Below are 71,249 nucleotides of genomic sequence, written 5' to 3'. Positions count from 1 at the left end.
AGCCCTTTTGCCGCTGCTGTTTGGCGTGCCAGTCTATTCCCGAGTGACCCTTAACCCCAGTTCACACAAAGCAACCGATCTGAAATCCAGGATGGCCTCAGTCCTGAGGTTGAGATGCTGTACCTGTAGCAGAATCTGCTGAATGAAACTCAACCGCTTTTGATTTTATTACTGTGATCACTTGGATGAGCTGATTTGTGCTATAGTTTCTAACTTTTTTTTTAAACCTACAGGGATGAAATGTGAAGCTTCATCTGTGTGCTCAGAACCTGATGTTAATGTGGAGTGCATATCTCCAGTTCTAAATGCTTTGAAAATGACAGCATTGCAGCTTGTTTTGGACTTAAAAAAACACACGCACACATTTAATGACTGGTGTGGAACAGTGTTCTTTTAATGATTCAACAAACCTAGCCTGGGAAGAAGCTGCCATAAAGGGTTTTTAAAAAATCAATAAATGCAGAGTTGGAAGAAGTTTTACGTGGCTTGGTTTCATTTTTAACTGGCAAGAGTGAAGTTGCAGCAAGGAAGTACCAGCAGATGTGTGGTGTGGCTAGTTTTTTCCCCCATCCCTCATCTTGAATTGATAGGTGTGTTCAAAAACCTGCACCATTACAACTTAAACTTTGTGCACCCATGACATAACATATGCACGACCTTTCCGTATGCAGGTGTAACTAAGCACTAAACATTGAAGATTGTAGTGTGCCTTCAGTTGCCATCAAGATCACCATGTTTCACATCTTGTTCCTGCAAACAAACCTCCCAAGCACTACATGCTGACGGTGGCAAATGCACTGTTGATTGTAAACTCGGACAGATTTGAACATATTGATGCTTTCAAAATTAGTTTTAAGTTCTGTGCTGCTATTCCTTCGTTTTGTGTTGCTTCACAGTTGAATGTAGTAGAAATGATGTAACCCATGCTGTATGAGCTTATGACACACTATGGATCGCAGTTAAAATTTCCTCAATGTATGCATTATTGCTTTGCGAAATAAATTTTAAAAGCAGATGAGTTGTTTAGTACATTTTTCTGAACTATGCTAAGCAGCAATATTGCAACGGTGTAAAAAAAACTATATGATAGAATTGGCGGCAACGATGATTTGCCTTCCTCTAGTATTGCACATGAATGGGCGTGAAATCCTGAGAAATAGGAAAAGACCATGCCCATACTGTCCTTTGAGCCTGCTCTAACTATTCAGATCATGATGTGGAGATGCCGGCGTTGGACTGGGGTGAGCACAGTAAGAGGTCTTACAACATCAGGTCTGAGGAAGGAGCAGTGCTCCGAAAGCTAGTGATTTGAAACAAACCTGTTAGACTTTAACCTGGTGTTGTAAGACTTCTTACAGTATTCAGATCATGCTGATGTAATATTGGCCTCATTCCGTTTCCCTACCTATCCCCCATAACTCTTGTATTCAAGGCTAAATTAATAACCCACTTCTCATAGCTCTCTGGTAGAGAATTCCAAACATTCACGACCCTCAGAAGAAATTTCTCACCTTTCTGCATACAGATAGTAATATCTTTCGACTCTTTAGGTCCATTATGTCTGTGCCAGCTTTTAGAAGTTTCTAGTTAGTTCACCCATGCCTTCGCCTCGCCATCTCCTTTCCCCCCCCCAACTAACTCCTTAGCTTTTTCCCTGTAACCAAGCAGTGGTTAGCACTGCTGCCTCACAGCTCCAGGGACCCGGGTTCAATCCTGGCCTTGGGTGACTGTGGAGTTTGCACTTTCTCCCCGTGTCTGTGCAGGTTTCCTCCGTGTGCTCCGGTTTCCTCCCACGGTCCAAAGATATGCAGGTTAGGTGGATTGGCCATGCTAAATTGTCCCTTAGTGAAGTTTGAGTTACGGCGATAGGGTGGAGGCATGCGCTGAAGTCGGGTGCTCTTTTCAAGGGCTGGTGCAGACTCGATAGCCGAATAGCCTCCTGCACTGTAAATTCTATGATTCTATTCTGAGTGCTACTACTGATATACCATCACCACATGTTTAGGGAATGAATTCCAAATGATCATAACTTCCTGTTTAATAACATTTCTCATGTTTCTTTTGCCTATTAATTTAAATCTGTGCCCTCTGGTTACTGACTATCTGTGTGTGCCTAATAGGTCAATGTGATGAATCTTTGGTGAAGAGTAGCATGCTTTCCCCTTGTGTTATTTTGCTTTCATTTTCAGCCCACATCACTGGCTAGCAGCCATGTGAAAAGGTGAGCCAAATGTTTTAAGTGTCGGTTTAGACACAGCTGTTCCATACGTCCTCAGCAGTGCCTCCTTATGGCAATACAGAGAAACTGGATCCCTTGCAGCCCCAGGCTCGGGGAGTAAACACTGACCAAAAAATCAGCAGTCAAGTCCAAAGGTAGTCTGATGTCCAAATATATTTTTTCAGCAACCCCTCCAACCAAAGTGGTGCCAAACATTGCTTTCCATTCCTTTGGACTCAACGGGGGAGGTTGTGAAGGGGACCTTGATACTTGGGCAGCTAAGAGTCGCCATAAATTTTTCCCAGGCTTGTGTCCTGGAGAGAGATCTCCCGTTTTGCTCCTGAGAATTTACAATACTGAAGACAACAGTTCCAAGTGATAAACCCACCTTGATTGGCATAGAGAATGGCTGCTACGTCTGCTGACAATGGGAGGGACTGTGCTGTCAACATAGGTAGCAAAAGCAGTCAAATGCTGACTGATTCCAGACTAGCATCACTGTGATGGGACCTGAAGCAAAGTGAGTCACTCATTAATTATAAGAGTGATCTGAGCAAGAAAACTCTGAATGCCACTTTGAAGTAGTCCAACATACTTTATTATAGGCAGAGCAACTGGTAACAACTCTGCTGGAACATCCAGATGTCCGTTGACACAGGGAATGTCAAGGGTATGTATGAAGGGATCAAAAAGGACACAGGCCCATCAGCAAAGAAAATGTTTCACTGAGAAGGAAGGCAGGAGCGGTCATCACTCACTGGCAATAAACAATTGGAGAGATGTGTGGAACACTATCTTGAGTTGTACATTGGAGAGAACACTGACACTGAAGATGTTATAGTCTAGGCATTATAGAAAGCCTTCCTGTCATGGAAGAGTTGAATATCAAACTCACAATTGAAAAGCTATTGACGCTTGCCGTGAGCAGGGTGCTGATGATATTGCCTGAACTTGTCAAGCACAACAAACTAAAACTTCTGCAAAATCTGCACAAACGTCTCTGCCTCTGCTAGATGGGGCAGTGCCTCAGGATATGTGTGAAATAAAGATTGTGACCCTGTACAAGAACAAGGTTCACCAGCGCAACTATTGAGGCATCTCTGCTCAGTATCATGGGAAAGTGGAAAGTGTTGCCCTAATAAAACTACAGAACCTGGTTGAACGTATCTCGCCAGAGTACCAGTATGGCTTCAGATCTAGAAGATCTATGATTGACATGATCTTCATGGTTCAGTGACTGCAAGCAAAATGCCATGAACAAGAGCGACCACAAAATAATACCTTCATCAATCCCACCATCAAGGAATTTGATCATGTGAACAGCTCTGCAGAAAATTGGCTGACTTCTAAAGCTGCTCAATCTGAATCTTCTTTCCACAACAACATATTGGAAAAAGTCAACTATGACAGGTAACATGGGAACCCTTTGAGATCCACGATGGGGGGGGGACATGGTTGTGTTCTGGCACTTGACATCCTTTGGCATGTTCTCTTTGCTGCTGTCATATGCCTTTAGCTTGAGTAAAAAGGGTGCCTACTTACATGCCAGAATCGATCAAACATGATGACGACAAAGGTATGTCAAGACCTCATCCGAGTTGCTCTAACCTGATGCTGCTGCACTAACATTCCATACTGAGGTAAATGGACAGACTCATGACTATAAAAAGTTTGTTTAACCAGTGTTAGGAAGACAAATGTCATTGTCCAAGATCCTTCCATACTACCATCTATCAACATTGACAATCTGATGCTGGAGATTGGTGATAGCTTCACATATCTATGCTCCACAATCACCAGCAATCTGTCATCTGATGCTGAAAACACACATAAAAAGCTACAGCTGTTTTTCCCAACTGAGTTAGAGTGGGGAACAACAGTAACCTGACTGAGAGTGCCACACTATAGATATGAAGTAGGAGGAGTAGGCCATTAGGCCTTTCAGGTCTGTTCCTCCATTCAATAAGATCATAGCTAATCTAATTGTGACTTCAACTCCACTTTCCTCTCCCTACACCCTTCCATTGCCTCGCTTGTCAATCAAGAATCTAATTCTGCCTTAAAAATATATAATGACCCTGCCTCCCCCACTGGTGGAAGAGAGTTCCAAAAACCCCTGACTCTCTGAGAGAAAATAAATGATTCCCCTGATCTCCACCTTAAATGGGAGACCCATTATTTTGAAACTGTGTCCCCCTGGTTCTGGTCTAACCCACATGGGGAAATACCCTTTCAGCATCCACCCTGCCAAGTCCTCTCAGGATCATGTCTGTTTCAGTAAGATCACACTTCATTCTTCTTAACTCCAATGGATACAGGCCCAACCTGCACAACATTTCTTCCTAAGACAACCCTCCATCCTAAGAATCAGGGGAGTGAACCTTCTCCGAACTATTGCATTGATATCCTTTCTTAAAAAGGAGACCAAAATTGTGGAGTTCTCCAGAAGTGGTCTCACCAATTCCCTCATGTACGATGGCACCCAAGTCCCTCTGTACCATAGCATTCTGTAGTCTGACTGCCTCCTTTTTAAATAATATTTTGCTTTACATTTCTTCCTGGTAAAGTGGATACTCTCGCATTTTCCCACATGAAACTGCCACATTTTTGCACAGACACTTAACCTATCTACAACCCTTTACAGACTTTGTGTTCCCCTTGACTGTTTTCCCATCTATCTACGTATTATCAAGTGACCTGTCTACAATACGTTCGGTCCCTTCATTCAAGTCATTAAACAGATTGTAAATAGTTGAGGCCCTAGCACTGATCCCTGCACCGTGGCTACATTTTGCTAATCTGAAAGTGACCCGTTTATCTTGGCACTGTTTCATGTTTGTTAGCCAATTCTCAATCTATGCTAATAAAACACCCCCAACACCATGAGCTTAGTTTGTTGAGGAACCTTTTATGTGGCACCTTATCAAATGCCTTTTTGGAAATCCAAATACACCACACCTACTCACACGATATTCTCAAAGAACTCGAATAAATAAGTCAAATGGATCCAACATTTTCCCCAGAGACAGATGTTGGGCTTAATTGGCTTATGGTTTCTTGTTTTCTGTCTCCCTCCTTTCTTGAATAGAGGCTAATGCCAATTTTCCAATCCGCTGTAACTTTCCCAGATTTCGGGAATTTTGTAAGATTGCAACCAGTGCATCTACACTTTAGCAGTCACTTCTTTTAAGACGCTAGGATGCAAGCCATCAGATCCAGAGACCTTTTAGTCTTTAGTCCCATTTGTTGCTTAATCATGCCTCTTTCAATGTATTCAGAATATCCTCAGACCTTCCCCTCTATGACTGAATGACCTGTCCTTAGCAAATGCCCTGTGCTTGGGCCTTGTGCCCTTTTCTGAGTTTGGCATTAAGTCTTTCTGTCTCCTTTGCCTCCTGCCCTTTTCTTTAGCCAGAAGGGCTCCCTCTGCACATATGAACACACAAATTAGGAGCAGCAGTAGGACACTCAACCCTTCGAACCTGCTCTGCCATTCAATAAGATCATCGCTGACCTGATTGTAATCTCAACTTCACATTCCTACCTACCTGGATAACCTTTCACCCCCTTTGTTAATCTTAATTCTTTCATGGGATGTGGGTGTCGCTGGCAAGGCCAGCATTTGTTGCCCAGCCCTAATTGACCTCAAACTGAGTGGCATTTTAAGAGTCAACCACATTGCTGTGGATCTGGAGTCACATATAAGCAGATTACCTTCCCTCAAGGACATTAGTGAACCAGATGGGCTTTTACAACAATCGACAATGACCGAGGCCAGGCCTTTGAGATTGGCCAATTAGAATATGAGTTCCGTGGTTAGTGGCCCAATCAGGGAACCCCTTTCTCTGTATGTAACAGGGAGTGTCAGGTCCACTGCATGCCCAGTGTAGACAGAATGCACTGGTTGGTTGGCTGTTGGTTTTGTTAATAAAAGGAATTCTAGTGAAGGAACCTCTGCCTCCATGAACTTATTACACCTTTCAACTCCGTCTTAAACATATTCAAAGACTCTGCTTCCACTGCCTTTTGAGGAAGATAGTTCCAAAGACTCACGATCATGTGAGAGAAAAAGATTCCTCTCATTTTTGTCTGAAATGGAGGACCCTTTATTATTAAACAGTGGCCCCTAGTCCTCGATTCTCCCACAACAGGAATCATCCTCTCAACTTCCACCCTGTCAATGCCCCTCTGGATATATTTCAATCAAGTCACCTCTTACTCTGCTAAACTCCAGTGGATACAAGCCAAGCCTGTCTGACCTTTACTCATAAGCTAACCTGCCCATTCCAGGTATTGGTATCGTAAACCTTCCCTCAACTGCTTCCAACAGGTTTGCAGCCTTCCTTAAATAAGGAGACCAAAATTGTACACAGCACTCCAGATGTGGTCTCATCAAGGCCTTGTGTACCTGAAGCATAACCTCCCTACTTTTGTAATCAATTCCCCTCACAATAAATGATAATATCCTATTAGCTTTCCTAATTATTTACTGTACCTGCATACTTGTCTTATGTGATTCTTGCACTCAGGCACTCGGATCTCTCTACACGTCACAGCTCTGCAATCTCTCACTTTTCCAGCCAAAATGGACAATTTTCAAACTTTCCTACATTATACTCCATTTACCAGGTCTTTTCCCACTCACTTAACCTATCCCTTTGTAGCCTCCTTATGTCCTCATCACATCTATGTGTCATCAGAAAATGTAGCAACCATACCTGCATGTACTTTATCCAAGTAATTCGGCACTGGTTCCTGTGACACACCACTTGCAACATCTTACCAACCAGAACATTTATGCTTATCCTCTCTTTCCTGTTTGCTAGCCAATCTTCTACCTATACCAGTGTGTTATCCCTACACCATGAGTGTTTATTTTTCCACAATAACTTCTGGAAATCTAAATACAGTACATCCACCAGTTCTCCTTTATGTACAGCATGTGTTACCTCTTCAAATAACTCCAATAAACTGGTTAAACATGATTTCCCTTTCACACAACCATGTTAGTTCTGCCTGATTACCTTGATTAGGAACATAGGAATTCAGAGCAGATGTAGGCAATTCAGCCCTTCAAGCCTTCTCCACCATTCAATCTGATCATAGCCGATATTGTCCTGGTTCCAAATCCACCTCCCCATCTGTTACCCATATGCAGAACAAGACCAGCAGCGCGGGTTCAATTCCCGTACCAGCCTCCCCGAACAGATGCCGGAATGTGGTGACTAGGGGCTTTTCACAGTAACTTCATTGAAGCCTACTGGTGACAATAAGCGATTATTATTATCTCTTTAACCCATTTTGTATCAGAAATATGTCCATCTCCTTGAAACCATTTAATGACTCAGATTCCACCCCTCTGTGGCAGCGAGTTCTACAAATTCACCAGCCTCATCTCAGTTCTAAATATACATGTTCCCTGCTATAACATTTCCCCTATGCCAGATGGGAAGCCAACTGACCTGAAATTTCCTGTTTCCTGTGTCCCCTCCTTTTTGAATGAGCTACATTCACTATTTTCCAATCTAACTGAATCTTGCTGAATTTAGGGAATTTTGGAAAATTAAAACCCATGCATCAATTATCTCACTAGCCATTTAAAAAAACAACTATATTTATTCAAATTTTTCAACAAATTTTCAACAAACCCCCTCCCCCAACAAGAAGAAAGAAACAAGAACCCAGCAAGCAGAAATTATACACTGGATTTCCCCCATATACAATAACCCCCCATATAACAGTAAAAAACACAAATAGGGAAAACCCCCCACCTTAACCCAAACGCCACCCCAAAAGAACCCCCCCCCCCCCTCCCTCCCCCCTCCCCTGGGCTGCTGCTGCTGACCTCCTCCTAACGCTCCGTGAGATAGTCTAGGAACGGTTGCCACCGTCTGAGGAACATTTGCACAGACCCTCGCAAGGCAAACTTTATCCTCTCCAGCTTAATGAACCCTGCCATGTCATTGATCCAAGTTTCCACACTAGGGGGCTTTGCATCTTTCCATAGTAGCAAAATCCTCCGCCGGGCTACCAGGGACGCAAAGGCCAGAATACCGGCCTCTTTCGCCTCCTGCACTCCCGGCTCGTCCGATACCCCAAATAATGCTAATCCCCAGCTCGGCTTGACCCGGGCGTTCACCACCTTGAACTTAGTCCTTGCAAAACCCCTCCAAAACCCATCCAGTGCCGGGCACGACCAGAACATATGGACGTGATTTGCCGGGCTCCCCGAGCACCTTCCACATCTGTCTTCCACCCCAAAGAACCTACTCAACCTCGCCCCTGTCATATGCGCTCTGTGAGTGACTTTGAACTGTATGAGGCTGAGCCTGGCGCAAGAGGAGGAAGAATTAACCCTACTCAGGGCATCAGCCCACAGACCCTCATCTATCTCCTCCCCAAGCTCCTCCTCCCACTTGCCCTTTAACTCCTCCACCGAGGCCCCCTCCTCTTCCTGCAGCTCCTGGTAAATCGCCGTAACCTTGCTTTCTCCAACCCATACACCCGAAATCACCCTGTCCTGAATCCCACGTGCCGGAAGCAGCGGGAATTCCCTCACCTGCCGCCTCACAAATGCCCTCAATTGCATGTACCTGAAAGCGTTTCCCGGGGGTAGCCCAAACTTCTCCTCCAGCGCCCCCAGGCTCGCAAACGTCCCATTGATGAACAGGTCCCCCATTCTTCTAATCCCTGCCCGATGCCAGCTCCGAAACCCCCCATTCATCCTTCCTGGGACGAAGCGATGGTTCTCCCGAATCGGTGACCAAACCGAGGCTCCCCCTCGCCCCTGTGTCGCCTCCACTGCCCCCAGATCTTCAGCGTCATCACCACCACCGGACTCGTGGTGTACCTTGTCGGCGAGAGCGGTAACGGTGCCGTCACCAGTGCCCTCAGGCTCGTGCCCACACAGGACGCCATCTCTAGCCTCTTCCACGCCGCGCCCTCTCCCTCCATTACCCACTTACGGATCATCGCCACATTGGCTGCACAATAATAGCCACACAAATTCGGCAGCGCCAGACCCCCCCTGTCCCTGCTACCCTCCAGAAACACACACTTCACCCTCGGGGTCTTATTCGCCCACACAAATCCCATGATGCTCCTGCTTACCCGTTTGGAAAAGGCCTTGGGGATCAAAATGGGAAGACACTGGAACACAAAGAGAAACCTCGGAAGGACCGTCATTTTGACTGACTGCACCCTACCTGCTAGTGAGAGTGGCAGCCTATCCCATCTTTTAAAATCCTCCTCCATCTGCTCCACCAACCGCGTCAAATTGAGCTTGTGCAGGGCCCCCCAACTCCTAGCTACTTGGATCCCCAGGTACCGAAAGCTCTTTTCCGCCCTCTTCAGCGGTAGCTCGTCTATCCCCCTTCCCTGGTCCCCTGAATGCACCACAAAGAGCTCACTCTTCCCTACGTTGAGTTTATACCCCGAAAAGTCCCCAAACTCCCTAAGGATCCGCATGACCTCCGCCATCCCCTCCACTGGATCCGCAACATACAACAACAGGTCATCGGCATACAACGACACCCGGTGTTCCTCTCCCCCTCAAACCAATCCCCTCCATTTCCTGGACTCCCTCAGTGCCATGGCCAACGGCTCAATTGCCAGTGCAAACAACAAGGGGAATAAGGGGCATCCCTGCCTCGTCCCCCGGTACAGCCGAAAGTACTCCGACCTCCGCCGGTTCGTAGCCACCGGGGCTCTATATAGCAGCCTGACCCAACTGATGAACCCCTCCCCGAACCCAAACCTCCGCAACACTTTCCAAAGATACTCCCACTCCACCCGATCAAAGGCCTTCTCCGCGTCCATAGCTGCCACTACCTCCGCTTCCCCCTCCACCGAGGGCATCATAATCACATTGAGGAGCCTCCGCACATTTGTATTTAGCTGCCTACCCTTCACAAATCCCGTCTGGTCCTCATGAATCACCCCCGGGACACAGTCCTCAATTCTCGTAGCCAGCACCTTCGCCAGCAACTTAACGTCAACATTGAGGAGCGAGATCGGTCTATACGACCCACATTGCAATGGATCCTTGTCCCGCTTCAAGATCAAAAAATCAGTGCCCTGGACATTGTCAGGGGCAAGGTCCCCCCCCTCCCTCGCCTTATTAAAAGTCCTCACTAGCAACGGTCCCAGCAGGTCCACGTATTTCCTGTAAAACTCAACCGGGAACCCATCCGGCCCCGGGGCCTTCCCCGCCTGCATGTTCCCCAATCCTTTAACCAGCTCCTCCAGCCCAATCGGTGCCCCCAAACCAGCCACCTGTTCCTCCTCCACCCTCGGGAACCTCAGCTGATCTAGGAATTGTCGCATCCCCACCTCCCCCGCTGGGGGCTCAGACCTGTACAGATCCCCATAGAAGTCCCTAAATACCTGGGGCGCGATTCTCCGCTCCCACGCCGGCTTGGAGAATCGCCTGGCGTGCCATTTTTCCCCGCGACGCCGGTCCGACGCCCTCCAGCGATGCACCCAAGTGGCGAGAACGGCCCTGTCGAGATCTGTGTGGCGCAGGCCGGAGAATCGCCCGGGACACCCAAAATGGCGATTCTCCACTACAGCCGCTATTCTCCGGCCCGTATGGGCTGAGCGGCCTGCCCAAAATGACGGCTTCCCGCCGGCGCCATCCACACCTGGTCACTGCCGGCGGGAACAGCACGGAAACACTGGGCGGGCGGCCTGTCGGGGGGCGAGGGAGGTTCTTTCACCGGGGTTGCACTCAAAAGGGGTCTGGCTCGCGATCGGTGCCCACCGATCGGCGGGCCGGCCTCTCTGAAGGAGGATCCCCTTTCCTCCGCGCCCCGCAAGATCCATCCGACATCTTCTTGCGGGGTGGCCTCGGGGAGGACGGCAACCGCACATGCGCGGGTGACAGTAGTTAGGCGGCGGATGACGCGGCGCCACTTTTATGCGGCGCCAATGCCCGGCGCGCACTGACGATGCTGCTTTAGCAACATGCTCCCCCAAGTTTCTCGCAGCCCCGACCCTAGCCCATTTTCGGGCCCTGAATCGGTTGAGATCATGGCCGTTTCGCGCCGTCGTGAACCTCGACGACGTGAGCACTTAGTTGCGGGAGCGGAGAATCGCGCCCCTGGTTTATTCACACCGCACTCCGCACCGTATTCCCCCCTCTATCCCAAACTCCACCGATCTCCCTTGCTGCGTCCCTCTTACAAAGCTGATGTGCCAGCATACGACTCGCCTTCTCCCCATACTCATACGCCGCCCCTTGCGCGTTCCTCCACTGTGCCTCTGCTTTCCCCGTGGTCATCAGGTCGAATTCCGTCTGGAGGTTCCGTCGCTCCCTAAGTAGCCCCTCCTCCGGGGCCTCTGCATAACTCCTGTCCACCCTTAAAATCTCCCCCACCACCCTCTCCCTCTCCCTCCTCTCTCTCTTCTCCCTGTGGGCCCTAATGGAGATTAGCTCTCCCCTGACCACTGCCTTCAATGCCTCCCAGACTACCCCCACCTGCACCTCCCCGTTGTCCTCCAAATATCTTTCAATTCACCCCCGCACCTGCCGGCACACCCCCTCATTCGCCAACAGTCCTACATCGAGGCGCCACAGCGGGCGCTGGTCCCTCTCCTCCCCCAACTCCAGCTCCACCCAATGCAGGGCGTGGTCCGAGATGGCTATGGCTGAATATTCCGTTCCCTCCACTACTAGCCACTTCTTTTAAGACTCTAGGATATAGTCCATCAGGACTTATTGGCCCACAGCTCCAATAATTTTCTCAGTACCACTTTCCTGGTGATTGTTCCTCCCTCCCCCACCACCACCACCGATCGGAGATGTTATTTATGTCCTCTATGGTTTTTTTCTTATAAGTTTAGAGTACCCAATCATTTTTTTTCCAATTAAGGGACACTGTAGCGTGGCCAATCCACCTACCCTGCACATCTTTGGGTTGTGGGGGTGAAACCCACGCAGACGTAGGGAGAATGTTCAAACTCCACACGGACAGTGACCCGGCCGGGATCAAATCTGGGTCCTCAGCGCCGTAGGCAGCAGTGCTAACCATTGTGCCACCCTTTATGTTGTCTATGGTGAAGACCGATGCAAAATACTGGTTCAAATTTTAGAGTTAGATTTATTGTCACATGTACCGAGGTACAGTGAAAAGTATTGTTCCGTGTACAGTCCAGGCAGATCGTTCCATACATGAAAAACAAAGGACATACGATAACTAAACAATGTAAATATATACACATAGACATTGGGTAAAGCATACGGAGTATAGTGAAACTACAGTAGAGAAGATGCAGAGGGAGATCAGTTCAGTCCATAAGAGGCCCATTCAGCAGTCTGGTAACAGTGGGGAAGAAGCAGTGTTAGAATCTGTTAGTGCGTGTTCTCAGACTTTAGTATCTTCTGCCCGATGGCAGAAGTTGGAAGAGAGAATAACCAGGATGAGGGGAGTCTTTGATTATGCTGCCCGCTTTCCCAAGGTAGTGGGAGAGGTAGACAGAGTCAATGGATGAGTGGCAGGTTCGCGTGATGGACTGGGCTGTGTTCACGACTCTGTAGTTTCTTATGGTCTTGGGCTGAGCAGTTGCCATACCAGGCTGTGATGCAGCCTGTTAGGATGCTTTCTATGGTGCATCTGTAAAAATTGGTAAGAGTCAATGTGGACATGCCGAATTTCCTTAATTTCCTGAGGAAGTATAGGCGCTGTTGTGCTTTCTTGGTCATAGCTTCAACATGGGTGGACCAGGGTAAATTGTTGGTGATGTGCACATCTAGGAACATGAAGCTGTCAACCATCTCCACCTCAGCACCATTGATGTAGACAGAGGTGTGTACAATACTTTGCTTCCTGAAGTCGATGACCAGCTCCTTCATTGAGGGAGAGATTGTTCTTATTACACCATGCCACTAAGTTCTCTATCACCCTCCTGTATTCTGACTCGTCGTTATTTGAGATCCGACCCACTACGGTCGTATCATCAGCAAACTTGTAGATGGGAGTTGGAGCTGAATTTTGCCACACATTCATCTGCCATCTCCTTATTTTACATTATTAATCCTCCAGATCCTCCAGACTCACATTCTATAGGGCCAATGCTTACTTTGGGATGTACCTATCTGTGTATTCTGAAATTTGCCCTTAAATATCTGCCACTGTATCTCCGGTGACTTATCCTAAAACCTGATTTACCAGTTTACTTTAGCAAACTGCTTTTATGCCCTCATACTTATCTTATTTTAGTTTAAAATATTAGTCTTGGATCCCCTTTTCTCTCCCTCAAACTGAATGCAAAATCCAATCATATTTTGATCGCTGCTGTCTAGGGGTGTTTCACTTGGAGGCCATTAATTAATCCTATCTTGTTGCAAAATATCGGGAAGGTCTCTGGTTAGTACCAGAACACGCTGTTCTAAGAAACCATCCCAAACACATTCTATGAATTCTCCACCTAGATCACGTTTTCCCAATCTGTATACAGATTAAAATCTCCCATGATTATCGCCGTACCCTTCTGACAGGCTTCCATTATTTCTTCCTTTATACCCCATCCTATTGTATGGTTACTGTTAGGGGGGGCCTGTACACCACTCCCATAAGTGACTTCTTGCCTTTATCATTTCTCATCTCTACCCAAACTTTCTACATCCTGGTTTCCTAAATTTAAGTCATCCCTCTCTATTGTGCTAATACCATCATTAATTAAATCACCTTTTATTAGCTTTTTGTCCTTCCTAAATGTCACATACCCCTCAATATTTAGGTCCCAAACGATGTCACCCTGCAGTCATGTCTCTGGAATGGCTATCAGATGTACTTATTTCTATTTGTGCTCTTAGTTAATCTGTTTTGTTTTGAATGCTACGTGCAATCAAATACAGAACATTTTGGCTTGTCCTTTTAATTTTGTAACCTCTAGCCTTATCTGCTGATTTACTTTTAGATTTGTACTCCCTGTACCCTCTGTCCCAGTCTGTTTATTACCCACATTAATACCTTTCTCTCTTGCATTTTCTCTGCTCTTTGATTTCCCACATCTTCTCAAATTTGATTCCTTGTCCCCACTATTTAGTTTTAAAACCTCTCTACTTCCTTTGTTAAGCACAGTGAATCAATTTACCCATCTCCAGTATTTTCTCTCCCTCTGGCCTCACCCTCCAATTGATCTTTTCATTGAGAATATTGAGAGTGACATTTACCATTTCAAATTCTGTTCCTTTCACTTAGTCTAACATACTTCCCTCTGAACTGGTAGCACTCCATTCTCTCACGCACAACCCTAACATTGTCATCAATCCTGCTGGCGAGGGTGCTGGTGTTGTTAACTGACATACTGATGTCTAGCAGAGACCAAATGCCAACTGTCTTGACACTTCCCCCTATCTCTCATTGGACCATGACCGCACCACCGACCCACAGATTTCTTCCTCGTGAATTTGTCAAGACATTTGACATCCACATCTTTGACTCTTCCAGTGCTGTTACTTTAGCCGTTTCCCATTTTCTGTCTCTATCTCTTGTTCATGGACATCCAATTTCTCTACACTTCCACCTCCCACTGGGAATGGTTTGGGCTCTCCGCTTCTTCCATGAACTGAGGTAAAGTCTCTGCTCTGAGAATTGGTAGTCTCCGTATACCACCATTTTTCATCTGGCTCAAATTGTTCTCACATTGAACAACTTCCTCTTTAACCCATCTCACTGCCTCCAGATATTTTTATATTTATTATTTCATAGGATGTGAGCACCGGCAGCATTTGGTGCCCATCCCTAATTGCCCTTGAACTGAAAGGTGTGCCTATGATGGGTCTTGGCCTTTTATGCGGGATGCGTGCAACATTCCTTTGTTCTTACTCGGGCTGCATCCCTCACCTCTTTTTCCAATCATTAATGACTGAATTTATGCTGCTTTCTGCTCTTGCTTGAACTAAGAAACTTCAATTTTTCTTCTAATTTCCACACTGCTCTCACCTTTACTCAGTCATCTGCAATTCTTCGCTTCCCTTCTTGCTACCCACAAATATTCACTATAAGTCCACTAACTCCCACAGCTACTTCCACTACACTTCCTCAGACCCTGCTTCCTGTAAGGTCTGCATCCCATTCCCCAGTCTCTCCACCTCTGTTGCATCTGTGTGATGCAACCTTTAGTAGAACCACTACAATGCAGGAGGCCATTCAGCCCATCAGGCCTGCACCTGCCCTCTGAAAGAGCACCCTATCTAGGCCCTAGGCCCACTCCCCAACCCTATCCCTGTAACACTAAGGGGCAATTTAGCATGGCCAATCCACCTAAACTGCATTTTTGGACTGTGGGAGGAAACTGGAGCACCCGAAGGAAACCCACGCAGACATGGGGCAGACAATGTACAAACTCCACACAATCACCCAAGGTTAGGATTGAACCCGGGTCCCTGACACTGTGAGGCAGCAATGCTAACCACTGTGCCACCCCATCTTTTCATCCGGGAGCAGTGCAAATGTGTACTGCACGTGCATGCAATTTAAAGGCCTAAAAAATTTGAAAAGGAGACTCCCAGCAAAGCACAACCTGGGACATGGGGCAATCGTCTCAATTATGGGTCAATCCATATGGACAGTTGGACACCCTTGCTATCATACTGACCTCTCTGTCCTTGACCTACTGCAGTATTCCAACAAAGCTCACATGTAAGCCGGGAAACAGCAGACCAACTTACAGTTAGGCACTTAGCAGCTTTCCAGACCAAACCCGAGCTTAACAAATGCTGGAAAATCTCAACGGGTCTGACAGCATCTGTGGAGAGCCAAAAGAGCTAGCGTTTTAAGTCTGGACGACTCTTGGTCAAAGCTCTGATTGATTGCTTCTCTTTGCATGTTTCGGTCTACTCGTCTTTGCTTTCAGATGGCAGCTGTTCATTGTTTTGCTATTCACACTTCCACAGGCACATCTTTCATTTATTTGCTTCTCCCATTGCCACGTTTTGTCTTTTACTCTCTCTCCTGTTTTCCACCAAATTAAAACCTCTAATATTTCTGATTTTTCCCAGACATTGTTTTTAAACATTACCCATTTTTCTTTCCATAGATGTTGCCAGATCTGCTGGATATTTCCAGCATTTTCTATTGTTTTAATCAGTTCCCTGGCTGGTTCCACTGCCGAGTGTTCTAAGAAATTGTGCTGAATACACTTGTCCTCAAGGCTACTTTTGCCAATCTGATTTATCCGATGGATATGAAAACCAAGTGAACAGGGCACTCAGTAGAGTGCATGTCCCTGTCACATTATGTTAACCTGAGATGATTACTTGAGGCTTTTCCCTGTCTGGTTGAGGCTCTGGGTTTACAAAGCTGAAAAAAATTATTTTATTCCTTTGCAGGGGAGGCAGTTGCATTGTAGTATTATCACTGGACTAGTAATGCAGAGACCCAGAGTCATGCTGGGACCTGAGTTTGAATCCTGCCATGGCAGATGGTGAAATTTTAATTCAATAAAAATCTGGAATTAAAAGTCTAAAAGAAAGATGACCATGAAACCATTGTCTTTTGTCATAAAAACCCATCTGGTTCACTAATCTCCTTCAGGGAGGAAATTCTGTCGTCCTTACCTGGTCTGGCCTCCATGTGACTCCAGACCCACAGCAATGTGGTTGAGTCTTAAATGCTCTCAGAGATGGGCAATAAATGTTGGCCCATTTTCCATGAATGGAAAAAAAAAAGCTTCCATCCCTTTGAGGTGTCAGGCCAATCCCCATCCAACAAGCTGCTCTGAAAACTCTGCTCACATTTTGGCAGCTGTGACAAATTCCACCACTGCAACCGAGACACAATCAACAATGTTGAAAATAAAACAACCCACAACATTCTATTGGCCTACACCTATTGGGCATAGAGAGGTGGTCTCATTGAAACATTTAAAATCTTGAAGGGATTTGATAGGGGGGATACCAGGAGGATGTTTTCTCTTTTGAGAGACTAGAACCCGGGGATGCAATTTGAACACAAGAAGTGTTCCTGTTAAGACAGTGGAATTCTCTCTCCCGGAAAGCAGCGAAGGCTGGGTCGTTGAATTTATACAAAGCTGGTTAGATAGATTTTCAATCAACAAGGAAGTCAAAGATTACAAGGGCAGATTGGAAAGTGGAGTTGAGACCACAATCAACCATGTTCTAATCGGATGACGGGGCAGATTTGAAGGGCTGAATGGCCTACTCCTGCTTCTCAGTCCTATGTTCCGTTTCTAAAAACAAGTCAATTTGTCTCATCTCCCAATGGTCACGGGTCCTTTAAGAAAATTCCAGAATTTGGATGCTCATCAAAAACTAATCAGTTCTTCCTTGGGCCATACCTCATGTGATCCTGAAACATGCAAATAAGACTGAGGTGGTCCAAAGAGGTGCTGCACGAATCAGTATGAGGAATACACCAGCGTAACATCCTAGATAAAAAATTTGGAATGGGACTCACAACAGCAATGGAGGGGGAAAAAATAATCGAATGACTGTGTTTTACAAAATTTGGAATTGACTGGTGGGAATGGACAAAAACAAGTACCTTGTGCCCTCTAGCAATGACAGACAAACAACAAAGACTGTTTGTTTCCAAGACAGTATACCAAAAATCTTTTTTCCAAAGGTCAATTCCACAATGGAACGAGTTGCCAGAGGAGATAGTCATAGATCTGTCACTGGAAAGCTTCATGATCCATCTTTAGGTTATTTTGATGTAGATCTTTCATCATCATGAATACCATCTCAGCAGATCGTGTCTGGTATATATGTCTGACACAAACAAAGCCGAAGTGTACTAAGTTTTGTTGAATTTTGTCCATTGTGTTTTGAGATATACTGTTTACAGCCAGACTAACAAACAGGCAGAATAGATACTGTTGCCCGCCTTCAATAAGAGAGGTAATTAAAGTCACCATGATTATTTCTTGATTTGAACCCTGTCCTATAATGTAACTACTGTTCGGAGGTCTATAGTCTTCTAGAATCGTAGTAGTTATGGTACTGAACTGCTTCTCTATGCAGATTGGGAGTTCAAAATGCTTGGTGATTACTTTGGATTCAGAATAAATCTGGTTATCTACATGCTGGCTCCAGATAGAATTACTATGAAAGTGTCAGATTGGTATAAAAATCCAACACTAAAATATTTAAAGTGAGAAAACTTGCTGCCTCTATCTGGTCGATGTGTATCTGTATTCCCACCCATTCTCTTGAACAATAAGTGTTGTCTCACCTGAATTGCTGCTGTCCCTCAAACATTTTTTCTTCTGAATGAATGCATGGATATCTTACTAATGCTGAATGTGAACAAATTAATGAACCACCACCTCGGGATAATTTTCCTCCATCATGCCATCATTTAAGGTGCTTCCAGTTTGTATCACCTTGTGTGTGCAGTACACATTGCCACAGCCTCTGCGGAAAGCCCATCACCGATGGGTCTGCAAGTAGGGATTCAGACACCAAAGCTCCCCGATTCAAGGTAAGCTGGAAAGTGAGATTCTTTAAACCCCTGAACTCAACCCATTTCTGTCATTCTACTCAGTAACCCTCATCTTGGCAAGGAAGATAATCAAAACCATGTGAATGCAAGGTACTGTGAACGCAGATGGAATGGAGCAGGACCTTTCTATATTGAGTCCTGCTCGTCTCATTCATGGTGCTCAACATCTTGACTACCATTTAATTTTTTCTCTTCTGGGCACTATTTCGTCCAGAGATGCAAGGGCACAATTCAAGCTGGTACTTCAGTGCACTGCTGAATGACTGCCGCACTGTTGGAAGTGCCTTTTTTTTCAGATGAGGCAATAATCAAAGCCTTGTCTGCTTTCTCAGGTGGATATAAAAGGTCCTGCCACACTATTTCGAAGAACAGCATGGGAGCTCTTTCAGTTTCCTGGCCAATGTTTATCCCTCAATCACTGAAACAGATTATGTGGTTATTATCACAATGCTGTTTGTGGGACCAGTGCCCAAGCCTGTACCATGCATTGGGGGCATGGGGCAAGGGAAAGGCGGGCTGCCAGGGTAGCAGCAGCAGTCCAGGTTCTTTTTCTGGGTCATGGAGGTGAACGTCTGTAGCACTGGAGGCCATAAAAATTATTCAAGAAACTTTGCTGGGCCTCTTTTCCATCGTTTGTGGAACTGGTCAGAGTGTGTACAAGGAAAGCTGTGGTCAATCAAAATGGTTATTGGGTTCCAAACAGAACCTCAGTTAATTAAAGAAAGACTTGCATTTATGCAGCACCTTTTCATGACCACAAGACACCTCAAAAAGAACGTTTTCTGTATTAAAAGGTGTCCATGGCTTGAAATAGCACCAGTGTGTGTTTATGTGGGGTACCTTCAGCTCACGGATAGCAATGTTCAAGAAATGTGGCATCACCTTTGCAGAAGCAATTAGGGATTGAATATTAATGCCATTGACACCAAATCCTGCTTAATTAAAAAAAAATGACATTCAAAATCAGTGATCCTTCCTAGCTGTGAGTTGAACCAAATAGTTTTAATCGATTTGATCTGGAGACAGACTGGGTAAAAGCCATTTATTAGGGATGAACCAGGAGCCAAGAATTGTTGGTATTCGGTGGAATCTTTAAAGAGGAAACCGTCCCAATTTTACAAAGTTCAACAGTTTGTGCACTCGTGGTATTGTCTGTACTAAACCAGCATACTGATAAGTGGTCTCCTGGGCTAGGAATATCCCATTTGGTGCAATTTGCAGAATTTCATTTTGTCGTTACTTTGCTGCTGATATTTTGCACTCGTGTGGTTGGCTTTCCGCCTGTTGCACAATGTCTCCAGCAGGAATAACCCAGTAACTAAGACGGCAGGTGGGACAAACACTGGCACAAATTTACATTAAAATAATGTTGGGGCAGAATCTACTCCTGAGCACTAGCCAAAAGAGGGAGCAGAAATCTTCCCCCCGACAGAGAGAAACTGCGGCTGACTCGGGGGCAGGCTGGGGAATGGGGAGCATTCACCTGCTGTGCACCCACTGCAGGATCGCACAACAAGGGGAACTTACTGATCAGTGGGATGGGTAGGTTGAGCTCCTTATCAAATAGGACAAACTTCTTCTCAATGAGCAAGTGAGACAGGAACAGAAGTTGACTGGTTTAAATGTTTCACAGCAAGGTAGAGAATGAGAGACATTTTATCAGCCACCAAGTCTTACTGATAGCGTACTTAGAAGTACTTCACTATGGCAACAGCTTGGTCTGAAAATCCATTCTGAAGTAAGGCCCAACACTTGCCAGATTTTCCTGTGTGACCAGGAAGGAATAAACTGAAGAGTTATACTGTGTTCCACATATTGATCTGAACAAACACACAAGCACATTGATTTGTATTACATCCAGAACCACACTGCTACGATGATTGTTATTAAGAGGGACCTTTTCTTGTATCATTCTTGCCTCACAGGTACATTCCGTTGATCAGATAATCCGACTCCTCGGACGTTATGGGTCGGAGCTTCTTCAGTTTGTGCCTCACCAACTGCAGCCGACAGCCGATCATCAACAGGAGCAGGGCGGTGATGGCAAGCCCCAGGGCAAGGGGTAGCACAGCACCTGCAAGACAAGTTCAGTCAAATGGTCAGCACCCTTTCCTGGAAAGGGGTGTGGAGGCGAGGTGGTTGAAATGGGGTATGGACAGGGAGAGGGCGGTAAGAGGGGACAAAGAATGGACTGGTGTCTCCCCAGCCCCTGACATACACAGCCCCCTTTATCCCAGTTATTTGTCGGCACGGTGGCACAGTGGTTATCACTGTTGCCACACAGCGCAAAGAACCCGGGATCGATTACGGCCTTGGGTAACTGTGTGGGGTTTGCACGTTCTCCTTGTGTCTGTGTAGAGTTTGCGCGTTCTCCCAGTGGCTGCGTGGGTTTCCTCCTGGTGTTCCGATTTCCTCCAACGGTCCAAAGATGTGCAGGTTAGGTGGGGTTACAGGGATAGTGTGGGGGCGTGGGCCCAGCGAGGGTGCTCTTTCAGAGGACCGGTGCAGACTTGATGGGCCGAATGCCTCATTCTGGACTGTAGGGATTCTCTGGATCCTCACGCGCAGACCCCTCTTGCTCTGTGTTACTTAACTACACTTAGCCCCCAACCATTTTAATGGAGAGGAGGCTTCTGAAAGGGAACCTCAGTCAACACCTGTGTTTCTTGGAGAACTGAGGATGCTGACCTCTGCTCGGTGCTCCAGCTGAGTGTAATTCTGCACTGGGAGTTGGGTCTCACTGAATTGCCTGATGAAAAGAATCAGACGCATTACCCACCTGACTCTGGGGCTGGGTGACCTCCTCTCCCATGGCTGATCTTAGACATCATGACATCATCCTGACTTGTTTTAACCGAGCTCGTCTCCAGGGAGTTACCACCTGAACAAACATCAAAAATGAACTCAGTAAAAAGGGTATGGCAACCCACATAGCACACCTGCTTCCAGGTGTTTGCCCAATTGAAACAGCTTGGTCAACAATGAGAGATACAATAGGATAATGCACAGGATGCATTTGAGACATAATACATGTCTGCTAACAGGTCTGACTGGTATATACATATAATGAGAGCGGCACGGTAGCATAGTGGTTAGCACGGTTGCTTCACAGCGCCAGGGTCCCAGGTTTGATTCCCGGCTTGGGTCACTGTGCGGAGGCTGCACGTTCTCCCCGTGTCTGCGTGGGTTTCCTCCGAGTGCTCCGGTTTACCCCCACAAGTCCCGAAAGACGTGCTTGTTAGGTGAATTGGACATTCTGAATTCTCCCTCTGTGTACCCGAACAGGTGTCGGAATGTGGCGACTAGGGGCTTTTCACAGTAACTTCATTGCAATGTTAATGTGAGCCTACTTGTGACGATAAAGATTATTATTATAGAAAGAACTTGAATTCATATAACAATTTTTATATCCCAGGATGTCCCAAAGTGCTACAAAGCCAAGTGCAATCACTTGTTATAATCCAGGCAGACACTGCAACCAAATTGCACACGGCAAAGTCCCAGCAACAAAATTTAAATGAGTCCCTCTGACACTGAACATATATTTTAAAACTTTCTGCTGAACAGACAATTAAGGTGGTTGACCCGCAGTCTGGAAATTATCCCCAGCAGTCTCCAGAACAAATAATTCTCATTTATAGTGGAAATCTCGTGCTGGGAAGCATATAGTCAACTGTAACTTATTTTAATTTAATAAATATTTATTTTTAATTAATTTATTAATTAGTTCTAGAAATGGCAGTTAGAGGGGTAAAATGCTTCACTTGTGAGATTAGGGAGGTCCATGAAGCTTCCAGGAAGTGCACCCAATTGCAGCTCCTCACAGACCGCATGGATTGGTTGGAGCAGCAGTTAGATGCACTTAGGAGCATGCAGGTGGCGGAAAGCGTCATAGTTTTAGAGACGTGGTTACACCCAAAATGCAGGAAGATAGATGGGTGACTGCTGGTAGGGGCTGGAAGAGGCAGGCAGTCAGTGCAGGAATCCCCTGCGACTGTCCCCCTCTCTACAAAGTATACCGTTTTGGATACCGTTGGGGTGGAGAGGGGGGGACACGCCTATCAGACAAAACAGCAGCAGCAGCCAGAGCACTGGCACCACGGCTGGCTCTGTTGTTAAGCTGGGAGTGACAAAGGAGAGCAATAGTTATAGGGGGCTCTATAGTCAGGGGGACAGATAGGCGCTTCTGTGGACGTGAAAGAGACTCCATGATGGTATGCTGCGTCCCTAGTGCCAGGGTCCAGGATGTCTCTGAATGGGCAGGGGGCATTCTGAAGGGGGCGGATGAACAGCCAGAGGTTGTGGTACATATTGGTACTAACGACACAGGCAGAAAGAGTGATGAGGTTCTGTAGCAGGAGTTCAGAGAGTTAGGTAGAAACTTAAAAAACAGGGCCTCTAGGGTTATCATCTCGGGATTACTCCCTGTGTCACGTGCCAGTGAGGCTAGAAATAGGAAGATAGTACAGCTAAACACAAAGCTATAAAGCTGGTGTAGGGGGGAGGGTTTCAGATATCTGGACCATTGGGATCTCTTCCGGGCAGGTGGGACCTGTACAAGGACAGGTTGCATCTAAACTGGAGGGGCATAAATACCCTGGCCGCAAGGTTTGCTAGTTCCCACAGGAGGGATGTGTGGCAGGGGGGTGGGAACCTGAGCAATAGGTCAGAAGGTGAAATAATTGAGGGGGAACTAGAGAACAGCGCCAGTGAGACAAGAAGCGCAGGCAGGACTGGTGGTCTGAACTGCATTTGTTTCAATGTGAGAAGTATAACAGGAAAGTGAGATAAATCTAGAGCCTGGATTAGTACTTGGAACTATGATGTTGTTGCCATTACAGAGATTTGGTTGAGGGAGGGACGGGATTGGCAGCTAAACGTTCCAGGATTTAGTTGTTTCAGGCGGGATAGAGGGGGATGTCAAAGGGGTGGGGGAGTTGCACTACTTGTTAAGGAGAATATCACAGCTGTACTGCGGGAGGACACCTCAGAGGGCTCATGCAGCGAGGCAATATGGGTAGAGGAATAGGAAGGGTGCAGTCACAATGTTGGGGGTTTACTACAGGCCTCCTAACAGCCAGCGGTCGATAGAAGAGTAAATATGTTGACAGATTTTGGAAAGGTGTTAAAAGCAACAGGATTGTTGTGGTGGGTGATTTTAACTTCCCCTATATTGACTGGGGTTCACTTCTGGATGGGGAAGAGTTTGTAAGGAGCATACAGGAGGGCTTCTTGAAATGATATATAGACAGTCCAACTAGGGAAGGGGCTGTACTGGACCTGGTATTGGGGAATGAGCCTGGACAGGTGGTCGAACGTTCAGTAGGGGAGCATTTCGTGAACAGTGATCATAATTCATAAGTTTTAAGTTACTGTTGGATAAAGTTAAGACAAATCCTCGGGTGAAGGTGCTAAATTGGGGGAGCCAGAGGAAATGGGCGAAGTACTAAATGAGCACTATGCATCAGTATTCACCAAAGCGAAGGACTTGGTGGATGATGAGTCTGCGGAAGGGTGGGTAGATAGTCTGCGTCATATTTAGATCAAAAAGGAGGCGGTGTTGGGCATCTTGGAAAACATTAAGGTAGATAAGTCTCCAGGCCTGATGGGATTGACCCCTGAATACTGAGGGAGGAAAGGGAAGGGATTGCTCGGGTCTTGACAGAAATCTTTTTATCCTCACTGGCTACAGGTGAGGTCCCAGTGGACTGCAGAATAGCTGATGTTGTTCCATTGTTTAAAAAGGGTAGAAAGGATAATTTTGGAAATCGCAGGCCGGTGAGCCTTACGTCAGTAGTAGGGAAATTATTGGAGCGGATTCTTCGAGACACGATTTACTCCCATTTGGAAGCAAATGGATGCATTAGAGAGAGGCAACATGGTTTTGTGAAGGGGAGGTCATGTCTCACTAACTTGATCGAGTTTTTCGAGGCTGTGACGAAGATGATTGATGAAGGTAGGGCAGTGGATGTTGTCTACATGGACTTCAATAAGGCCTTTGACAAAGTCCCTCATGGCAGACTGGTACAGAAAGTGAAGTCACACAGGATCAGAGGTGATCTGGCAAGATGGATACAGAACTGGCTCGGTCATAGAAGACAGAGGGTAGCAGTGGAAAGGTGCTTTTCTGAATGGAGGGCTGTGACTAGTAGCGGTCCGCAGGGATCAGTGCTGGGCAGTTGTTGTTTGTAGTATATATAAATGATTTGGAGGCAAATGTAACTGGTCTGATTAGTAAGTTTGGGGACGACACAAAGGCAGGTGGAATTGCGGATAGAGAGGAGGACTGTCAGAGGGTACAGCAGGATAGAGATCGGTTGGAGACTTGGGCAGAGAGATGGCAGATAGAGTTTAATCCGGAAAAAAATGAGGTAATGCATTTTGGAAGGTCTAATAAAGGTGGGAAATATACAGTAAATGGCAGAACACTTAAGAGCATTGACAGGCGGAGGGATCTGGGTGTACAGGTCCACAGGTCACTGAAAGTGGCAACGCAGGTGGAGAAGGTAGTCAAGAAGGCATACGGCATGCTTGCATTCATTGGCTGGGGCATTGAGTATAAAAATTGGCAAGTCATCCTGCAGCGTACAATAGCTTACATAGTCCACACTTGGTCGCCACACTACCAGAAGGATGTGGAGGCTTTGGAGAGGGTACAGAAGAGCTTTACCAGGATGTTGTCTGGTATGGAGGGCATTAATTATGAGGAGAGGTTGGATGCTTCACAGCGCAAGGGTCCCAGGTTCGATTCCCGGCTTGGGTCGCTGTCTGTGCGGAGTTTGCATGTTCTCCTCGTGCCTGAGTGGGTTACCTCCAAGTGCTCCGGTTTCCTCTTACAAGTCCCGAAAGACATGCTAAAAGGAATTTGGACATTCTGAATTCTCCCTCAGTGTACACGAACAGGTGCCGGAGTGTGGCGATTAGGGGGTTTTCACAGTAACTTCATTGCAGTGTTAATGTAAGCTTACTTGTGACACTTATAAAGATCATTATTATTATAACTCAATTTGTTCTCACTGAAACGACGGATGCGGAGGGGCAACCTGATAGAAGTCTACAAACTTATGAGTGGCATGGACGGAGTGGATAGTCAGAAGCTTTTTCCCAGGGTGGAAGTGCCAATTACTAGGGGACATAGGTTTAAGGTGTGAGGGGCAAAGTTTAGAGGAGATGTGAGAGGGAAGTTTTTTTTACATAGAGGGTAGTGGGTGCCTGGAACTTTCTGCCGAAGAGATATGGAAACAGGTAAAATAGAGCTGTTTAAGGGGCGTCTTGACAAATACATGAATAGGATGGGAATAGAGGGATGCGGACCCCTAAAGTGTAGAAGGTTTTATATTAGACGGGCAGCATTGTCGGCGCAGGCTTGGACGGCCGAAGGGCCTGTTCCTGCGTTGTACTTTTCTTTCTTCTCAGTTTCAAGCCTCGTTATGTCTAAACAGCTTCAAATGGACCACTTGGGACGGCACAGGCTAATTTAAAAAGGAGCCACAGGAGTGTCATTTTCATTGGATAAGCCCGCCTTGCTAGCAGAGTCCAGGGGTCTGTTGAAGACAGTGGCTTCCCAAACACCAGACCCTCAATGTGAATGACACCCCCATCAACTCATTGTGACTGAGACATAATCAGTCCTGAAAACAGAGCCAAATTCCAGACACGGAATAAACATCCTTTGTTGAAGTCACTGTGGAGAAGGAAGGTCACACGGCCCATGACCCTGGCCTTTCAATATTACTTTTCCGAGCTGTGCAGCCAGTCTGCTGTTTAACATCCAACTGACAGGACACACAAAAGCAAGCTCTGTCCCGATTGAACCACTGGCCCAGTTTACCTAACTCTACTGGAAACTTTTTATGCTCGTCTATCGATCTGATGCCATCTCTGCGTACTTATTTCATCTTATAACATTAGTACCATCTGAAAACCAAATTTTACACCACCAATCTCCAGCCAGCAGGCCATTGAATGCCGCTGTGAAAGAATTCTTCATTGGACTCAAACGTTGGGGTTCTGGGACTCATATGAACCAATATTCATCTTCTCCTTGTACTATAAAACTTCCTTCTCTCTATTCCTCCCTTTACTGTGTGAACGCGAAGTGGGATGTTGCAAACATTTCTTTTCATGGGTTTTGAATGTGTACAATAAACTAACCTGCTGAGTTAATCCTAATTCGAGTTTGCTATGGGATTATTAGTAAACTTGGATTACACACAAATCAAGGGGTTGGGAAACTATGCCATCACTTATTCTTAAAACAAATTAATTCAAAACACCTTCTGTTTATGGACATGTGGTTTGAACTGATCCCCGCCTGTCCGTATCAGCAAGAATAGTTAATACATCTTTGATGGTGTTGTCAAGATGAGAATGTTGGTCAAGAGACTGGGAGAAGTGCCCCTATCTAGAATTGCCAATCATGAATTTCTAGCAAGCAGATGCATGGAATATAGTTATCAGTTCCAGGGCATTTCTTTAGGGAGAATGAGTCTGGTGGAATTGGTCCCTTCAGCCAAGGCAACAGTGAAACACTTATCCAGGCAATACTGAGAATATGAGCAGCACAGGGTGAGATATTATCAGAAGAGCGAGCAGGGCAATAACATAAAAATGTAAGAAATAGTAGCAGGAATCATACTTCCCATTGAGCTGCCTTCATTTTTCAATAAGATCATGGCTGATCTTTGACATCAACTCTACTTTCTCATCCTATCTCTTTACCCCTGGATTTCATTATAGAGTCCAAAAATCTACCAATCTCAGCCTTGAATATACTCAACAGTTGAGCATCCAGAACTCCTCCCGAGATAGGGAATTCCAAAGATTCATGACCCTCCGAGTGAAGACATTTCCTCGCAACAGGAGAGTGAACAGGTCAGTGAGATTTAACAGGAGGGCGTCTAGACGAGGTTGACATAACAGGAGAGTGTGTAGGACAGAGTGAAAGCTAACAGCAGAGTGAGCATTTTTCAGCATTCTTCCCCAAGGCTCTTGATTTTGGTTAAATTTCAATAACATCCAATAGTCCAATTACTTTGTTCCTCAGGTAACAATCACTGAACCAGACTCTATTGGCTCAGCCATGTTATCCTTGGTTCAGTGATCGAATTCTTGCCGCTTCTTGCAGAAGGTTGTGGGCTCTGGTGCCACTCTAGACAACGCAAACACCTAGGCACTGCAGTACCCGGGGAGAAATGTCTTATGCTTGAAAGGTCAAACCGAGGGTCCGTCTGTCCAGTCAGCAGGTGATCCTACAGCATACTTTGGAGAGCAGGAAGGTTACTCCCAGTGCAACGGCCATTATCTATCCCCTCACCAACACCACAAAACAGATTATGTGGCCATTCTGATCACATTGCTGTTTTTAGGAGCTGGCTGTGTGAAAACTGGTTGCTGCATTTCCTACATTACAAACGGTGACTACACTTCGAGAAGAAGTCATTCACTGGTTGCAGAGCACTCTGGGTCATGCATAGGTTGTAAAAGGTACTCTACGAAAGAAAACCTTTCTTGACCAAATCCACTGTTTTGTCAGAGTTCTCGAATTACAAAATAACATTGCATTTTGCACATGCACCTTCTTTTTCAAAGAACAAAAAAAACTGCAACTGTTCTCAGGTTTGCTGTGCTTACCTTGCACTTCTGCACATTCATTCTCACAGTCCAGTTCCTGTAGGAAGTTATTCCTATTGCCCTGGCACCCACTGTAGATAAAGTGCCTGCAGGTTTGCGAGGAGCTATCGAAGTACCAGCGTGGGAAATGGCCCTCGCAGGGACCCGTGGCAGGAGAGGCCAAGCAGTAAGCTGCAAAAGTTATTAAAAAATCAGTAACTTGAACTTGTATAGCATACTTAATGTTAAGTAACAGACTTAATGTCATTAAATCAAAGGGCTTTACAGTAACATCTTATCTGACAAGAATTGATACCAAACTTAATAAGGAATAAACTAGGACAGAGGACTAAAAGGTTCGTCAAAAATAGGTTTTAAGGAGCTTCATAAAGGAGGAGGGAGAGGTAGTGAGGCAAAGAGGTTTAGGGGGAGAAGTTGAGAGCTTAGGTGATAGGCAGCTAAGGCAGAGCCACCAATGGAGGGTGAATTAAATTGGGGGTGCACAGGATGTCAGAGTCAGAGGAACACAGAATTTATGGACGGTTCTATGTCAGGGAGAGGTTCCAGACATTGGAACGGGTGAGGCCATGGAAGGATTTGAAAACAAAGATGAGAATTTTTAAATTTGAGCTATTGACAGACCGGGAGTCGATGTAGATCACAGAATGCAAGATGTGCAGGACTCGGTGAAAGTTATGATACGGGCAGCAGAGTTTTGGATGAGCTCAAGTCTACACAAAGGGCAAGTGCAAGGGCAGCCGAGAAAGCACTAGATTGTTTAGGGACAGGCCAAATGTGGACCATTATGCGTTGAAGTAGGAGACAATGTAAAAGTGAGAGCAGGAGGAAGGGAGGTTTAATGTGGCAGCTGCAGGGAAATCAACATTTAGGGGGCAGAAAGCATAGTTTGTCAACAATACGGAGTGTCCCAGATGGAATGAAGGCCTCCTAGCATCAGGTGGGGAACACTTCAAATTGGATGGAAAGGATACTGGAGAGGGAGCAGAAGGATCCACGTTTGGAAACAAAACGCAGGGAAGAATAGGCAAAGAGTATTGGGAACGAGGAGCTAAATTCAAGAACAGAACCTGAAGGTAATCCTCTCTTAAGCTTAGCTTGAGTAGCTGCCCAAAGGATAAAGTACATTAGGGAGGTGAACACGTGGCTGAAGGTGTGACGTGAGAAAGTGGGGATCAATTAAGTGGGAGAGGCAGAAGGCGGGTGCTCATATGGAACAGGTAGGAGAGGCAGGAGCTCAAAAACAACACCAGGGAAGAGAGCATAATACCAGTCAGAAGTTCTGCTTTTAGGTATCACAGGTAGAGGGAAAACTAAAAGATGTAAAGTAATTAAACCAAAGAGAGAAATAGGAAATGCATAAATAAAATATGAGAGTACAAGCAGAGTTTTTGGTGCAAATAAGCATCTTTTATATAAACACAGAGTATAAATTACAAACTTAGTGAATTATAAGCACCAGTTCAACTTGGAGAGTATGATATAGATCTGCAGTAGAGGGACATGGCTGTACAAGACTGTAAAAACTGCCTGTAAGGCTGGAAGAGGGTGGCACAGTGGTTAGCATTGCTGCCTCGCAGAGCTGGGAACTGGGTTCAATTTCGGCCTTGGGTGACTGTGCGGAGTTTACACATTCTCCCCGTGTCTGCAAGGGTTTCCTTCGGGTTCTTCAGTTTCCCCCCACAATCCAAAGGTGTGCAGGTTAGGTGGATTGGCCATGCTAAATTGTCCTTAGTGTCCAATGGCAAGGTGAGTTTACAGGGTTGTGCGGATAGGGTGGGGGAGTGGGCTCTTTCAGAGGGTCAGTACAGACTTGATGGGCCAAATGGTCTCCTTCTGCACTGGAGGGATTCTATGAAGACGGTCAGGATTGGAAATGAAATATATCAGCATACAAGGTCTACAGGAAAAAAATGATAAATGAGGAAGAGTAACCTTAGTAATTGAGGACTAACTCATTTCAATGATAAAATAGATAAATAGGCAGTGTAAACATTAAGAGTAAGACTAAGAAATCGTAAAAGATTTAAGATTGTAGTGAAAATTGTGCATCAGCTCGCTGGTAGCAGCTGTGGAATTGATATACTGTGTAAATGCTGAGATTAGACAAGTATGGAGCAAAGACAGAGTGGCTTTAATGGGGAATGTTAACCAATTGGGATATGCAGATTAGCAAATGTCAGAAAAGTGGGGAATTTCTTGAATGGGTCTGGGATGGTTTTCTGCAATTTGTCCTGGAGCCAGCAAATGTGGCATGACATATTACACATGATCCAGATTTAATTAATAGCCTCATGATGCATGAACATTTATTTATAGTCACCACACTGTGTGTAGTGACAGCAGGACCTGAGGCCTCATGTACAGTGATCCTTGAAGATGGCAGGACAGATTGAGTAATTAGCAAAGCATATGGGATCTTTTGGGCTTCATAATAGTGGTAATAAAAAGACAAGCAGGGAAATTATGCTGAACCTTTAGAAAGCTCTGGTTGGGCCTCAACTAGAGAATTACGTTCACTTTTGGTCATCGCCTTTTGGGAAGGATGTGAGAGTCCTCGACAGAGAGTGCAGAGCTTTACCAGAATGGTCAATGATTTCAGAAGAAAATTGGATGGGCACTTGAGGGAAATAAACTTGCTGAGCTACAGAGGGGTAGAATGACTGGACTGCTCTACAGAGGGTTAACATGGACTCAAAGGGCTGAATCGTCTCCATCTGTGCTTTAATGACTATAATATAATTAATTTAAATGGGGAGCTTGAAAGGGAGAAATGGGAAACAGCTAAGATTCCAGGTTCAGCCAAGGCCAACTTCAACGGGACGAGACAAGAGACTGTCCACAGTAACCTGAGAAAATCCATGAATGGGTAAAATAGTAGAAGATCAGTGGGTGGTAATACAGAGCCAGTTTATAAACTTAAGGAGAAAGAGCTGCACTTTCCAATTAAGATAACAATGGATAATGAAAAAGCGTTAAGAGACAATGTAAAACCAAAAGAGAAAGTATACAAAAAAAAAGCACAGATCCTTGTAAATGGGAGCGATACAAAGGCCAGCAAATGGTGACAAAACCATTAAGGCAGCACGGTAGCACAAGTGGATAGCACTGTGGCTTTCACATAGTTTATGAAACTAAACTGGCAATGGATATCAAAATCAACCTAAAAACCTTTACAATTACATTGGATCAGGAGCAATTAGGGTCCCTTAAAGACTGACAATGATGATAGCCCAAGTGATTAGCACTGTGGCTTCACAGCGCCAGGGTCCCAGGTTCAATTCCCTGCTGGGTCACTGTCTGTGCGGAGTCTGCACGTTCTCCCCATGTCTGCGTGGGTTTCCTCCGGGAGCTCCGGTTTCCTCCCACAATCCAAGGACTTGCAAGTTACGTGGACTGGCCATGATAAATTGCTCTTAGTGACCAAAAAAGGTTAGGAGGGGTTATTGGGTTATGGGGATAGGGTGAAAGTGAGGGCTTAAGTGGGTCGGTGCAGACTCGATGGGCCGAATGGCCTCCTTCTGCACTGTATGTTCTATGTTCTATATGTATGATCAATAGAATTAAGGACATTATGGACATGCTGAATTAGTATTTATAATAGAGGAACAGGTCAGCTTGCCAGACTACACAAGGAAACTAGAACAGAGGACGCTGGAAAACCTCAGCAGGTCTGCCAGCATCTATCCGGAGAGAAATAGAGTTAACGATTCGAGTCCATTGACCCTTCATCAGAACTGAGAGGGAGAATGTGGAAACTGCAACAAAAAGTAGCAACTTTAAGGACAAATAACAGATGCCCTCGTGTGAGAGGTGGAGGGGATGCTTTGCACTGAAGTGATACATGTATTGAATATTTTAAAAAAAGAAAGGGGGGGGGGTTTAAGATGGAGGGGAAAGGTAACAATCTAAAGCTGCTGAACTCAATGTTGAGCCCCGAGGGTGGCAATGTGCCCAACCAGAAGATGAGATGCTGCCCCTCCAGCTTATGCCAGGCTTCATACAAGATGCACTGCATAAATTCACCAAGCTCCTTAGGCAGCAAACCACAAGGCTCCAAACCCACAGCTTTAACATCAAGGACAAGGGCAGTAGATACATGTGAACCTGGAAGTTCCCCTCCAAGTCACTCACCATCCTGACCTGGAAATATGTCGCTGTTCCTTCACTGTCACTCGGTCAAAATCCTGAAACTCCCTTCTTAACAGCACAGCGGGTGTACCTACACCACATGGACTGCAGCAGTTCAAGGAGGCAGCTCACAACCACCTTCTCAAGGGCAATTAGGGATGGAGAGCAAATGCTGGCCTAGTCAGCAATGCCCACATCCCGTAAAAATGAATTTTTAAAAATTCTGCAATTTATAAAAGGTGAACAGGTAACTGAGAAACGACAGACCTGGCATCTTTATATCTGTTGTTCGGAAATGATTTGTCCATAATTCAGGATTTAACCAAGAGGTGTAGGTGGGACAGTGCAGGAAGTTGGATGCTGAGATAGATGATCAGACATGATCAAACTGAACGGTGAAGCTGACTCGAAGGGCTGATTCCTGTCCTTATTTCTTATGTTGTTCTGTGTGCTTTTAATAATGACAGAAATGCAAATGCCTACTTGTGACACTAATAAAGATCATTCTTATTACTACAGCTTTCTGGACTCAACATTGAATTCAACAATTTTAGATCATAATCTCTGCCCCTCCATCGTGTTTCAAGTGTGTGTTTTCTTTGCTAGTTGTTTTTTTCTCGTTTCGTTTAACAGCAGCAGTTTCCTTAAATAGCAACTTCCCATAAATGTGCAGGGGGTGCAACACCTGCCCTTTTACCTTCCTCCCTTCTCACCATCCAAGGCTCCACCCACTCCTTCCAAATGAAGCAACAAATTACTTGCACTTTTTTCATTTTAGTGCACTGTATTTGCTGCTTGGAATGTGGTCTCTGTTAAACATAGATTTGTTAATTGCTTTCTTACACATACCTGGAAATTGGCCAGCGTTGGACTTGTCCTTCCCTTCCGCTCTTGATGACGGTGTCATCTCAGTACTGAGCTGTTCCACAGGTTTTTGGCTTTCCATCGAAGCCTTCTGAAAGCTGTCACCACCTTGCCCTGAGTCTGAAGCAATTGTCGTAAGAGTCACTGACTTCCGACCTACATTAACTTGAGCAAACAAAAGAAATCAGCTTAGATCACCAATTTCCAGTTCTCTCCAAACACCCCCCCCCCCCCCCCCCCATACTCAGGGGTTGCACTTACAGTTTAGGCAGAAAGTTTCATCTGACTTGTCGGGGCACTGGGCTGTCCCGTCGCAAGCCATAGTGATATCGATGCAACAGCCGTCATCACAGATGAACTGGTATCGTGAACAAACTCCTGTACAGTCTGTGAAGGAAAGAAAAAACAATTGTGCATCAGGAGACGCCAGTGCTGCTATTCCAGGCAGGAGCCGGCATTAAAATATGAGGCAGGCCAATCTCACAACTGAGCTTGCCATTTCTGTCATTATTAAAAGCACACAGAACAACATATGAAATAAGGACAGGAGTCAGCCCTTCGAGTCAGCTTCACCATTCAGTTTGATCATCTATCTCAGCATCCATCTTCCTGCACTGTCCCACCTACACCACTTGGTTAAATCCTGAATTATGGACAAATCATTTCCAAACAACAGATATAAGGATGCCTGGACTGTAATCTCACAACTGCTGCTGCACTGGGGAGATACTTAACATTTCTAAACTAAATTTATTTTTCCAGTTATATTTTAATGTTGTCTTGCCCCCCCCCCCACCAATGTATTGATGCAAGTTTTTGTTTTCAGGAAGTTGGTGTTGGTGGTAAGGCCAGAATTTGATGTCCATCCCTAGTTTTCTCTTGAACAATGCCACCAGTTTGATACATCTGAGGGGCTTTGATACATCTGTTAGGCCATTTCAGAGGGAGATTAAGAGTCAATCCCGTTCACTAAAACGTCACATATAGGTCAGACCAGGTAAAGAATGCAGGTTTCCTTCCCTGAAGGATATTAATGAACCAATTGGGTTTTTACAAAAATCCAACAGCCTCATGGCTATTTCTTTTTACTGATTCCAGATTGTAATTTTGAGATTTTTTTTTAAAACGCTGAATTCAAATCGTCAAACTGCCACGTTTAAACTTGCATTCTCCAGATCAGTAATCAAGGCCTCTGGATTACTTGCCCAGTAACAGAACCACTATACTTCCCATGACAGGAGTTACAGGATAACTTAAACTTGCCTTTTTAAACTGCGTCAATTGCAGATGTCAGTGATGCCAAGTTTAAGCTGTTGAATAGTGGGTGGGGGAGGGAATAGAATTGGCATTAGGTCACATTTCACATCTGCAAGATGGTCACCTTTGTGCCAGTTGAAATCTTTGACAGTTGAAAGGATCTGAAAACGTTATTTTGCTTTGCTTCAAGCAACCTTTATTCTGTGAAGTGAATAAAACCAGCCCGTTGAAATCGCTCAAGCTCACAAAGTATCTGCAGTTCACTTTCATGGAGGAAGTACAGATTGGCTAATGGATGGAACTAAGGAAAAATAATACAGGTGCTAGAAATCTGAAATAAAAATAGAATTACTCCATCCTACCCTGATCCCTCCGTCCTGGGATTCCAGCACCATTCAAATAAAGCTCAACCAACAGTATTCCATTTTTTGAGCACACGCCTTTCAACCTAAACAATGATTTCAACTGCTTTACATCATAATCGCCACTCTCTTTTCTCAAAGAACAGGTGCTTGTTGAGTCTGCAAGAACCACTTACACCTCCATTGGACTCATCTTTTGTTTATTTATCTCATTGCCAACCCAATTTGTTTCCCACCATCAACATCTTTGTTCTGCCCTCTACCATATCGCAGACCATTAATCTATCTTTCCCTCTCCCTTGACAATGGCTTAAAAACTGTTCAATCTCGAACTTCTGCCATTGCTGAAAAGGAAAGGCAATTGATCTGAAAGGTTAACTGTTGATCCTGCCTAACACACAGAATGTTTCTGGCCTGTTTGGTTTTATTGATGGTTAATGCTGAAGATGTCCCTGCATTGACTCCATGGCACAGAAGGACAGTGGACTCTTTAACAAGTAGTGGCGATGCAGTGCGTACGATGGAGATGGCAGCAGAACTTGAGGGGCAAGTTATTACAAGTTACATAAGGGAAGATTTAGATTGGAGTTTGATCATTCCTCTTTACCCAGAGAAATATAAACTTGTGGATGTGGTGAATGTTGTTTTGTCTGAGATCCTTTAAATAAGAGCTGGGTCTGTTTCTACTGGTTTAGAGTTCGCCAAGAGCTAAAGTACATAACTGCTCACATTAATCACGGTCAAAAAGTGGGGTCCTGCACAGGTTTCGATCACTCGAGACGCTTGAGACATTTTCCAGTCCTTTCCCTTTCATTAAACTGTTTTTTCATTCTTCCCAAGAGATTACATGGCTCTGGGAGGGGAGCATCTGTATTTTGATACATTGGATATCACGACAATTTGGCACAGGCGGAATGTTTCCTGTGTTATTTTTGTATGTTTGGCTGTAACTTACCTTGTGAACTGAAGCCTCTTCAAGCACTGCTTCTCAATGGGGGGGTGAGTCTTGTGTCGTATACTCTGATCTGGGGTCACTGGTGAGTGGGCGGCAAGTATCTCCAGTGATGCCGGAGCTGGATTGGCCTCCATTGCTTGCTGCTCCTCTCCTTCCTCCAAAAGAAAAGCAAAAAAATACAGGGGAATTCCCAAAGGGAAACACTGTCTGAAATGGTGGGACCAGATTGAGGCCTGATCAACCTGCAGAGGCCATCCCCCCTCACCCCCAAAATCTCCCCCCACCACTGGCCACACTGCTGCATCAGTAAATCTCAGGCACGAGCCAGTCGGCGAGGCACAGGAATAAGGTTGTTTGATCGGAGATGGTGTGTGACTAAAGCATTTGGAAGCCGCTCAGCCACACAATAGAAAGGAGGTCAAAGCTTTGGAGAGGGTGCAGAGGTGATTTACCAGAACAATACCAGGGACTTTGGTTATGTGGAGAGGCCCGAGAAGCTGGCTTATTCTCCTTACCACAGAAAAGGTTATGGGAAGACTTAATATGGGTGCTCTAAATTTTGAAGGGAACTGATCCAAGTAAATAAAGAGAACTATTTCCACAGGCAGGAGAATAAATCACCAGACGACAGAGATGTAAGCTAATCGTCGAAAGAATCAGCAGAGATTTTGCGTAGCGAGTATGGTCTGTAAAGCATTGCCTTAAACAGTGGTAAAAGCACATTCAACGTTAGTTTCCAAAAGGGAATTGGATGTATACTTGAATTGGGAAAAAAACAGCAAAGTTTTGGAGAAAGAGTGAAAAGTGGGACAATTGAATAGCTTTCCAAGGGTCAATGCTGCATGATTTTGTCATCTTGTAATTTGACCCAAGATGGCCAGCACAGCTACATTTCTTTGTGCCCTCAGGGATACGGACGTTTCCAGTTAACCATCTTCTCCTTGAAGCACTGGAGCCCCTGTGCTGATAGTGTTACTCGGACATATGAAGATTGGCCTTCTTTAGACCAGTGGCAGATAGGAGGTTCCTTTGAGAACACCGGTTGGATGATCAGTGATTGTGACATCAGCTTCTACGTTCACTGCAATTGTTTCAGCACGGAGGTCTGGTACAGGCACAGTGGAGGGGGAGCAGATAGGGCTATAGAAACATAGCATCAGGAGCAGATACCTGGCTGAGTTGAGCTCTTTCTTCACTGTTAGTTCTTCAAGGCTGACAATGCTCCTCTGATAAGTTACCAAAGGCTCTCCAGCTGAAACACACCACACGATGCCTGGTATGTTCATGAAACAAAGACAGGGGGTGCAATTCAGCCAAAACATTTTGAAGTGTCATTTTAGGCAGGTTTGACGAGGTGTTTTCCGTCGGCTTTTTGGGTGAGATCCAAATCCAGGATTCACCCAGACTTGGGACAGTTTTTGGGTCGTGGGGAGTTTCTCACCGGGTCTAGCCCACACTTAGAAATTTTTTCAGCAGTGGTGAGTTGAACTCGCCGAGGTGACCAGCTCCTCAGGGATGGGGCCACTATTTTGAAAGGGTGCCCCAAAGTCCCCCACACCTCCCACCCACATACATACAATGCCCCCCTCCCTCGCCCCCCCCCCTCCCCCGCCCCCCAAGCAAGACACCCTGCTATGGGGTCGTTGAGGGACACCCCTTTCAGGGCCCCACCTTTACCATCAACCTTTATGAGGCCCCTTCACCCCCCTCACCTCTCCTTTCATAGTAGCATGGCCCCCCTCAGACTCCAACCCTTGACAGTACCACCTTGGCACCCAGGCAGTGCCAAGCAGGCACCCTAGCAGTGCTAAGTTGGCACTGTCATGTCCAGTTGGCACTGCCAGAGTGCCCAGGGAGTGCCAGGGTATTGCCCTGCCCCCGACAACTCAGGGAGCTCTAATGGTTTCCGAGACCCCCACCTCACCCACCGCGGTGACTCCTGGGTGCCAGTTGAATGGGGTGTTGACACTTTAAATGAGCCATTAAATATCATTATCTGGATCATGCCCAGCGAGGGCTGGTGACTTCCAATCGGTTTGGCACCCAGTGCGAAGCCCGATTTGGACTTCGACTGTGATTCACCTGTTGCGCTCAGCTTGGTACCGGGCATAACGTGGTAGCTGAATCGCGCCTTGAGTGTGCAGGAGAGTGAGCATAAGGGTGGAGTGAGAGAGCATGTGAAAGTGAGAGTGGAATCGAGGGAAACCTATTGAATGTAAGCAAGAGTGAGAAGGAGCGAGAGAGAGGGCTAGAAAGGGTGCTCCTGTGAGAAAGAGTGCGAGATTGTGTGCGCAAGTCAGGGTATTTCTGACAGTGTGTGAGATTGTAAGGTTGCGATGAGAAAAAAAATGAGTGAGTACATGTGAGAGAAGAGGAGGATGGTGTGAGAGGTTACGAATGAGCACAAGTGGAGGAGCGTGAGGAGAGGGTGAGCGTAAGTGAATGTTTCTGACACCATGCGAAAGAGGTGTATGAGAAGAAGAATGGAGGAGTTAAGAGTGAACACAGGTGAGAGAGGATAATGACAAATGTGAGTGAGTTTGAGAGAGTGAGTGGGAGTGTATTAGGCTGAGACACAGACGTGCAGTAAGTACAAGGCTGACAACGGATTAACACAATGCCAGCTCATTGCCCAGGTAAAAAACGAAAAATAACCCAAAATGCTCGTTGAATTAGAAAGTACCAGCAGTATTCTGCAGAATCAGTGTAGATCAGAACACAAAGATTAAACCATATATGACACAGCCACACGCATGAACACACAAACAGACACACAGAAATACATAAATGCAATAAACACACAGTGTACAATAATTTATAGTTACAGTAACACAGGACAACACAAAATGCACAGCTACATGGAACAAAATACTTACTCAAGCAAAAAAAGAAATGCACACCCCACGCAACTATATACAGCAACATACACAAGCTGCAAAACAATATGAAGACAACATACACAACTCGTAGAACAGTAACAAGCAGATGTTAAACAAGCATTGACATATGTAACACATACACAGCAATAAAGAACAACATGCAAACTACAGCTGACTACTCAATTTCCCATATAGATCAGTACATATGTGGGCGGAATTTAATGGAAATATCTTTAAGTTCATTTGTGGCGGGTTTTTCTGGGGATTGGGCGAGTTCCCCACCGGTATCAAACAACACTTAGTCACTTTTTTGGGCCCTGGGGAGTTTCTCACCGGTTTATCCAACACTTCAAATTTTTTTCATCACTGGGGAGCTCAACTCGGAGATCGGACTACCAGTTTGAAATGGTGCCCAGATCTTTGAGTGAGCTTGTGGGTCCCCCACACATGGGTATTACCTCACAACCCCCCTCCCCCTCAAGTAAGGACATCCCGCTATGGGGTCCCTGGGAGTCCCCCCTCTTCAGGCACCCCAACCCCCTTAAAGGTCACAAACCCCCAACCCCAGGACCACCACCGGTCACCCCCCAACCTTCCAGAGGCCCCTACTTACCTATCCTGCACCCACCACCCTTCAAACACCCCTCCATCCTCCTTTCATGGGCATGGCCCCCCATGGGCACGACCCTTTGCACTGCCACCCATGCAGTGCTCCTGACAGCTTGGTACTGCCACCCAGACACCTTGGCAGTGCCAGCTGGGCAGTGCCAAGGTGCCCACATTCTGGGGGAAGGCCAAGGAGCCACCCTGCACTATCCTTGACCACCCAGGTGTCTCCGATGGCCCAGGAGACCCCACGGGTGCCGTTCCACCTGGTCCACATTTGTGTGGACGATCACTGAACGGTACCCGGCTGCCTGCCTCCCTGGGGAGGCCGGTAGATCCCGGGTAAGCAGCCGAAGTAGGTTTAAAATCTACTTAGGTGTGTGCCATTTGGCCACACCCCTTTTGGGTGTGCTTCAGATTCCGATCCCTTGCGGGACTTGGGTAGATCCTGCTGCCGGGAAGCCTGCGAGAGGTTTCTCCTGGGATCTACCAGTCACATTGTGCTCTTGCTCGAGCGCAACGCGGCCACAAAATCATGCCCATAGTTTAAAACCATCACCTTCTGTATTGTTGAAAGCCATCAAAGGCCAGGAGAATGCCTAGAGTAAACAGCCATTCAGGCCCAGGCAACATAGGTTTAAGTTCACAGTAGATGTGGTGGTGGGGAAGGGGAAATTCTGAGAAGCCAGATCTGCAACCTACTGCTGTGCTTCAAGCTGCTTGACTTGCAGTTTTCTTCTAGTTGCAACCTTGGAAGGCAAAGTGCAGTGAGACCTTTTCAAATTCAGGGTAAACTGGGAAGTGGCCCGAGCATTGATTTGTCACACATCACTTAAGGTTGGATGCAATTGATCTGTTCCATCCCCAGCAAAAGAACCACAAAAGACTATTGTGATTGAAGGAGAAAGCCCAAGTCTATCCTTCCGGAGGCAACTAGGGATAAGGTGACAAACCTTGATGGGATGGATACATTCTGGAAGTTATCACATGACCAACTTCCAACCATTGGTCATCTGACATCTCCATGATTGGATTATTCTTGACAGTCCGTCTTTTCCCCCCCTCATCTATATATTTTTTTAAAGTACATCTATGAATTCCTACCCCCGCCCTAGTAACTCACAGGAGACTTATCTAATTCAAGATGAATTCACATGGGGATTCCTGAAAAGTTTAACGTAACCTTAACTAAGGACAGACAACAATTACTTCAATGAAGGTAGGTTCGAAGGTACCGGCCAGAAAATCATGAGCCAAACACACACCACTTAAATTCAACCAGTAGGTTGCCCATTGCCTAAAGATTCCTGGGCAATAGGACCTCACCATCCCTTTTCACATTTGTTCACATTCCTGTCGTGCCCCTAGTGTTAGGAGAACCTATGGGCTCTAACAACGAATGAACTGTACAATACCCTACAGCTGGTTGTGGGATTTCTGTTTCCCTCTGTTTCTTTCCTGGCCTCAGTCTGCAACTTTAGCTGATTGACGAACCATGAGCAGAGGCACCGTATGCACTAAATTCTTCCAGTGTCTGGGGGCAGTACCGTCTTAAGACTACAAAGTCAGGAAGGAAAACCTCGTTTGTAGGCTGTTGGAGGTCTGACTTTTTGAACACTTCAGTATTACAAACAAGGGAATTCGGCTGCTTTTTATAAATGTACTTCACAAATATTTTCACCTTGCCTGTGAAGATATCAAAATAATTCAAAAGGTTAATTGAATGTTTGCCTTTACCACAAGAAGATTAGAGTACAGAGGGTTGTAGTCACCGTATGTTAAACAAATATTTGGAATGTGCAAGTCGGGCTTGGAGGGGATGCAGCGCAGATTCACTAGAATTTACAAAGATTAAAAGGGCTAAATTATGAAGAAAGGTTGCACAGACTAAGCTTGTCATTCCTTGAGTAGAGAAGATTAAGGATGAGCTAATTGAAGTAGTTAAGATAATTAAAGGAGCCTTTTGGTGGCGGCCATGGAGTGCGTGGTCGTACACGGGCGGCTCCTGCTTGAAGGCATTTTGCCTGAGTTTTGGGTAGTTTTGGCAGAAAAGCAGTGCGGAGAGTGTAGGGGGAGAGGCTCTCCTCAGGATGGACATGTTTTCGGGTTATCAAACTCGGCAGAAAACTGTGAAAGACCTGGCGAAAGAGTTGGAGGAGGCACGTGGCGCAGCATCAATCACAAAAATGGCAGAGCGGGAAGGGTTGTCACTGGTTGGAAAACTGCAAATGGAGCAGTTGATGAGTTTCATCAAGGAGGAATTTCTGCAGCAACGAAAGGAAATGCAGAACGACTGGTCAAAGGGGATTACGGGGGCAGTGGCACCTCTTCGCAGGACCCTGGAATGGATGGATAAGAGCCTCGAGATGCAGGAGGCGATGATCCAGGAGGTAGAAAAAAAGGAGGTGTCCGACCAGAGTGACCGTATTGTGTCGTTGGAGGCAGAGATGGCGATCCTGGGGACATGTGAGTCGCTGCGGCGAAGGTGGAGGACCAGGAGAATAAGTCCGGGCAGCAAAATGTGCGGATTGTGGGCCTGCCGGAGGGAGTGACGGGAACGTGTGAAATGAGCCACGTTGCGAGGATGCTGGCCAGGTTGGCGGAGAAGGTGTTGGACAAGTCCCCGGAGGTGGATCGGGACCATAGGTTCCTGAGGCAGAAGCCGAGAGCAGGGGAGCCGCCACAGGCAGTGATTGTGTGGATGTATAAGTTCCAGGACAAGGAAAAGACCTTGAGGTGGGCCGGGACACGGCGGGACTGTGAATGGGAAGGAAATGAATTAGGATCGACCAAGACATCGGAGCGGAGCTGGCCAGGGGTTCAACAAAGTGAAAGCAGCATTGTATCAGTGCAAGATTCGGTTTAGGGTGTTGTACCCGGCCAGACTGTGGGTAATTTAGGAGGAACTAGAATATTATTTTGGGACGCTGGAAGAGACGAATGACTTTATGAAGGAGCATATGTTGGGGGAGAGCTGAAGGGTGGCTTTGGTGGAGGAATTATCTCTGCAAAAGTTGTTTTACTGTTATTGTAAGCTCCCCTTGTGCCCTCCCCCCAAAACCTTTTTGGGATTTTTTTGTGGTGTTTTTAATATTTGCTTTTTTGATATTTTTTGTGGGCTTGTTGGTATTTTTTACTGTAGTTTTGTGCTTTTTGCACGTTGGAATTTGTGTATGGAAATTTAATCGTGGGGTGTGAGAGGGAAAGTGCTGGGTCATTGGAGGGGGCTTTCGGGTGCGAGTCGCACGCTAGCAAGAAACGCTAGTGAATGGAAATGAAGTGGGCGACGGCGGGTGGGAGGGCAGAGAGGCTGTGGTGGGTAGCCAGTGGGGGGGCGCGATGTGGCAGTTATGGAGGATGAGTTTGGTCATGGAGGGGGTAGGGGGCCATCTTGGGTGGGCCGGATTCAGGATGGGGATGGGAGGGCGGAGCCTAAGGGTGATGATGGCGGACACTAGGAAGGGAAGGCGGCAGCCTCCAGTGAGACTTGTGACTTGGAACGTCCGCGGGCTAAATGAGCCGATGAAATGGTCCCAGTTGTTTGCACAGCTGAAGAGTTTGAGAGCAGAGGTGATTTTCTTGCAAGAGACACATCTCCGGGTGAAAGATCAGATGAGGTTGAGGAAAGGATGGGTGGGCCAAGGGTTTCAATCGGGGTTAATTCGAAGTCAGGGGGGGGGGGGGGGGGTGGTCATTTTGTTGAGCAAGGAAATGGGGTTTACGGGGGCCAGGGAGGTGCGGGACCTGGCCGGGGGGGGGGGGGGGGGGCAAGATTTATATAAATGAGTGGGGTGCTAGTGGGGACGTCAGTGGTTTTGGTCAATGTGGAGTGTGGGTCCTACAGGCACATTTCACTACTGAATACGGACGTGGCTAAGGTGCTAGAATGTAGGCTTGACGGGTGCGTGCCGGCGTTGGTCTCGGAGGACCAAACGGGTTTTGTGAAGGTGAGGCAGCTCTCTAATAATATTAGGAGATTGTTAAATGTAATTATAACTCCGTTGGGGGCAAGTGCTGGAGGTGATAGTGTCCATGGCCGGGTGGTATGTGTTAGCGATTTTGGATAGGTTTGGGTTTCTGGTGGGTCCAATTGCTGTATGCATCTCCCATGGCAAGTGTGCGAACAAATGAGACGCGCTTGGGGTATTTTGGGTTGTATAGGGGTACGATGCAGGGTGCCCGCTGATGCCGTTGTTATTCGCATTGATGATTGAGCCATTGACATGGCCCTCCGGGCCTCGGCTGAGCGGCTGGTGTTGTGAGTGGGGGCAGGGAGCACTGGGTATCGCTCTATATGGACGATCTGCTGCTGTTTGTGTCGGACCCACTGGAGAGTATGGGTAGAATTATGGGTTTGTTGGAGGTTTGGGGCCTCTTCTCGGGTTATAAATTAAATGTAGGGAAACGTGAGGTGATCCGGTGAATGCGACAGGGCGGGTGGGGGGGGGGGGGGCGCGCGCGAACCTGGGGGCTCTGCCATTTAAGGTGGCATCTGCCATTTAAGGTGGCAAGGGAGTGATTTCGCTATCTGGGGATCAAGGTAACCCATGAGTGGGCCACGATGCACACGTGGAACCTGACGGGGCAGGTGAAGGAGGTCAAGGGCGATCTTAAGAGGTGGGATGCATTCTGCGTGGCATTTACGGGGAGGGTGCAGGTGGTTAAGATGAATGTGTTGCTAAGCTTTCTGCTTGTGTTTCAATCCCTCCCGATTTTTCTCCACAGAGTCTTTTTCCGCAAGATGGATGAGATAATCTCGGAATTTGTGTGGGCGAGGAAAGTGATGAGGGTGAAGAGGGCTCTGTCGCATTGGCAGAGGCAAGGAGGGGGGTTGGTGCTCCCAAGCCTAATGCGCTACTATTGGGTAGCGAATGTGGAGAGGGTGAGGCAATGGCGTTGGGGGTAGGTGAGTGGATCAGGCTGGAGAAGGAGTCCTGTAAGAGCTCGTGTTTGAGGGCTCAAGTCTGGTGGTGGAGACGACTAATAGATCTTGAATCAGTTGAAGAGGCACTCTAAATTGGTACACATGTCAATGTTAACGCCACTGTGTGGGGATCAAGTGGGGATCATAGGTTTAAGCCGGGGGGGGGGGGGTGGTGATGATATGGGTGAATGAGATGTATAGGCAGTGGAGAGAGGGAGGATGGTGTGGGTTAGGGATATGTTCTTGGAGGGGAAGTTTGCAGGGCTGGAGGAACTGCAGGAGAGGTTTGAGGTACCAAGGGGGAGTGAGTTCAGGTACTGGCAGATGCACAAAAGGAGCTGCCTTCGTTCCCCCAATTACTGGAGTACACGCTGCTGGAGAAAATGCTGCTCTCAGAAGAGGTGGGGGAGGGCTGTATATAATATATATATATATATGTGGTGGTTGGGAGAGCAGGGCAAGGCATTAGTGAAAAGGATCAAATGTAAGTGGGAGGAGGAATTGGAGACGGAGATAGAATGAGGACTCTGGTCTGAGATAATGCGGCGAGTGAACTCAACCTTCTCCTGTGCAAGAATGAGTTTGATACAATTTAAAGTGGTACATGGGGCTCGGATGAGTGTTTTTTTCCCCGGGGCAGCAGATTAATGTGAGCAGCGTGGGTGGGGACTGGTGAATCATGCTGTGTTCTGGGGGTGTGAGGGATTGGGGAGCTACTGGGTGGTGGTGTTCGAGACTCTACTGAGGGTAGTAGGGTGGAGGTGAATCGGAGCCTATGGTAGCGATCTTTGGGGTGTTGAAGGTGCCGGAGCTGCTGGAGGGGAAGGGGCCGATGTCATGGCCTTAACCTCACTGATTGCCCGGCGAGGGATTCTTTTGTATTGAAATTGGCTACGTCACCAGGGGTTGCAGCTTGGCTGGGGGATTTATACGAGTTTCTGTAGTTGGAGAAGATCAAATTAGTCTTAAAGTGGTCAGAAGAGGGCTTTAAGGTACGGTGGAGGACGTTCATGGAAATATTTGAGCTGTTCATCCATCATGGCGGAGGAGGGGGACGGGGGGGTGGGGGGGGACTAAATGCGGACAAATGCACAAACTACTTTGTTTTGATTGGATTCGAATTGATGTTATTGATTGTGTTTGGGATAAAATGTCTTAAAAAAAAAAGATGCTTGAAGGAGTTAATAGGGTAGATAGAGACGATGGGCGCCACTGAATGGCCACGTTGCGCCTGAATGGCAGCTCGCCGCGGCACAACGTGGCTAGCAGAAGCCGGGAGATCCCACTCCTGGGATCTACCAGGCTTGCCTCGCGATCTAACATGATCTTCCGAGTCGTTGCAAAGTGAATCCCACTCATTGTGAGCGGGATCACTTTTTGGCAAATGTGCATAGAGCGAGACAGCCGATCTCACTTTAATATGCAGTTTCCTGAGGCACCCGAGGCATTGGGATCTAACCCCTTCGCCTCAGGCGAGCGCTGTTCAGTACTAGCCTCCACAAACGGGACTCATGGGGATCTACCAGGGGAATTGGAGGCCCCCAGGTGCTTGCCCTCTGCGTAAGGTGTCCAGGTGGCACCGTCAGCTGGCAGGCGTACTGCCAGGGTACCAGGTTGGGACTGCCAAGGTGCCAAGCTGGCATTTTTTGCATGGCGGCAATTGAGCCGGGGGTGCCCTGTGCAGATGTTGGGGGGTTGTGGGGACCCAGGCACCTCCTCATAGTGAGTTTGGGCCTTGGGGGGGGGGGGGGGGGGATGGGGATGGGTCAAGGGTTGTGGTGCGGGCTCCAGAGATCCGGACACTATTTAAAAATGGCATCCCTATCTCTCGCTACACTGAGAGGTTCTGGTGAGCGGAGCCCCTCAGTGCAAAAAACAGGGCTATGTGCGGCCTTGGCCGCGTATTCCCCACTGAGGCCCCCTATCTAACCGGGGGAGCGTTACATAACAGGATGTTTCTCGGTGCTGCGAGCGCCGGGAAACACACGGCTGAACCCGCTCGCTTTAGGACTTGTTGCCATTTGGTCAAATCACGCCCAATTTACTTTGCTGAGGGGAATGATAACAAGGATGCATAATATGAGAATTCGAGATAGGCTGTTGAAGGGTAATATTGTGAAGTACGTCTTTAAACAAAGAATAGTGAAAACGTAGAACTCTCTCTCCCAAAAAGGTAGTGGATGGTTGTTCAATTGAAAATTTTAAAATGGAGATGGACAGATTGGCCATTCTCAATTGCCCTTAGTGTCCAAAAAGGTTAGGTGGGGTTACGGGGATAAAGGGCATAGGGTGGAGGCGTGGGGCTTATGTAGGGTGCTCTTTCCAAGGGCCGGTGCAGACACGATGGGCTGAATGGCCCCCTTCTGCACTGTAAAATTCTATGATTCTATGATTGTTAGGCTATGGGACCAAGGTGGGAAAATGGAGTGAAGATACAGAAAATTCATGATTTAATTGAATGCTAGAATAGACTTGAGGGTTGACAGGCCAGCATCTGTTCCCGAACGCTTTACAAAGCAGCAAGGAATGAGCTGGATGTCACTCAGCACCATGGGCATCATGTCAACTCACAGGAGAACTGACCTGTTGTTTGGTGCTTTGCTGGCATCACAGTGATGGTGACATTGTCATCGCTCTTTTGTCCAATCGTATCAGTGACCGACAACTGAATCACATACACGCCCTCTCGTAAACCACTTAATTTCAACATGCCAGGCTGCGGAGACTAAAATGTGATAAAAATATATTCAAACAAGGTTCTTAAATCTTAACTATAACACATATTGAAGTGTGCAATTAATATAACATGTCAGCTGTGGCTTGAAGGTAGTACATTAACCTCTGAGTCAGAAGGTTTCGAGTTCAATCCTCAAGAACAATAGTTCAGGTTGAAAATTATATTATGTTTGTTCCTGTGTAAATCTCATGTTGATAAATGAATCTGAGTGGTAGTTTTAGCCAGAGCAATGGTGGTGCTTAGTTGCAGGTCAGAGACTGGTGGATAGCCTCTGTACTGAAGGGTATTGCTCCCTTGTTAGAGATCCAGGCTCTCAGGTGAGATGTTAAAATGAGTCCCCTGCCCTATAGAATGTTTTCAGTATGGTAAAACAGAAAGCTATGGCACATCAGAAGGCCAATCAGTCCACTGTGTCTTTGCTAGCTGAAAACGAGCTATTCAGCCTAATTCCACTTTTCTACACTTGGCCGGTGGCCTTGTAGTTTTTTGGCACTTAGAACATAGAACCTACAGTGCAGAAAAAGGCCATTCGGCCCATCGGGTCTGCACCGACCCACAGGAGCCCTCACTTCCACCCTATCCCCATAACCCAATAACCCTTCCTAACCTTTTTTTGTTTTGTTTGGGTCACTAAGGGCAATTTAGCATGGCCAATCCACCTATACTGCACTTCTTTGGACTGTGTGAGGAAACCGGAGCACCCGGAGGAAACCCACGCAGACACGGGGAGAACGTGCAGACTCCGCACAGACAGTGACCCAGCGGGGAATCGAACCTGGGACCCTGGCGCTGTGAAGCCACAGTGTTATCCACTTGTGCTACAGTGCTGCCCCACTTCAAGTGCAATTCCAAGTAGTTTCAGAATGTATGAGATCTTCGGTCACCTTTTCGGCACTGAGTTTCAGATCCTCCCACCCTGTGGGTAAAAACATTTCTCAACTACCTTCTAACCCTTCTGCCAATTATGTTTACATCCAACTGAAGGGGCAGATGGGATATTGGTTTAACATCTCAATCCGAAAGCCAGAACTCCCTAGGAGCATCAGCCTAGATTTTGTGCTAATATTCCTGGGGCTGGGACTTGAACCTTCTGACTCAAGCCATGACAATGGTAAGTAAAACACAACTTAATACTTTGCCTTGTTAGCAGATTAGGGTGCACTGCATTCTCCTTCAAGTGTTTTGTGGCGAGTTTGCTGTTTGTTTCTATTAGTTTTGGAACGTGTCATTACTTCATGTGCATTTTAGATTTAAGACTGATAATCACACTGCAATACGGATGATTTTTAATGATTAAGAGCTGAACTAAAGTCACTACAACATAAAACCTGACATGAACTTTGCATTACTTTCATATTAACTGACATATTGTGCAACAACCACACAGAGGTTTTCTGATCACAGTGTGAAAGCAGGAAATATACTCCACATTAGCTAGTAAAAACCAGTCACAGTTTTATATACAACATAGAAATGCAGAGTGGAAATTAGCAGAGTGGCATCAAGGCCCAGAGTGAGAATGTAGGGAGGAGGACGTGTACGTAGGATAGCATTTTGGAGTTTAAAAGGGAGTGTTACAAGAGGAGGTTCAGAGAAGCACTGACCAGAATAGTAATCAATAAATTAAAGGTTGTGACAGAGGGAGAGGTAAAATATTTGAACGCCCCATCAAATGACATCCTTTACCTCGTAACCTGCCTAGATGCTGGACAGAGTCCATGGGGAGTTGAAAGCAGCTGTCGTAGAGGAGGAGAAAAAGAACACAAAGGAAAACCTGAGCTTGATTGGTAAAAGAGATGCGGGAGAGCCAACTGAGATCATGGTGTCTAGAACGGCAATAGATTGAAGATAGAGTAAGGGTGGAGCCATTACAGGCAAGAGGCAAGTAAGACTGAGAAGAGCAACGAAGTGACACTATGTTTGAAGAATGAATTACCATTTTCTAATATCATGTTTCAGCCGTTCTGTTTCATCCAAGTTCCTGTCTTTAAATTCAGGTAAGTTAGCATAAAATAATTCAGTGAGGAAAAATGATGCCTGTCTGGCATGGTCACAAAGCAAGTTTGTGAGCTTCTTATCTCACACAGCAAGCTGCCAGCAGATTATTTATTGGGCCTGGTGCTCCAATATTGACTTCTTTGTCCTTCACATCCCATACAAAAACAGCGTACAAGTTACAGAGTGTCACTGTAACAACAAGCAAAGAGGGAACAGAGAACAAGCTAGTGAGGCTGCATTGATGCCCAGCTGAATGTGAAATTCTAGGGAGGAAGGAGATATTTGCTTCACTGTAAGCAAATTACACTGGAAAGCAGTTTGTGTGCTACACTATCATTTCTGCCTGGAGAGAACTACACGTTTCTCCCGGGCACTGGGCAGATTTAAAATTCTAGGCACTGGGAAAATTCTAAATTTCCAGCACCTGTGCAAGTTCCAGGTTCTGGGGAAATACTGCAAGGATTATTAAGCTATGAAGTTACAATCCCAAAATTTTAATGCAAAAGCAGGATGAAGATTACAGATAGACCCCGAACAGTATCCTCAACAGAATTATCAATGGGATTCTAGTTTCAGATATTCATTCTCACAAACATGATCAGACGAAGATACAAACCTGAGCTCTTGGGACACTTTAATCACTCGGGCACCCTCACAGGGATTCTGATGATAGGACATTGACCAGAAACATTTTTTTTCTTTTTTATAAATTTAGATTACCAATTCTTTTTTTTCCAATCAAGGGGCAATGTAGCGTGGCCAATCCACCTACCCTGCATATCTTCGGGTTGTGGGGTGAGACCCACGCAGACATGGGGAAAATGTGCAAACTTCACACTGACAGTGTCCCCGGGCCGGGACCGAACCTGGGACCTCAGCGCCGTGAGACAGCAGTGCTAACCACTCCGCCGCCCCGATCAGAAACATTAACTGTTTCTTTCTCCACAATGCTGACTGACTTGCGATTTCTAACTTTTTCTGTTTTCATCTCATACGGGTTTGTTGATACATGGCCAGACCATAATAACTTGCATTACAACAGGTTTCATTTGGGGAAGGAGATTGGTGCTGTTAACTCTGGTTCTATGTAGATGTGCCCTCAGCCCTTTCATTCGCAAGGGGCTGCAGGGAGAATGCAGCAGAGACTGGTGGGGAGAAACCAGACATGTTATCTCAGAAATCAGTTACCTTCATATCAACCAATGGATCTCCTTGTATTAAGGTCCATTCATATCGGACAATTCCCTGATCGTCAGCACTGCCTCTTCCATCCAGCAGCACCCAGTCAGTGGGCAGTAGCAAGACCACGTCCTGGCCTGCATCACAGTGGGGGGCTTCATCATTTCCTGCACCAGAACAAACAAATGGCAAACAAATGGCCATATAGAAATGAGATCACCTCACCGATGCCTCATAGAGTCAGCACTTCAGAGTTAAAGAATTTTACAGCACAGAAAGAGGCCCTTCGGCACATTGTGTCTCCGCCAGCCATCAAGTACCTATCTATTCTAATCCCATTTTCCAGCACTTGGTCCGTAGCCTTGTATGCTATGGCTTTACAAGTGCCCATCTAAATGCTTCTTAAATGCTGTGAGGATTCCTTTCTCAACCATCCTTTCAGGCAGTGAGTTCCAGATTCCCACCATCCTCTGGGTGAAAAGGTTTTCCCTCCAAAGCTCCTGCCCCTTACCTTCACTCCCCCTGATTACTGACCCCTCCACTGAGGGGAAATGTTCCTTCCAATCTACCATTTTGTGTCCCCTTTAATTTTGTATACCTCAATCATGTTCTCCCTCAGCCTTCTCTGCTCCAAGGAAAGCAACCCCAGCCTATCCAGCCTCTTTTCATAGCTGAAATGCTCCAGCCCTGGCAACATCCTGGTGAATCTCCTCTGCACCCACTCTAATGCAATCACTTTCTTCCTATATTGTGACAACGAGAACTGTACACAGTACTCCAGCTGCGGCCTAAGAAGCATTTTATACAGCTTCTTCATAAACCCTCTGCTTTTGTATTCCATGGGCGGAATTCTCCCCCCCCCCCCCCCCCCCACCCCAACGCTGGGTGGGAGAATCGCCCGGCGCCGCGTGAGTCCCGCCACGCCGTCCCGACGCCCGCACGCGATTCTCCCACCCCCCCAAACCGGAGCGGCGCTAATCATGGCTGGCCGCTGGGAGAATCGGCGCTTGCCGTTGGTTATGGTCGAGCGCCGATTTTCCGGCCCGGATGGGCCGAGCGGCCTGCCCAACACGACAGGTTCCCGCCGGCGCCATCCACACCTGGTCGCTGCCGGCGGGAACAGCGCGGGAACGCTGGGGGGAGGGGCGGCCTGTGGGGGGGCGAAGGGGGGTTCCTGCACCAGGAGGGGGGCTCAAAAGGGGTCTGGCCCGCGATCGGTGCCCACCGATCGGCGGGCCGGCCTCTCTGAAGGAGGACCTCCTTTCCTCCGCTGCCCCGCAAGATCGATCCGCCATCTTCTTGCGGGGCGGCCGCGGAGAGGACAGCAACCGCGCATGCGCGGGTTGGCGCCGGCCAATCCGTGCATGCGTAGGTGACGTCATTTACACGGCGCCAGGCCCGGCGCGCGTAAATGACGCGGCGCCGCTCCGTGCCCCCCGGGAGCGGGAGAATAGGGGGCTGGGAACGGCCTCCGACGCCGGAGTGAAACACTCCGGTTTTCATTCCAGCGTCAGGATTTAGTCTCCCCTTGGGAGAATTGTGCCCCATGTCTCTAATAAAGGCAAATATCCCATATGCCTTCTTAACCACCTCATCTACCTGTGTTGCTGTCTTCAGGGATCTATGGACACGCACCCAAAGGTCCCTCTGTACTTCATTTGTCACTGTTCAGCACCATCTGACCAGCCTGTCTATATCATCCTGTAATCTCAGGCTATCCTCACTATTTACCACACCACCAACCTTTGCATCATCTGTAAACTTACTGATCATATCTCCTACTTTCACATCTAAATCATTAATGTAGAGTACAAACAGCAAGTGACCCAGCATAGATTTAGATGACAAGAGCACGTGCTAAATACTTATAAAAGCGGGGCATGTTGTGAGGTGTTTCGCATGGTAGCATTCTTGCTCCCAAATCAATCTGGCGTTTGAACTCCATTCCAGGGACACGAGCACAAAATCTAACTTCATACTTTAATACAGAACTTGAAGGAGTACTGAACTGTTAGAAAATAACATCTATCAGATGAGAAATGAAATTGAGATTCAGACTGCCCTCTTGGGTGAAGTAAAAGATTCTGGTGCTATTCTGATGATGATGAAGGCGAAGGAGTAATTTCTCCTTTTGCTTTTCAAACCGTTGGACTATACTCCCTACTCTTTTTCTCCATTCCTCCAGATTGCAGGGGGGGGGGGGTGGATTGAATGGTGGAAGATAGTTAACCTACATTATACCTCCCTTCTCCATCAGGGGTATTGAGCTCTGATGGACAATTGAGTATCAAGAAAAGGCTAAGGCTTGTTCTTGACTCTACACTCTCAGCTCCCTCAATCACCCCAAATTACGAAGTCTAAGCCTTGGCATTCTGCCCTCCAAATTTAACCTGGTTAAGGGTGGCACGCACAAAGGTGCACCTGGCAGAAGGTGCTCGGCTACGCCGCCACCTTGAACCATGACTCAGCAGAGCAGAGCCCAGGGCAGAAACCCCAACTGCTGATGGGGAGGGGGTCCAAGCCTATTGAAAGGGGTTCGAGATAGTTTGAGGGGGAGGAACCGTGTCACGGTCCCCATTATCCAGGGGCGGAAGAGGGGGCTGGGGTTGTGTTGGGATGGGGATTGTGTTGGGGTTGGGTTGGGGGATTGTGTTGGGGTTGGGATGGGGGATTGTGTTGGGGTTCGGTTGGGGGATTGTTGGGGGATTGTGTTGGGGTTGGGATGGGGGATTGTGTTGGCGTTGGGATGGGGGAATTGTGTTGGGGTTGGGTTGAAGGGGTGGTTTTGGGGTTGTGATGGGGAATTGTGTTGGGGTTGGGTTGGGATGGAGGATTGTGTTGCGGTTGGGATGGGGTATTGTGTTGGGTTGGGATGGAGGGTTGGTTTGGGATGGAGGACTGTGTTGGGATGGGGGTTTGTGTTGGGGTTGGGTTGGGATGGGGTATTGTGTTGGGGTTGGGATGGAGGATTGTGTTGGAGTGGGTTGGGATGGGGTATTGTGTTGGGGTGGGTTGGGATGGGGTATTGTGCTGGGGTTTGGTTGGATGGAGGATTGTGTTGGGGTGGGTTGGGATGGGGTATTGTGTTGGAGTGGGTTGGGATGGGGTATTGTGTTGGGGTGGGTTGGGATGGGGGATTGTGTTGGGGTGGGTTGGGATGGGGTATTGTGCTGGGGTTTGGTTGGATGGAGGATTGTGTTGGGGTGGGTTGGGATGAAGTTGGAATGGGGGATTGTGTTGGGGTTGGGATGGGGGATTGTGTTGGGGTTGGGTTGGGGGATTGTGTTGGGGTTGGGATGGGATATTGTGTTGGGTTTGGGATGGAGGATTGTGTTGGAGTGGGTTGGGATGGGGTATTGTGTTGGGGTTGGGATGGAGGATTGTGTTGGGATGGGGGATTGTGTTGGGGTTGGGTTGGGGGATTGTGTTGGGGTTGGGATGGGATATTGTGTTGGGTTTGGGATGGAGGATTGTGTTGGAGTGGGTTGGGATGGGGTATTGTGTTGGGGTTGGGATGGAGGATTGTGTTGGGATGGGGGATTGTGTTGGGGTTGGGATGGAGGATTGTGTTGGGATGGGGGATTGTGTTGGGGTTGGGATGGAGGATTGTGTTGGGATGGGGGATTGTGTTGGGGTTGGGATGGGGGATTGTGTTGGGGTTGGGATGGGGGATTGTGTTGGGGTTGGGATGGGGGATTGTGTTGGGGTTGGGATGGGGGATTGTGTTGGGGTTGGGATGGGGGGTTTTGTTGGGATGGGGGATTATGTTGGGGTTGGGTTGAAGGGGTGGTATTGGGGTTGTGATGGGGAATTGTGTTGGGGTTGGGTTGGGATGGAGGATTGTGTTGCGGTTGGGATGGGGTATAGTGTTGGGGTTGGGATGGGATGGAGGACTGTGTTGGGTTGGGGGTTTGTGTTGGGGTTAGGTTGGGATGGGGTACTGTGTTGGGGTTGGGTTGGGATGGAGGATTGTGTTGGGGTGGGCTGGGATGGGGTATTGTGTTGGGATGGATGATTGTGTTGGAGTGGGTTGGGATGGGGTATTGTGTTGGGGTTGGGATGGAGGATTGTGTTGGGGTTGGGTTGCGATGGAGGATTGTGTTGGGGTGGGGTGGGATGGGGTATTGTGTTGGGGTTGGGATGGAGGACTGTGTTGGGATGGGGGATTGTGTTGGGGTTGGGTTGGGATGGAGGATTGTGTTGGGGTGGGTTGGAATGGTGTATTGTGTTGGGGTTGGGTTGGGATGGAGGACTGTGTTGGGATGGGGGATTGTGTTGGGGTTGGGTTGGGATGGAGGATTGTGTTGGGGTGGGTTGGAATGGTGTATTGTGTTGGGGTTGGGTTGGGATGGAGGATTGTGTTGGAGTGGGTTGGGATGGGCTGGGATGGGGTATTGAGTTGGGGCTGGGTTGGATGGAGGATTGTGTTCGGGTGGGTTGGGATGGAGTTTGAATGGGGGACTGTGTTGGGGTTGGGTTGGGATGTGGAATTGCGTCGGAGTTGGGTTGAGATGGGGGATTGTGTTGGGGTTGGGTTGGGATGGGGTATTATGTTGGGGTTGGGTTGGGATTGTGTTGGGGTTGGGTTGGGATGGGGTATTATGTTGGGGTTGGGATGTGGAATTGTGTCGGGGTTGGGATGGGGGATTGTGTTGGGATGTGGAATTGTGTTGGGTTGGGATGGGGGATTGTGTTGGGGTTGGGTTGGGATGGGGTATTATGTTGGGGTTGGGTTGGGATTGGGGTTTGTGTTGGGATGGGTTATTGTGTTGGGGTTGGGATGGGGTATTGTGTAGGGGTTGGGATGGGGGATTGTGTTGGGGTGGAGCTGGAATGGGGGATTGTGTTGAGGTTGGGATGGGGGATTGTGTAGGGGTTGGGATGGGGGATTGTGTAGGGGTTGGGATGGGGGTTTGAGTTGGGGTGGAGTTGGAATGGGGGACTGTGTTGGGGTTGGGTTGGGATGTGGAATTGTGTCGGAGTTGGGTTGAGATGGGGGATTGTGTTGGGGTTGGGATGGGGTATTATGTTGGGGTTGGGTTGGGGGATTGTGGTTGGGTTGGGATCGGGGATTGTGTTGCGTTGAGCTGGGGGATTGTGTTGGGGTTGGCATGGGGGATTGTGTTGGGGAATTGTGTTGGGGTTGGCATGGCTGACTGTGGTTGGGATGGGGGATTGTGTTGGGGTTGGCATGGGGGATTGTGTTGGGGAATTGTGTTGCGGTTGGCATGGCTGATTGTGGTTGGGATGGGGGATTGTGTTGGGTTGAGTTGGGGTATTGTGTAGGGTTGAGTTCGGGGATTGTGGTTGGGTTGGGATCGGGGATTGTGTTGCGTTGAGTTGGGGGATTGTGTTGGGGTTGGCATGGGGGATTGTGTTGGGGAATTGTGTTGCGGTTGGCATGGCTGATTGTGGTTGGGATGGGGGATTGTGGTTGGGTTGAGTTGGGGGATTGTGGTTGGGTTGAGTTGGGGGATTGTGGTTGGGTTGGGATGGGGGATTGTGGTTGGGTTGAGTTGGGGGATTGTGGTTGGGTTGAGTTGGGGGATTGTGGTTGGGTTGAGTTGGGGGATTGTGGTTGGGTTGAGTTGGGGGATTGTGGTTGGGTTGAGTTGGGGGATTGCGGTTGGGTTGAGTTGGGGGATTGTGGTTGGGTTGAGTTGGGGGATTGCGGTTGGGTTGAGTTGGGGGATTGTGGTTGGGTTGAGTTGGGGGATTGTGGTTGGGTTGAGTTGGGGGATTGTGGTTGGGTTGAGTTGGGGGATTGCGGTTGGGTTGGGATGGGGGATTGTGGTTGGGTTGGGATGGGGGATTGTGGTTGGATTGAGTTGGGGGATTGTGGTTGGGTTGAGTTGGGGGATTGTGGTTGGGTTGAGTTGGGGGATTGTGGTTGGGTTGAGTTGGGGGATTGTGGTTGGGTTGAGTTGGGGGATTGTGGTTGGGTTGAGTTGGGGGATTGTGGTTGGGTTGGGATGGGGGATTGTGGTTGGGTTGGGATGGGGGATTGCGGTTGGATTGAGTTGGGGGATTGTGGTTGGGTTGAGTTGGGGGATTGTGGTTGGGTTGAGTTGGGGGATTGCGGTTGGGTTGGGATGGGGGATTGTGGTTGGGTTGGGATGGGGGATTGTGGTTGGGGTTGGGATGGGGGATTGGGATTGCGGTTGGGATGGGGGATTGGGATTGGGATGGGGGCTTGGGGTTGGGTTGGAATGGGGGATTGGGATTGGGGTTGGGTTGGGATGGGGGATTGGGGTTGGGGGGGGGATGGGGGATTGGGATTGGGTTGGGATGGGGGATTGGGGTTGGGTTGGGGGGGATGGGGGATTGGGATTGGGGTTGGGTTGGGGGATTGGGTTGGGATGGGGAATTGGGGTTGGGTTGGGGGATTGGGATGGGATGGGGGATTGGGATGGGGGATTGGGGTTGGGATGGGGGATTGGGATTGGGTTGGGATGGGGATTGCGGTTGGGATGGGGGATTGCGGTTGGGGTTAGGATGGGGGATTGGGATGGGGGATTGGGGTTGGGTTGGAATGGGGGATTGGGATTGGGGTTGGGTTGGGATGGGGGATTGGGATTGGGGTTGGGTTGGGATGGGGGATTGGGGTTGGGGGGGGATGGGGGATTGGGTTGGGATGGGGGATTGGGGTTGGGTTGGGGGGGATGGGGGATTGGGATTGGGGTTGGGTTGGGATGGGGGATTGGGTTGGGATGGGGAATTGGGGTTGGGTTGGGGGGGATGGGGGATTGGGATTGGGATTGGGGTTGGGATGGGGGGTTGGGATGGGGGATTGGGGTTGGGATGGGGGATTGGGGTTGGGATGGGGGATTGGGTTGGGATGGGGGATTGGGGTTGGGGTTGGGATGGGGGATTGGGGTTGGGATGGGGGATTGGGATTGGGGTTGGGTTGGGATGGGGGATTGGATTGGGTTGGGATGGGGGATTGGATTGGGGTTGGGATGGGGGATTGGGATTGGGGTTGGGATGGGGGATTGGGGTTGGGGTTGGGATGGGGGATTGGGGTTGGGTTGGGGGATTGCGGTTGGGTTGAGTTGGGGGATTGTGGTTGGGTTGGGTTGGGGGATTGGGGATGGGTTGGGATGGGGTGATTGGGGTTGGGATGGGGTTGGGGGATTGGGGTTGGGTTGAGTTGGGGGATTGGGGATGGGATGGGGGATTGGGGATGGGATGGGGGATTGGGATTGGGTTGGGATGGGGGATTGGGATTGGGATGGGATGGGGGATTGGGATGGGGGATTGGGGGGGATGGGGGTTATGTTGAGCCTGTGTGCGGGTAAATCCTGGTGCCGGCTGCTGACAATTTGTAAGAAGTTGAGGGAGGCGGCTCGGCCCTTACGGTTGCCATGGCGACGGGCCTCCGGCTGCTGGCTGCCGTTGTCTGTCCGGGAGAAGCTGCTGTGTCCCTGGTGCGGGGAGAAGTGGCAAACGTCGCGGCCTCGGTACGTGCAGTTGAAGAGGTAGCAGTTGAGGTCGGCCGGGTTGTCGGCGCTGGGCTGCAGGCCGCGGCCGCCCCGGAGCCGCTCCACCACGGCCACCGTGCAGCTGGGGAAGGTGCAGCAGGCCCGCAGGCACTGGGCCGGGCTGCTGATGCCGGCCGGGGCGCTGAGGAACGAGGCGCCGGCGCTCAGCGAGTCCCGGGTGCGGATGATGTAGTCCTGCATCAGGCTGAAGCCGGACTCGCAGCGGCCCGAGGCCCCGGTTCGGGCCCCGGCCTCCGGGCCCCAGCGTCCGCCCGCCCTCCGCAGCTGCTGGCCGAACTCGCTGAGCGTCAGCGGCCCCGCACCTGTCACCGCCGCCCGCAGCCACACGCAGGCCGCCAGCAGCCGGCAGGCCAGCGCCCAAGCTCCGGGCATGGTTCCCAGCGCCGGGCCAGCCCTCAGCGGCTCATGGCGAGGAGCGAGGAGTGAGGAGCGGCCGGGGGACAGAGCGGCGGCCGCACAACTAAACCCCGGAATCCGGGCGGCTGATACTGATCGAGAATGGGAGGAGGGAGGGACCAGGGACAGGGAGGGATCAGAGTGGAGAGAGGGAGGACCGGAGGGGGCGATAGGGGAGAATGGGTGGTGAGGAGAGAGAGGAGGGGGATAAAGGAGTTGGGGCAGAGGGGTAGGAGGGGGGGGGGGAGGAGAGGAATAAGAGAGAAAGGAGGGGGCTCGTTGCGGGGGACAGGATACATAGAAGGGCACGGAGCTCGGAGAGTGGGGGGGGGGGGGGGGGGGTTGTGAGGGTAGGAGAGAAATGAAGGGAATTGGGGGTAGGAAAGAAAGGAGGGAGTGGGGGACGGAGAGGGGGGTTTGTGGGCAGAGGAGAAGGGTTGTGGGTTGGGCGAGGGTGGGTTGTGGACGTGGGAGAGGGAGGGTGTGGTAGGAGAGGGAGGGTGTGGGTGTGGCAGGAGAGGGAGGGTGTGGCAGGAGAGGGAGGGTGTGGTAGGAGAGGGAGGGTGTGGGTGTGGCAGGAGAGGGAGGGTGTGGTAGGAGAGGGAGGGTGTGGGTGTGGCAGGAGAGGGAGGGTGTGGTAGGAGAGGGAGGGTGTGGGTGTGGCAGGAGAGGGAGGGTGTGGTAGGAGAGGGAGGGTGTGGGTGTGGCAGGAGAGGGAGGGTGTGGTAGGAGAGGGAGGGTGTGGGTGTGGCAGGAGAGGGAGGGTGTGGTAGGAGAGGGAGGGTGTGGGTGTGGCAGGAGAGGGAGGGTGTGGTAGGAGAGGGAGGGTGTGGGTGTGGCAGGAGAGGGAGGGTGTGGTAGGACAGGGGTTCACGTGGGGAGGGTTAACATGGGGGGGGCTGGGGAGGGATGACGTGGGGGAGGGTTGGCGTGAGGGGGGTGGGGGAGGGTTGGCGTGAGGGGGGTGGGGGAGAGTTGGCGTGAGGGGGGTGGGGGAGGGTTGGCGTGAGGGGGGTGGGGGAGGGTTGGCGTGAGGGGGGTGGGGAGGGTTGGCGTGAGGGGGTGGGGAGGGTTGGCGTGAGGGGGGTGGGGAGGGTTGGCGTGAGGGGGGTGGGAGGGTTGGCGTGAGAGGGGTGTGAGGGTTGGCGTGAGGGGGGGTGGGGAGGGTTGGCGTGAGGGGGTGGGAGGGTTGGCGTGAGGGGGGTGGGGAGGGTTGGTGTGAGGGGGGTGGGAGGGTTGGCGTGAGGGGGTGAGGGGGGTGGGGAGGGTTGGCGTGAGGGGGGTGGGGAGGGTTGGCGTGAGGGGGGTGGGGAGGGTTGGCGTGAGGGGGGTGGGGAGGGTTAGCATGAGGGGAGTGGGAGGGTTTGGGGGGTGGGGGAGGATTGGCGTTGTGGGGAGGATTGGCGGTGGGGGGAGGGTTGGCGTGGGGGTGGGGAGGGTTGGTGTGGGGGGGTGGGGAAGATTGGCAGGGGGGTGAAGGAGGGTTGGCGTGAGGGGGGTGGGACGGTTGGCGTGGGTGGGGAGGGTTGACGTGAGGGGGGTGGGAGGGTTGGCGTGGTGGGGGAGGATTGGCGTTGGGGGAGGATTGGCGTTGGGGGGAGTGAGGGAGGGTTGGCATGGGGGTGGGAGGGTTGGCGTGGGGGGTTGGGGAGGGTTGGCGTGGGAGGGTTGGCATGGGGGGTTGGTGTGGGGGGGTTGGGGAGGGTTGGCGTGGGGGGGTTGGGGAGGGTTGGCGTGGGGGGGTTGGGGAGGGTTGGAGTGGGGGGGTTGGGGAGGGTTGGCGTGAGGGGGGTGGGAGGGTTGGCGTGGGGGGGTGGGAAGGTTGGCGTGGGGAGGGGTGGGAGGGTTGGCGTGGGGCGGGGTGGGGAGGGTTGGCGTGCGGGGGGTAGGGAGGGTTGGCGTGGGGATGTGGGGGGAGTGATGGCATGGGGGCGGGGGGGTGGGGAGGGCTGGTGGGGGAGGGATGGCGTGGGGGCGTGGGAGAGGGCTGGTGTGGGGAGGGATGGCGTGGGAGGGTTGGTGTGGGGGTGTGTGTTGGCGGGGTGGTTTAGGGTGGGGAGGGATGGCGTGGGAGGGTTGGTGTGGGGGTGTGTGTTGGCGGGGTGGTTTGGGGTGGGGGCTGGTTGGCGTGGGGGGAGTGGGGGAGGGATCGCGTGGGGGGGTGGGGGAGGGTTGGCGTGGGGGGGGTGGGTTGGCGGGGTGGTTTGGGGTGGGGGCAGGTTGGCGTGGGGGGGTGGGGGAGGGATGGCGTGGGGGAGGGATGTCGTGGGGGGGTGGGGGAGGGTTGGTGTGGGTTGGCGGTGTGGTTTGGGGTGGGGGCTGGTTGGCGTGGGGGAGGGATGGCGTGGGGGAGGGATGTCGTGGGGGAGGGTTGGTGTGGGTTGGCGGTGTGGTTTGGGGTGGGGGCTGGTTGGCGTGGGGGGTGGGGGAGGGATGGCGTGGGGGAGGGATCGCGTGGGGGGTGGGGGAGGGTTGGCGTGGGGGGTTGGGGAGGGTTGGTGTGGGAGGTTTGCCGTGGGAGGGTTGGCATGGGGGGTTGGGGAGGGTTGGCGTGGGGGGGTTGGGGAGGGTTGGCGTGGGGGGGTTGGAGAGGGTTGGAGTGGGGGGGTTGAGGAGGGTTGGCGTGGGGGGGTTGGGGAGGGTTGGAGTGGGGGAGGGATGTCGTGGGGGGGTGGGGGAGGGTTGGTGTGGGTTGGCGGTGTGGTTTGGGGTGGGGGCTGGTTGGCGTGGGGTGAGTGGGGGAGGGATCGCGTGGGGTGGTGGGGGAGGGATGGCGTGGGGGGGTGGGTTGGCGGGGTGGTTTGGGGTGGGGGCGGGTTGGTGTGGGGGGGTGGGATGGTTGGCAGGGGGTGGGGAGGGTTGGCGGGGGGAGGGTTGGTGGTGGGAGGGTTGGCGTGGGAAGGTTGGTGTGGGGGGTTGGGGAGGGTTGGCGTGGGGGGGTGAGGGAGGGTTGGCGTGAGGGGTGTGGGAGGGTTGGCGTGAGGGGGTGGGGAGAGTTGGCGTGGGTGGGGAGGGTTGGCCTGAGGGGATGGGGAGGGTTGGCGTCAGGGGAGTGGGAGGGTTGGCGTGGTGGGGGAGGATTGGCGTTGGGGGAGGAGTGGCGTTGGGGGGGTGGGGGAGCATTGGCATGGGGGTGGGGAGGGTTGGCGTGGGAGGGTTGGCATTTGGGGGGTGGGAGGGTTGGCGTGGGGGGTGGGGAGGGTTGGCGTGGGGGGTGGGGAGGGTTGGCGTGGGAGGGTTGGTGTGGGTTTGCGGGGTGGTTTGTGGTGGGGGCGGGTTGGCGTCGGGGGGTGGGAGGTTTGGCGTGGGGGGTCTGGGAGGTTTGGCGTGGGGGGGCGGGGAGGTTTGGCATGAGGGGGTGGGAGGGTTGGCAGGCGGTGGGGAGGGTTGGCGGTGGGAGGGTGGGAGGGTTGGCGTGGGAGGGTTGGTGTGGGGAGGTGGGGGAGGGTTGGCATGGGAGGGGGTGAGGGAGGGTTGGCGTGAGGGGTGTGGGAGGGTTGGCGTGAGAGGGTGGGGAGGGTTGTCGTGGGTGGGGACGGTTGGCGTGAGGTGGGTGGGAGGGTTGGCGTGAGGGGAGTGGGAGGGTTGGCGTGGTGGGGGGTGGGGGAGCATTGGCGTTGGGGGGAGGATTGGCGTGGGGGGTGGGAGGGTTGGCCTGGTAGGTTTGGCATGGGGGGGTGGGGGAGGGATGGCGTGGGAGGGTTGGTGTGGGGGTGTCTGCTGGCGGGGTGGTTTGGGGTGGGGGCTGGTTGGCGTGGGGGGGCGGGGGAGGGATGGCGTGGGGGAGGGATGTCGTTGGGGGGTGGGGGAGGGTTGGTGTGGGTTGGCGGTGTGGTTTGGGGTGGGGGCTGGTTGGCGTGGGGGGAGTGGGGGCTGGTTGGCATGGGGGGAGTGGCGGAGGGATCCCGTGGGGGGGTGGGGAGGGTTGGCGTAGGGGGGGTGGGTTGGCGGGGTGGTTTGGGGTGGGGGCGGGTTGGTGTGGGGGGGGTGGGGGAGGGATGGCGTGGGGGAGGGATGTCGTGGGGGGGTGGGGAGGGTTGGTGTGGGTTGGCGGTGTGGTTTGGGGTGGGGGCTGGTTGGCGTGGGGGGTGGGGGAGGGATGGCGTGGGGGAGGGATGTCGTGGGGGGGTGGGGAGGGTTGGTGTGGGTTGGCGGTGTGGTTTGGGGTGGGGGCTGGTTGGCGTGGGGGGTGGGGGAGGGATGGCGTGGGGGAGGGATCGCGTGGGGGGGTGGGGGAGGGTTGGCGTGGGGGGTTGGGGAGGGTTGGTGTGGGAGGTTTGGCGTGGGAGGGTTGGCATGGGGGGGTTGGGGAGGGTTGGCGTGGGGGGGTTGGAGAGGGTTGGAGTGGGGGGGTTGGGGAGGGTTGGCGTGGGGGGGTTGGGAAGGGTTGGAGTGGGGGGGTTGGGGAGGGTTGGCGTGAGGGGGGTGGGGAGGGTTGGCGTGGGGTGGTGGGAAGGTTGGCGTGGGGAGGGTTGGCGTGGGGCGGGGTGGGGAGGGTTGACGTGGGGGTGTAGGGAGGGTTGGCGTGGGGGATGTGGGGGAGGGATGGCATGGGGGCGGGGGGTGGGAGGGCTGGTGGGGGAGGGATGGCGTGGGGTGGTGGGAGAGGGCTGGTGTGGGGGAGAGATGGCGTGGGAGGGTAGGTGTGGGGGGATGTGTTGGCGGGGCGGGTTGGCGTGGGGTGGGTGGGGCGGGATGGCGTGGGGGAGGGATGTCGTGGGGGGGTGGGGGAGGGTTGGTGTGGGTTGGCGGTGTGATTTGGGGTGGGGGCTGGTTGGCGTGGGGGGAGTGGGGGAGGGATCGCGTGGGGTGGTGGGGGAGGGATGGCGTGGGGGGGGTGGGTTGGCGGGGTGGTTTGGGGTGGGGGCGGGTTGGCGTGGGGGGGTGGGATGGTTGGCAGGGGGTGGGGAGGGTTGGCGGGGGGAGGGTTGGTAGTGGGAGGGTTGGCGTGGGAAGGTTGGTGTGGGGGGTTGGGGAGGGTTGGTGTGGGGGGTTGGGGAGGGTTGGCGTGGGGGGGTGAGGGAGGGTTGGCGTGGGGGTGTGAGGGAGGGTTGGCGTGAGGGTTGTGGGAGGGTTGGCGTGAGGGGGTGGGGAGGGTTGGCGTGGGTGGGGAGGGTTGGCCTGAGGGGATGGGGAGGGTTGGCGTCAGGGGAGTGGGAGGGTTGGCGTGGTGGGGGAGGATTGGCGTTGGGGGAGGAGTGGCGTTGGGGGGGTGGGGGAGCATTGTCATGGGGGTGGGGAGGGTTGGCATTCGGGGGGTGGGAGGGTTGGCGTGGGGGGTGGGGAGGGTTGGCGTGGGGGGTGGGGCGGGTTGGCGTGGGAGGGTTGGTGTGGGTTTGCGGGGTGGTTTGTGGTGGGGGGGGGTGGGAGGTTTGGAGTGGGGGGTCTGGGAGGTTTGGCGTGGGGGGGCGGGGAGGTTTGGCATGGGGGGGTGGGAGGGTTGGCAGGCGGTGGGGAGGGTTGGCGGTGGGAGGGTGGGGAGGGTTGGCGTGGGAGGGTTGGTGTGGGGAGGTGGGGGAGGGTTGGCATGGGAGGGGGTGAGGGAGGGTTGGCGTGAGGGGTGTGGGAGGGTTGGCGTGAGGGGTGGGGAGGGTTGTCGTGGGTGGGGACGGTTGGCGTGATGGGGGTGGGAGGGTTGGCGTGAGAGGAGTGGGAGGGTTGGCGTGGTGGGGGGTGGGGGAGCATTGGCGTTGGGGGGAGGATTGGCGTGGGGGGTGGGAGGGTTGGCCTGGTAGGTTTGGCATGGGGGGGTGGGGGAGAGTTGGCGTGGGAGGGTTGGTGTGAGTGTGTGGGAGGGTTGGCATGGGGGGGTTGGGAGGATTGGCGTGGGGGGGTTGGGGGAGGGTTCGCGTGGGGGGGGTTGGCGTGGGGGGGGTTGGGGAGGGTTGGCGTGGGGGGGGTTGGGGAGGGTTGGCGTGGGGGGGTTGGGAGGGTTGGTGTGGGGGGGTGGGGAGGGTTGGCGTGGGGGGGTTGGGGAGGGTTGGCGTGGGGGGGTTGGGGAGGGTTGGTGTGGGGGGGTGGGAGGGTTGACGTGCGGGGGGGTGGGAGGGCTGGCGGGGGGTCGGGGAGGGTTGGCATGGGGGATGGGGGGATGGTTGGCAGTGTGGGGGTGGGGGAGTGTTGGTGGGGGGGGTGGGAGGCATGGCGTGGAGGGGTAGGGAGGTCTGGCGTGGGGGGGTGGGGTGGGATGGCGTGAGGGGGGTGGGGAGGGTTGTCAAGGGGTGGGGGAGGGTTGGTGTGGGTGGTGGGTTGGGGGGCGGGTTGGCGTGGGGGGGGGTGGGGGCGGGTTGGCCTGGGGGGTGGGGGCGGCTTGGCTTGGGGAGGTTGGGGCGTGTAGAGGTGGGAGGGGGTTGGTGTGGGGGTGGGAGGGGTTTGGTGTGGGGGGGTTCATGTGGGGGGTGGGAGGGGGTTGTGTGCAGGATGGGGAGGTGAGGGGGTGGGGCATAGAGGGGGTGGAAGGAGATGGGATTGGGTGTAGAGGGGGTAGAAGGAGATGGGGTGGGGTGTAGAAGGGGTGGAAGGAGATGGGATGGGGAGGAGGAAGTAGGAGGGGGTAATTGTAGGAGAGAGGGTGGGGGTGTGGACAGGGAGGGTAAGGGGAGATGGGGTAGAGGATAGGGTGTTTGCAGGAGAGAGGGAGGGGTGATGTAAGAAGGATGAGGAGAGGAGGACGAGAAGGGTGGGGGAGGGGCGTAGGCTGGGTAGGAGACGTGGCGTGGGCTGGATAGGAAAGGACAATGGGGGTAGGTGGGGGAAGGAGGCAAGAGGGTTGGGAGGAGAGTGGGAGGGTGACGGGGTCGTAGAGGGTGGGGGCAGTAGGAGAGGGGGATAGGTGAGAAGGGTGAGGGTAGTTGAAAAGATGTGGGACTTTAGGTGGGAGAGAAGATGGGAAGGTGGGGTTGGGAGAGAAGTGAAGGGTGAGGGAAAGAGGAGTGGGGAAGGAGGGTGAGGGAAATGGAAGGGAGGGAAAAGGAAAGGGGATGAAGGGAGGTTGGGGTTGGATGAGGGAGGGTAATAGATAGTGAGAGGGAGCATGATGGAGGTGTTGAGGATTGAGGGAGAGAAGAAGCAAGTGGTTGGGAGCAAGAGAATCAAGGGGAGAATGATGTGTGGGAGTGATAGGGAAGGAGATGGAAGCGGAAGGAGGTAGATAGAGGACGGAGGGGAATGGAGGAAGCAAAGGGAAGGGAGAGGGGAGTGGGTGGGAGAGAGGGTGATGAAGGGAACACGAGAGAAAGACAGCAGAGGGAGGGAGAACGAGGTGGGATGGGTGAGAGAGGGGCTGATGGGGAGGGAAAGAGTTCTATAGGGGAATAATGTTTTAATAGTGAGGTAAGGAGAGGAAATAGGGGTTCAGCCCTAAGATGACAAAGTGTACCGGAAGCTCAGTGCTGTTGAGCAACAAGAAAGGTGCTCAACTTTGAGATTGAGGGTGGAGATTTCAATCCTGTGTTAATTAAGAGGACAGAGACTGAATTCTGCGATAAGGAGATGCAGAAAGAATCAAACTTGGAATAAGTAGAGAAACTGGGGTTTTATCTTGATCTAAGAGGTGGAGGATGGGGGTATATTGGGTAACTCCTGTAATTGAGCACAGGAATCGTAACGCACAAATACACCCATATATTGCAATGCAGACAGATGGCAACTTGGTGCTGCCTGATATTTCCCTGATTTTTGTGTGCGGATCATTAATTAGCCAGAGATCCTGCAAATACATGCTCAGCAGACAGTTATCAAGGAATAGTGGCAGAGGTCAACACTAGGAATATAGACCCAAGAGCCTGGATGCTGTGTGGAAAGATATTTAATGATTCCACATGAGTTGTAAAGGCTGGTGATGCGACTGCCAATGCCATATTACGCCAGTTGCACCAATAATGGTCTCATCTGCATCTCAATTGACTACATAGCATCTTTTGCTTACAATCTCCATCAATCAGGACTTATTCCGAACATTCAGATATTTTACCTCACAGTGTTGCCAGCCCCACACCTGCATTTCATAGCTTGCATACATGGAACCTGTTTGGGCATATCACCCTGACGTGTCATGATACTCAATGGAAAATGCCCTCTTGTAGGAGGAAGTGGCACAAAATAGATGCCAAAGGAATAGTGGAAACAGATCTAATTTTGTGACAGTCTGTGATTTTGAATACCTACCAAATTTTCTCTCAACTTCTCTTCAAGGAAAACAGTCCCAGCTTCTCCAATCTATGCAAATGAAGTTCCTCATTCCTGGAACCATTCTCATGAATCTTTCAGAACCACGGAAATGTTACAGCACAGAGGGAGGACATTTGGCCCATCTTGTCCATGCCAGCCCAAGGACACCCGGGTGCTCTTTCCAATCCCACCTTACTGCACCCGATCCATAGTCCTGAAGCTTAGATAACTTAAGGTGCAGATCCAGGTACTTTTTAAAAGAGTTTAGAGTCTCTGCCTCCACCACCAACTTGGACAGTGAATTCCAGACTCCCATTACCCTCTGCGTAAAAACGTTCCTCCTCACGTACCCTCTACACTGTCACTTAATTTGAACCTATGTCCCCAGTTCTAGAATTCTCCACCAAGAGAAACAATTTTATCCTATCCACTCTATCTCCTTCCCTCATAATTTTGTACACCTCAATTAAGTCACTCCTCAGCCTTCTTTGTTCCAAGGAAAATAACCCCAATCTATCTAATGTCTCTTCGGAGCTACACTTTTCTAGTCCTGGCAAAAGTCTTGTAAACCTCTTCTGCACTCTCCAGAGCAATTACGTCCTTCCTGTAATGTTGTAACCAGCATTGGCCTTGCGAGTGTTTTATACAATTCCAACATTATATCCTCACTTTTATATTCTATACCTCTGCCAATGAAGACCATTGAAGCTCTCTGCCAGAGCTTGCTGAGAGCTGCAGGAAGAAAACACAGAGCTGGTCTGTTGATGTCTGCAAATCCAAAGACTATAAATGTATTGAATGTCATCTTGTGTCTGTTTTTGAAGGCTTGAAGTCTTTTGGATGTTTAAAGGAACAGTTTGAAGGATTATTTAGTGTTGTAGTCTTTTGGGGTTATCTTTGAAGTAATGGGTGTTAAGATATTCAATGTTTGTTTTTAAAAGGTAAACTTGAGTTTATAGAATAAACATTGTTTTGTTTTAAAAAACATTTGTCCATAATTGCTGTATCACACCTGGAGAGTACGCTATGTGCTTCCCACACCACAATCTATTAACAGTTGTGGGTCGGTTGAACTCCATGAAACACTTTGGGGTTCTGTAAACCCGGACCCATAACAGTGGGGACATGAGAAACACTCAAGTGATAAAGGTAAAGATAATCTGATGGGAGATAATAAGGAGAGTGTACCTCAAATTAAAAAAGAAATCCAGGAGGTTGGAAAAGAAATGAAAAGTTTCAAATGTTTTCACTGTAATAAACTAGGCCATGTAAAGTCACAGTGTTGGTGGGTGAAGAAAAGCACTGGGAAGGCTGATGTGGTAAAACAGGATAAGACAGTGGGGTTTGTTAGAGTGGTAAAGGAAAGCCCAAGGGAAGCGAAGGAGGGCAAAATATTGTACAATGTTCAAGAGGTGATTGATAAGAAGGTGCCAGATGTCTTTAAAGAATTTACTTGTGTGGGTAAAGTTTACTCGTGTGTCAGGAGGAGCAGGTAAAGATGTCACAATTTTAAGAGATATGGGATCTCGTCAATCTTTAATGGTAAGAGATGAAGAGTTATGTGGTTTGGGAAGAATGTTGCCAGAAAAGGTGGTAATATGTAGAATTCAGGGTGAGAGGAGTAGCATTCCATTATTTAAGGCAAGGTTGGAAAGTCCAGTGAAGAGTGGTGAAGTGGTAGTAGGAGTAATAGAGAAACTATTTTGTCCAGGAATACAGTTTATCTTGGGTAATGATATAGTGGGAGTGATGCCTATTGTCGTTGATAAGCCAGTGGAAAATCAGACAACTGAAGTGTTGAAGGACGAATATCCTGGGATTTTTCCAGATTGTGTAGTAACAAGGTCGCAAAGTCACAGGTTAAGACAAGAGGAGAAATCAAATAGTGAAGATGAAGTTGAAGTGCAATTATCAGAAACGATTTTTGATCAGATGGTTGAACAAGAACAGGTGGAGGATGAGGCAGATATTTTTAATTCCGGAAAACTGACGGAATTACAACAAAAATATATAGAAATAAAACGGATGTATCAGAAAGCATACACGGAAGAGGAATCTGCGTGTATACCAGAGTGTTATTACCGTAAAAGTGATGTCTTGATGAGAAAATGGAGACCTGTACATATGCAGGCGGATGAAAAGTGGGCAGAAGTTCATTAAGTAGTATTGCCGATAGGGTATAGAAAGGAGGTGTTGCGAGTTGCATTGAGGTACCAGTGGGAGGTCATTTGGGGAGAAGGAAAACTCAAGCTAAAATCCAGAAACATTTTTATTGGCCTGGACTACATAAAGATGTAGTTAAGTTTTGTCAATCATGTCACACATGTCAAGTGATAGGGAAACCTCAAGCAGTGATAAAACCAGCGCCCTTGATACCGATTCCAGCATTTGAGGAACCTTTTACAAGGGTCCTAATTGATTGCGTAGGACCGCTTCCTAAAACGAAAAGTGGGAATCATTATCTTTTGATGATAATGGATTTGCCTACTAGGTTTCCAGAGGCCATTCCAGTATGTAATATTACAGCTAACAAGATTGTGGAGGAGTTACTTAAATTCTTTACTAGATATGGACTACCCACAGAAATACAATCGAATCAAGGATCAAATTTTACCTCAAAGTTATTCAAAGAAGTTATGGATAGCTTAGGAATAAAACAAATTAAATCAACTGCGTACCATCCAGAATCGCAGGGAGTGTTAGAAACTTGGCATCAGACATTAAAGACAATGTTGAGGGCTTATTGTCAAGATTATCCAGAGGATTGGGAGAAAGGAATTCCATTCGTACTGTTTGCAATTAGGGATGCACCCAATGAGTCAACCAAATTTAGTCCTTTTGAACTAATTTTTGGTCATGAGGTAAGAGGACCACTTAAATTGATTAAGGAAAAATTGGTGGGTGAGAAATCAGAAATTATATTATTGAATTACGTGTCAAATTTTAGGGAACGATTAAATAGAGCAGGTGAATTGGCTAGACATCATTTAAAAGTTGCACAAAATGTCATGAAACGGGTCGCGGACAAGAAATCAAAAGTTCGGAGTTTTGCCAGTGGAGATAAAGTTTTAATATTGTTACCAGTGGTCGGTGAACCTTTAAAAGCTAGGTTTTGTAGACCTTATCAGATTGAAAGGAAATTAAGTGAGGTGAATTATGTGGTGAAAACGCCAGATAGAAGGAAGACTCACCGAGTGTGTCATGTGAATACGTTTAAAGGTACTTTGAAAGGGAAGGAGAGAAAAAGGAGGTTTTAATGATTCTAACTCAAAGTGACGAACTAAATCCAGATGACTGTGAATTTGACATACCTCAAATTCAATTGGAAAATGAGGATGTTCTTAAAAATTGTGATAAATAGTTGAGTTATCTTCCAGAGGAAAAACAAACTGACCTGAAAGAGTTATTGATATCACATGGGCAAGTTTGTGGAGATAAATTGGGAAGTACTAAAATGGCTATACATGATGTAGATGTGGGAAATGCTGTTCCGATCAAACAACATCCATAGAGACTTAACCCTTTAAAATTGGCACAGGTTAACAAAGAGATTGAGAGTATGCTTAAAAATGGCATAATTGAAGTGGGTTGCAGCCAATGGAGCTCACCCATAGTGATGGTACCAAAACCAGACGGTACCCAACGCTTCTGTGTGGACTATAGAAAGGTTAATGCAGTTACAAGAACGGACTCTTATCCTATCCCACGTTTGGAGGATTGCATTGAGAAAGTGGGACAATCAGTTTTTATTTCCAAATTGGATTTACTTAACGGTTACTGGCAGGTACCTTCATCCGAAAGGGCGAAGGAGATTTCAGCTTTTGTGACTCCAGATGGTATATACCAATTCAAAGTTATGCCATTTGGCATGAAAAACGCCCCACATCCACATTTCAACAGTTAACGAACAAAGTTGTTTCAGGGTTACCCAATTGTGCGGTATACATCGATGATATGGTAATTTTCAGCCAGACATGGAGAGAACAGTTCAAACATCTGATGGAGTTTTTTAATCGACTTCAGGAGGCGGGTTTGGTGATAAACCTAGCCAAAAGTGAATTTGGAAAAGTCCATGTCACTTTCCTTGGCCATACAATTGGACAGGGTCAAATGGTCCCACGGGATGTGAAAACAAAAGTTATTGGGGAGTTTCTGATACCCTCGACACGACGGGAAATAATGCGATTTCTTGGTATGAGTGGATTTTACCGGAAATTTGTATCCAATTTTAGCAGTGTGGTCGCTCCACTGACGGACTTGCTCAAGAAGCCTAACAAATTCCAGTGGACAGCGGAGTGTCAACAGGCATTTGACAGCCTGAAGGCTGTGTTAACCACTGCTCCTGTGTTAGCCATCTCAAATTACACCAAACCATTCAAAGTGGTGGTTGATGCGAGTGGTGTGGGTGTAGGTGCGGTGCTTCTACAGGACGACGATGAAGGGCTAGAGCCGCCTATTGGTTATTTTTCAAAGAAATTGAATTCTCACCAGAAAAAGTATTCCACGATTGAGAAGGAGACTTTGAGTTTGGTGCTGGCTTTGCAACATTTTCACATTTATGTAACCAGTAATCCATCTCACACCGTTATATATGCTGATCATAATCATTTTTAGAGCGATTCTGGAATAACAATGCAAGGCTGTTTCGCTGGAGTTTACTGTTACAGCCATTTCATTTAAAAATAGTACATGTGGCAGGACGAGAAAACGTGATAGCTGACACTTTGTCATTAATGTGATGAACGGAAGCAATTTCGGAGGAAGAAGAAGAAAAAACTGGAATATATTGTACCTGTTTGCGTGTGTTGTTTGTTTGAAACGAACAGTATATTTACTGTGTGCATTTCTTAAAGGGTGGTGAAAAGGTGAAAAATGAAACCATCTTGAAGTTGATTTTTAATTTTTTTTTCTTGGGGGGAGGTGTCATGTGGGAGTACCCTTTAAGAAATGGGTGTTTAAGAAAGGCACCTTTA

The 71,249-nt window shown here is 49.3% G+C and overlaps 2 protein-coding genes across 3 annotated transcripts in view; one reads left to right on the top strand and one right to left on the bottom strand.

Annotated features, from left to right (window-relative positions):
- The window catches only part of pcmt (protein-L-isoaspartate (D-aspartate) O-methyltransferase), a 48,066-nt gene extending 47,051 nt beyond the window's left edge, over window positions 1-1,015 (top strand). For both annotated transcript variants that reach the window (XM_072504677.1, XM_072504683.1), the window contains exon 8: window positions 234-1,015. The gene's annotated coding sequence lies outside the window, so the exon portion shown is untranslated. The remainder of the gene's footprint in view (window positions 1-233) is intronic.
- Window positions 1,016-19,715: 18,700 nt separating this feature from the next.
- lrp11 (low density lipoprotein receptor-related protein 11) lies at window positions 19,716-58,237 on the bottom strand. Its single transcript, XM_072504667.1, has 8 exons — window positions 57,567-58,237; window positions 50,219-50,376; window positions 46,879-47,020; window positions 33,574-33,699; window positions 33,298-33,477; window positions 28,321-28,491; window positions 21,467-21,568; window positions 19,716-20,761 (listed from the first exon to the last, which is right to left on the bottom strand). The coding sequence occupies exons 1-8, from the start codon at window positions 58,081-58,083 to the stop codon at window positions 20,607-20,609; spliced, it is 1,551 nt and encodes a 516-aa protein (XP_072360768.1). The 5' UTR covers window positions 58,084-58,237; the 3' UTR covers window positions 19,716-20,606.
- Between the last annotated feature and the right edge of the window lie 13,012 nt (window positions 58,238-71,249).

The sequence above is a fragment of the Scyliorhinus torazame genome, chromosome 1 (genome assembly GCF_047496885.1).
Source record: "Scyliorhinus torazame isolate Kashiwa2021f chromosome 1, sScyTor2.1, whole genome shotgun sequence".
NCBI lineage: Eukaryota > Metazoa > Chordata > Chondrichthyes > Carcharhiniformes > Scyliorhinidae > Scyliorhinus > Scyliorhinus torazame.
This window is presented reverse-complemented; position numbering and strand designations above follow the sequence as displayed.

Bases quoted from the DNA above. Each gene is read 5' to 3' on its own strand.
- lrp11 (XM_072504667.1), bottom strand. From the start codon at position 58,083: ATGCCCGGAGCTTGGGCGCTGGCCTGCCGGCTGCTGGCGGCCTGCGTG. The intron at 47,021-50,218 runs GTAACTGATTTC...ATCACATTTTAG, and splicing joins ATCCATTGGTTGATATGAAG to TCTCCGCAGCCTGGCATGTT. The intron at 28,492-33,297 runs GTATGTGTAAGA...TAACTTTTGCAG, and splicing joins CAACGCTGGCCAATTTCCAG to CTTACTGCTTGGCCTCTCCT.